This window comes from Puma concolor, chromosome A1, assembly GCF_028749965.1.
Source record: "Puma concolor isolate L17-30 chromosome A1, mPumCon1.1.hap2, whole genome shotgun sequence".
NCBI classification, from domain to species: Eukaryota; Metazoa; Chordata; class Mammalia; order Carnivora; family Felidae; genus Puma; species Puma concolor.
The window spans coordinates 52,197,915-52,268,731 of record NC_141667.1 but is presented as its reverse complement, the minus strand read 5'-3'; the positions used below and the strand labels follow the sequence as shown (position 1 = coordinate 52,268,731).

The window sequence follows — 70,817 nt, the reverse complement described above, 5'->3', positions numbered from 1 at the left end:
TACACTCCATTTCTCTGTCCTAAAACCCAGCTCAGAGGGGCGCCTGGGTGGCGCAGTCGGTTAAGCGTCCGACTTCAGCCAGGTCACGATCTTGCCGTCCGCGAGTTCAAGCCCCGCGTCAGGCTCTGGGCTGATGGCTCAGAGCCTGGAGCCTGTTTCCGATTCTGTGTCTCCCTCTCCCTCTCTCTCTGCCCCTCCCCCGTTCGTGCTCTGTCTCTCTCTGTCGCAAAAATAAATAAACATTGAAAAAAAAAATTTTTTTTAAATAAATAAATAAAAAATAAAACCCAGCTCGGAATCTCACATCCAGACTACATAATCCATTTGTCTGTCTTGTTGCAAAGACTGGGGTCACTTCCTTCCACTCTTGGAGATTTTGGCTCCCAGCTCAGTGCCATTCTAATACCACTCTGTTTATTCCTTCCAGGACCCTGCTCTCAAAATTACTGGACCATTCTCCCATGAGCTTGTCCCCCATCTGCCTGTTACTCATTCCTGTGGTCATCTGTTAAGACATTATCACTACCAGTAACTTCAAATTCTCCGTAACGTGACCTGCAAGCACCCCAGTCTCCATCTCCCCAGCTCAATGCTACGCTATTCTCAACAACCTTTTGGTCCCCCAGGGATCTGCACTTAAAATCCAAACTCATTTTTATGGCCTGTAATGTCCTACGTGATTTGGTGCCTGCCTACCTCTCTGGCATTGTCTCCTAACCCTCTCTCTACTACTCACCATGCTCCAGCCCCACTGACCATTCATTCTGGAGTTCCTCAAACATGCCAAATCCATTCCTACCTCAGGGCCTTTGCACTAACTCTCTCCTCCACCTGGAGAGTCCTAGCCCTGGATGTTCTTTGCCCTCCTTTCTCACCTCCTTCAAATCTTTTTCAAAAGTAACTTCTCATTGAGGACCTCCATAACCTATTTAAAACTTCAGCCCATCCATCCATCCACTCACCCACAGGACATTCCTTCTTCCCTACTTTATCTTTTCCATGGCACCTATCACTATCCAGCATATGGTATAGCTTACTATTATTTTGCAGATAGTTGGTTTCTTCCAGCTAGGATGAGGGCAGAGATTTTTATCTGTTTCATTCAGTGCTATATCCTTGGTACCTAGAACATGCCTGGCACATAGTGACCGCTCAATATTTTCTGCACAAATGAAGGGAATTGGGCTGTGCAGATTTGAAACAACAAAAATAAGAGCTTATTAAGTCATCTTATACACAAAATTTTAAACAAAGTACCCACTCTCCCTCTTTACCCAACTGTCCCCTTCAGCATCTCTCCACGCCATTTTCAGCCCTCTGCCTCCACCTACAATGCCGGACTGAAGGACGATTTGTTTTACTAGTTACATGCCCTGTTTTCAACCTAGGAATGCGAAACACTGTGCTCAACTAGCTTTTGATCTTTCTAGGAAGATGAAGCTGCCTCTTAAGCACATCTCTGCTGGATACCTCCAGGTTGGTCTCCCATAGAGCCTCCGACAGGCTGTCCCTTCCAGTGTCAGTGCAAGTGGGCAGGAAACCAAAGGCCAGCTGTGGCCTGTGCTCTGAACTGCATACTAATGGCAGGAAGCTCCCACCTCCGCAGTGGCCCTGCAAGATGGAGGGGAGGGATGACACGTGCCATCACCATGGAAACCCCTCCCACTCCAGGCACCAGAGGAAGGCTGGGCCTGCAGTCTGTTCCACTGTGTGCTCAGAGAAGCGGCTCGTCAATCTGGCCTCTTCTTACAGGAAAAGAGGCCTCTTCATAAGGAGTGTAGTCACAGATCCTCCTGGGAGCCTGCGCATACAGGGAAACAAGCAGCCACTTTGCTGCCATACTTCCTGTTGTAATTCAATCCCATGAACTGTCTGTCCCAGGCAAGGCTGTGGACTTGAAGACTGCGAAGATAAACATCCCCTTGGCCAACGCTTATTCTGTCTGGAGCAGGGGAATGGAAGATCTGTTGCTTGAGCACTTGTGGCTAAGGTCTCCAAAAGTCACCAGACACAGCATGTCCTAAAGGTAGTTCTGTGCTTGCTGAGAGATGCAGAACCAGCCATCAGGAGACAAATGAGGCCTAAGAGAGGAGGTGGTCAGCTTTGTGTGTGCAGGGAAAAGCCATGTCCACCATGGGAGAGAGGGGTTCCTCCCCCTCCTACAGCCAAGAGTAGCTCCAAATGAACCACACCTGAGGACTGGGACCTCCAAGACAGGGAGAATGGCATTTTGTCCCCCAGATGTGTGCCTATTGTAGGCCAACCCGGTGCCATCCACAGAGCCAAGCAGGGCTCTTAGGGGAGCATTCTGGGAGCCTGAGAATCTGGTTCCTTTTCAGCGCTCTTACCAAAAAAAAAAAAAAAAAAAAAAAATGGAAAGGGGGGATCACTGGCATGTGGGGACTTGATCTTAAACACTGTTGCCTGCTCCTGGTACAGAGATTTCTCACCTGCTAGAATAGCCCAGGACTGTAGGGCCTGAAGATCCTCAGTTGTAGTATGTCCAGGAAACCACCCCATCCTGTCCTCTGTGGCCCTCAAAGGGTATGGAAAGAACTCTGGTGGTTATTAAGGGAGGGAGCCCTGGACAAAGCAATAGGAGGCCCCACCCAGGAAAGCCATGGAAGAGGCAGGGCTGCCAATCTTCTCAGAGGGCCGGAAGCTCCCCCGCCATATGGAAACATGTGGTCACACACACCTGTACACAGAGTGGATGCCACCAACATTGCACAGAGCTCCACGCCTAGACCGAAGCCAGGACACTGACCATAACCAACATGCAACCTGTCGCATGAACAGAATCTCTTCTCCCCCCAGATGGCCTCCCCGGCACTGGGCTGCAGGAGGCCCACATGTGCCCAACATGTGCAGGGAAGAGGGGAGGAGTGTTCACCACCCATGTTTCAGTCCCAGCTCTAGCCTGTGCAGGAGGAGAAAAGAGCCTGCAGTGAGTTTGAGACTGAAGTTTTATTTTGTTTTGTTTTAATGTTTATTTATTTTTTGAGAGAGAGATAGTGAGCGGGGCTGGAGCAGAGAGAAGGGGGTACAGAGAATCCCTAGCAGGCGCCGTGCAGTCAGCGCACAGCCCAATGCGGGGCTCAAACTCACATACCGTGAGATCACAACCTGGGCTGAAATCAAGAGTTGGACACTTAACTGACTAAGCCAATCAGACGCCCCGAGACTGAAGTTTTAAAATGATCAGGACTGAGGCTAACATTCAAAGTCAAAAATTAATTTTAACAAGAAGTAACCTAATTTTAACAAGAAGTAACCTTCTAACAAGAAGAAAGCTATCGAATCCAGTAAGATGCTGTTAAGCATCACCCACCACCCAGCAGGGAGGAGAAACCAACAAAATACGGTCAGTAGCAGTAAAAAAGGAAAACCAGTTCTCGAGCCCACCCTGTCTACACAGACCTTCAAAAGAACACAAATAGGACTGGAGCTGCCTATCAGGTCAGGGGGCAGGAAGCTGGTCCCCTGGGCTTGTGCTCTACTCCCACCCCCCACCCCACCCCCCCCCGGGGAAACCTGGAATAAAGGCAAACTCCCTGGCCCTGACTCTGCAAGATGCTAACAGTGGGCGTAGTGTCATCATTGGGCTTCTAGAACCTGGGTCTCCAGATACGGATGACATATTCATTAATTTCAGCAAATACCTGAGCACCCAGCATACGCCAGGCACAAGAATGTAAGAGCAAACAGGGCAGACCCGAGCCAGCTCCCAGTGTAGAAGGCAAGCCAGACAAATGGACAGACACAGCCTAGCATGTGAAGTATGAGGAGCAGTTTATGTGTCTGCAGCTTAACTGAGCAAACAAGAGGGAACCTAGCCTAATCTGGGGGTGTCAGGAAAGGCTTCCCGTCAGAAAAGTAGCTCAGTAGCGAGCAAAAAGATGGGTAAGTGTGAGCCAGCACATCAGAAGAAGACTCATACTTGTCTCCCTCAGAACCACCATGCAGCCTTGGGAGTCATGCGGGCTTTATCTGGAGGGCAGTTGGGCATCATTTAAGAATGCAATGAGGAATGACTGCTTAATGGGTACAGGCTTCTTTTTTTTTTTTTTTTTTTAAAGTTTATTTATTTTTGAGAGAGAGAGAGACAGAGCATGAGTGGGGGCGGGGGCAGAGAGAGGGAGACACAGAATCTGAAGCAGGGTCCAAGCTCTGAGCTGTCAGCACAGAGCCCAATGCGGGGCTTGAACTCATGGACCGCGAGATCGTGACCTGAGCCAAAGTCGGACGCTTAACCGACTGAGCCACCCAGGCGCCCCATTGAGTACAGGCTTCTTTTGGGGAAGGATGGAAATGTTCTGAAAATAGGTAGTGGCCATGGTTGTATAACACTGTGAATGTATTAGAAGCCACTGAATTGTACACTTCAAAATGGTTGAAATTTTTAAATGGTGAATTGTGTCATATGAATTTTACCTCAACTAAAAACAAAATGTAAATGATGCCTGCAGGGAATTTTCAATTCCAACCAAAATGGAGTAACAAGAACCAATTTACCTTCCTGCCAGCCACTGAAAACAATACATGGGAGATGGTTTCCAAGAGAATACATATCAGGCAACAAAGGACAGCAGTCCCTGAGGAATGGGAAATAAATGAAGTGAGCCCCACCCCCGATTGCCCAGGTCACTGGTTTGAGAGTTTCTAGGCCAGAGTGGGGAAGAAAAAGAGCCAAGCCAACCCCTTGAGCTGGAGACACAGCAAGTGAGGGAAGACCACGGCAGCTAGTCAGCGGGCCAGAGCACTAGAGAGGAGAGCACTGCTCAGAGAGAACCCTGGAACTGAGTTCCCTCTAGGACTTCTGTGCTTGTTCGTGAGAAAACCTCCCAAGGGTTAGAGGGAAAAGCACCAGAGCTCACACAGAGCTGGGAAGCATGTCCGTTCCCAACAGCCAGGCTGGAAAATCTCACAATCCAGGAACTGTGGACAGAGTTTTAAGAGTCTTACCTCATTCCTCAAAACATTTAAAATAGAACTACCATATGATCTAGCAATCCCACTTTTGAGTATATAACACCCAAGGAACATGAACACAGCATCTGGAAGAGATACCTGCACTCCTGTGTTTATTGCAACACTATTCACAACAGCCAAGATGTGGAAACAATTTAGGTGCTCATCTACAGACAAATGGACAAAGAAAATATGGTACAGTATGTGTGTGTGTGTGCATATATATATGCACACACACACACATATATATGCATATATGTATACATATACCTATACACACACACACACACACACACACACACAATGTAACACTATGAAGGCATGAGAAAGAAGGAAATCCTACCATGTGCATCAACACAGACAAAGCTTGAGGGCATTAGGCTAAGTGAAACAAATCAGACAGAGAAAAACAAATATAATCTCCATTACATATGGAATCTAAAAAAAGCCGAATTCATAGAAACAGAGAATAGAGTGGTGGTTGTGAGGGACTGTGGGATGAAGGAAACAGGGAACTGCTGGTCAAAGGGGACAAATTTCCAATTAGAAGATGAATAAGTTCTGGGGATCTAATGTATAGCATGGTGATTATGGTTAATAATATTGTATTATATAATTGTAAGTTGCTTGGATCTTACCACAAAAAATGGTAATCATATGATATAATGAAAGTGTTAGCTACATATATACATGTATCAAATCAGCACCTTATACAAGGGTGTATGTCAATTGTATCTCAAAGCTGGGGGGGAGGAAAAAGCATGGATATTGGGACTAGACAGACATGAGTTTGATTCCAGACTCCAACAACCTATCAGCTGTGTCACTTAAATTTTGAGAGCCTCAGTTTCCTCGTCTCTAAGATAGGGATTCATTTGGTGCGCCTGGATGGCTCAGTCAGTTAAGCATCTGACTTTGGCTCAGGTCATGATCTCATGATTCGTGGGTTTGAGCCCTGCATCAAGCTCTATGCTGACAGCACAGAGCCTGGAGCCTGCTTCGGATTCTATATCTCCTCCTCTCTCTACCTCTCCCCAGCTTGTGCTCTGTCTCTGTCTCTCTCGAAAATAAACACTTAAAAAAAAAGAAAAAAAGATAGGGATTCATTTAACAGTTGTAAAGATAAATGGAAGAATATATGTTTGTTTGCTTTTTAAAAAAAAAAAAGTATTATCTCAGTAGTGGGGGGAAATTAGCCCTAGTGTTGCCTAACAAACTTAAAAGCAAGTTAAGCCTGCTTAAGACTCTCTCTCTCTCTCCCTCTGCTCCTCTCCACCATTCGCACATGTTCTCTAAAATAAAAAAAATTAAAAAAAAATTTAAATAGTAAACAAACTTTTTTTGTTTGTTTGTTTTAAATTTTTTTTCCAACGTTTTTTATTTATTTTTGGGACAGGGAGAGACAGAGCATGAACGGGGGAGGGGCAGAGAGAGAGGGAGACACAGAATCAGAAACAGGCTCCAGGCTCCGAGCCATCAGCCCAGAGCCTGACGCGGGGCTCGAACTCACGGACCTCGAGATCGTGACCTGGCTGAAGTCGGACGCTTAACCGACTGCGCCACCCAGGCGCCCCACAAACTTTTTTTTTTTTAATTTTTTGATGTTTATTTCTTTTTTTTTTTTTCAACGTTTATTTATTTTTGGGACAGAGAGAGACAGAGCATGAATGGGGGAGGGACAGAGAGAGAGGGAGACACAGAATCAGAAACAGGCTCCAGGCTCTGAGCCATCAGCCCAGAGCCTGACACGGGGCTCGAACTCACGGACCTCGAGATCATGACCTGGCTGAAGTTGGACGCTTAACCGACTGCGCCACCCAGGCGCCCCAATAGTAAACAAACTGTTTTAAAAAAAAAAAAAGAAGAGGGGTGCCTGGGTGGGTCAGTTGGTTGAGCGTCTGACTTTGGCTCAGGTCATGATCTCACTGTCTCTGAGTTCGAGCCCCACGTCGGGCTCTGTGCCGACAGCTCAGAGCCTGGAGCCTGCTTCCGATTCGTGTCTCCCTCTCTCTCTGCCCCTCCCCTGTTCACACTCTGTCTCTCAATAATAAATAAATGTTAAAAACATTTTTAAAAATAAAATAAATAAAATAAAATAAAATAAAATAAAATAAAATAAAATAAAATAAAATAAAATAAAATAAAATAGTTTACACAAAAATAAAAATACCCAGCGCGCGCACACACACACACAAAGGTAAAATTCATATCTGGCATCCAAGAAAAATTTCCAAGCATAGGGGTGCCTGGGAGGCTCAAGTCAGTGAAACGTTGGACTTCAGCTCAGGTCATGATCTCATGGTTCATGAGTCTGAGCCCCACATCAAGTTGTCTGCTGTCAGTGCAGAGCCTGCTTTGGATCCTCTGTCTCCCTCTCTGCCCCTCCCCTGCTTGCTTGCACACATGTGCTCTCTCTCAAAAATAAACATTTAAAAAATAAACAAAAATTAAATTTAAAAAACCCATTCATGGGGCGCCTGGGTGGCTCAGTCGGTTAAGCGTCTGAGATCAGGTCATGATCTCACGGTTCATGAGTTCAAGCCCCACGTCGGGCTCTGTGCTGACAGCTCAGAGCCTGGAGCCTGCTTCAGATTCTGTGTCTCCCTCTCTCTCTGCCCCTCCCCTGCTCACGGTCTGTCTCTGTCTCTCAATCATAAATAAACGTGAAAAAAAATTTTTTATAACAAATAATTAAAAACCGATTCATAGTAGCAACTAAAAATATTTTTCAAAAATTGCCAGGCATAGTAAGCCATAGGAAAACACAACCTGTAATGGGGTGGGGGTGCAGGGCAGGGACCAAAATAACTGAAACTGAAACTGACCCAAACTGACACAGATGTGAGAATGAGCAGACAAGGACATTAAAACAGAGATAACTGTATTCCATATGTCCAACAAGTTAGGCAGAAACATGGAAGATTTAAAACACACACACACACACACACAAAATCAAGCTTCTAGAGTTGAAAACTACATCTGAAATTAAAAGGAAACGATACCATCACATTTGCTGAATGGGAAAACTCACCCTGGCTACTGCCTGGAGAATGGCTTTGGGGAAATCATATTAAAATGGGTATAAAAAGCTGTTAGAACATCCCAGGGGAGAAACGGTGGCCTGAAAAGGAAGAACACCAGCATTGGAAAGACCTGAGCCTTTCTGGAATATTTAGGCCGTGGAAGTGGCAGGACTGGGTGACTGCTCAGGTGATCAGTTGGGGTGAGGAAGTCAGGAGGACCATGGGACACAGCAAGCAGTTCCTCAACTCCAGAGCACCAACTGTGCCTCAGGTGGGATCAGCAATGGGCAGAGCAGATGCAATTCAGGAGGCAACAAGGATTCATGCTACCTGCAGGGGCCATGCCAGGGGCAGGAATGGTTCCTGAAGAGCTGAAGGGCAGGGGAGGGAGCCTGAACAGGGAACAAGCACCGGGAGGGGCCCAGATCATGCAAAGCCTCACAGGCCAAGGAGGTAAGTTCACATGTCCCCCAACGTACAGTGAGAACCTACTAAAAGGCTTTAAGTGAGGGACGATTATAGTTGCATTTAAAACATCACTCTGGCAATGGTGGAGAACAGGTAAGAAGGGGCGTGAGCAGAAGCAGAATGGCCAGTTAGAGGGCTGTGGTCATCACAAGAAATCATAGTTTGGGTTGATGGGGGGTGGGAGGGAAGGGAGGGTGGGTGATGGGTATTGAGGAGGGCACCTTTTGGGATGAGCACTGGGTGTTGTATGGAAACCAATTTGACAATAAATTTCATATATTGAAAGAAAAAAAGAAATCATAGTTTGCATTTAAGGGGTGGAAAGAATTGAACTAACTAGGAATATAAACTAGAAGCAGAAACCTCAGGCTGGCTGTGGGGATGGATGTGGGAAGAGAAGGAAGTAACAAAGACAGCTCCCGGGTTTGTAACAGGAGTAAACACGCCATTTACTGAGGTAGAGAAGGCCAGCAAGGGACAGATCGCAGAGGGAGAAAACTAGAGCTCCAGTTTAGACATATTAGATTTGAAATCTAGTAAGCAACTAGAGAGAGTTCAGGGGAGAGACCTGGGTTAGAGATACCAATGCAGCACAGAGGTGGGATTTCAAACCACGGGAATACAGATCATACAGAGTTTGTGAAGAAGAGAGGCCAAGACTGAGCCCTTAGGGTTGGACATTGAAGAAAGATGTGGCAACGAAGAAGGGTCTTTAGGTACAGAAGGAAGACTATAGAGTCTGGAGGCCCCACCAAAAAGCAAACACATGCGAGAAAAGGCGGGGGGAGATAACCAAAGAGGGGAGGTGACCCAGGGCAGATGTCAAGGGATGACAGGGCGAACACCTCTGTTGCAAGATGCAGGTGGCTTGTAAAACAAACGGCAGCAAGAAGACATTCCTGACCGTGGGCTCCCACATGCTCTACGAGGGGGGAGGTTAGGAACTTGAGAGACAGGGGTGGAAGCAGAAACAAATAAGTTTAAAGAGCAGAGCAGTAGGAATACAGCAGACTCACAAAGGAAGAACGGAGATTATGTAAACCTGCCAGGCAACGCTGCATGCCCAGGTCAACACACAAAGTTGGTTGATCCTGAACCCGTACAGATGCCCACTGACCCCACTGGGTCATTTTCCCCAGGAATGATCTTCAGCTCTCTAAAGGCTCCCATGCCAAAGCATCATATCCCACCCCAGCCTCCTTTCAGGCTGTTTCAAAATCAGCTCCACCAGCCCAACCCAAGTCGCAAACTGGGTGTTCAGGCTTCCCAGAACCTTAGGGGCTCTAGGTAAGGCTCAAACCTGATGCACCCAACCCCACAATGAAGCCTGTGGGGAAGAAGATAGGGATTCATTTGACCATTATAAAGACAAATGGAACAATAGATATTTTTCTTTAAAAAAAAAAAAAAAAAAGTATTACCTCTCCAGCCTCCAGAGAAAATAGCGTTTTCTTTTTTTCTTTTTTTTAAGTATTTACTTTTGAGAGCAAGAAACCGTGAGTCAATGAAGGGCAGAGAGTGGGGGACAAAGGACCCTAAGCAGGCTCTACACTGACAGCAGTGAGCCCAATGTGGGGCTCAAATGAACAGTGAGATCATGACCTGAGCCAGTCAGATGCCCAAGCAACTGAGCCACCCAGGCACCCCACATTTTCTCTTTAGGTGGTATAATCCTATTAATATGTAAATTTTTATAAGTTTAAACAATGCTAGTCTTCCATAGACACATGCAAGATTAACTCTGGTAAGGAATGAATGGATAGCTTTATGGATATTTTTACACTCACAAATAAACCTAACCAGAATAATAACTAAGAGGTCAAGCCCATTTTGAGTGTTCGTGCATTAGCTCATGTACTCCTAACAACCTTTCAAGATAAATTCTATCATGGGTCTCATGAATGAAGAAAAAACAGAAGTTCAGGGAGATTAAAGGACATGCTCAAGGTTGCAAACAAAGTTGCTGAGCCAGGATCTCACTTTTTACTCCTTATCACTATGCTTTTCTGTCTCAAACATATTTAAATAAAAGGGATCCCAGGCATCAGAGTAGCTCAGTCGGTCAGACATCCAGCTCTTGATTTCAGTCCAGGTCATGAACTCATGATTTGTGGGATCAAGCCCTGCATCAGGCTCTGTGCTGAAAGCACAGCTTGGGATTCTGTGTGTGTGTCTCTCTCTGCCCCTTCCCCACTATGCATAAGCACACTCTCTCTCTCTCAAAATAAACTAAAAGAAAAAAAAAAAAAAGTCATCCTAAATATAACCCACTTGGGATACTGAAAAAGTTCCATGGTTATCTCTCCACGTCCACATACATAGTTCCTTTTTAATGAATACATGTCATCCCAATGTACCATCTGTATCATATTTACCCATTATAAACTAAGCAGCAATAAACATCTTTGTGAACACATCTGAGCACCCACATGTGAGGGGTATCCCCATGCATTGTTGATGCTTTCCTGTGCCTTCTCTCCACCATTTGCCACCCTGTCAATGCCAATTCCTCTTGAAGCCTTACTGTTCTCTCCCATCACTTCTTCAAGGCCATTTCATCATCTATGGCAGACTCCAAAATTGGTCTCCCCGCCTCCAGAGTGAAGTTCTGAAACACAAAGCTGGCCCTGTCCCTTCCCTCTTTAAAACTTTTTCATGGCACCCAACACCCCTAGGACAGACGCTAAACCCCCTTCTATAGTTTACAAAGCCACGTGGCCCTAGCTTAACTCTCCAGACTCTTTTGTTACCAACTATGCTCCTTGCCCAAATCTCAAGTAGAAAAAGGGAAAAAAAAAAGGGGGGGGGGGGGGTTCATCTAATAGGCTGTGTTCTCTTGCCTCCTGGCACTTGCAAAAGCTGTTCCCTCAGCCCAGAACACTTCTCTTCCATCAAGTGTTCATCCATATGTTCCTCCTCAGGAAGCCTTCCCTGCCCTTCCCTAAACTGGACTGGCAAGCACTCACCAGCAACTGGTTCTTCCTGCCCCTACATTCATCTTCCTATATCATGATGGCATTTCATGCCATTCTCCCCCACTGGACAACAAGCCCCTGAGGGCAAGGGCAACGTGTTACTTAACCATCACAGTCTTGGTCCCTAGCACAAAAGGGCCTGAGTAAATGATTGGTTAAAGTAATGGCAAGAACAAAGTCAACTGGGGAATTTCCATGGTTGTACCAACCCTTTTGTGACTTGATAATGTTGCTCAGAATTAGTATGATAGACAATATTAACATTAATATATTTAAAAAGCTTTGTGTTCCTATTGAAGGTTAATTGGAACTTGAAACCTGAAAAATGCCAGTAGAAGAGTATGCTAGGTATGGGTGAACCTTATGTAGATCAGAGCACCTTTAAGATCCAGTGTGGTCCAACTGTCCAACTTGACAATAATGAACTTTAATCTTAGAGCATCATCGGTTAGACAGACTGGAATTGCAAACAGGGCTTCTCATAAGCCTTTTTTTTTATTTTTTTAACATTTATTCATTTTTGAGAGACAGAGACAGAGCATGAGTGGGGGAGGGGCAGAGAGAGGGAGACACAGAATCCAAAGCAGGCTCCAGGCTCTGAGCTGTCAGCACCGAGCCCAACACAGGGCTCAAACCCACGAACAATGACATCGTGACCTGAGCAGAAGATGGACACTAAATGAACTGAGCCACCTAGGCACCCCAAGCCTTTTCAAGTAATAAAGCCAAACACCTTATATTTAGGAAACTGTATACAAAACAGCAACAATCCCCACAAAATAAAAATTATATTAACGAAGAAGCATCTGTTTAAAGTTCAAGTTTCAACCAACATTAAGTGCTTTGTATTCTGATGGACAGCAGATGAAGAGAGATTACTCCATGTTCAGTCTGACCAAGGACAGTTAACTAGCTGGTAAAGGACTGACTAGCTGGCACGCTCTGTCCTTTGCTCACTCCACCACAAGAGATCCTTTCCCAAAGTTTCTGAGTTTATTGTGGAGTATGAAAACCACTCAATCATGCTCTGCTTTTCACATGGCCCTGCTATATCTGAGGATGCTAGATCCAATACTCTTCCTTAAAGCCATGTGTCCTAGTAGCCCTATTTTATGTTCTTTTAAAAGTCTTTTTAGGAGCACCTGGGGGGCTCAGTTGGTTAAGTGTCCAACTTCGGCTCAGGTCAAGATCTCGCAGTTCATGGGTTTGAGCTAATCATCGGCCTCTGTGCTGACAGTTCACAGTATGGAGCCTGCTTCAGATTCTTTGTCTTCCTCTCTCTCTGCCCCTCCCCAACTTGTGCTTTCTCAAAAACAAACATTTTAAAAATTAAGAAAAAAAATTAAAAAATTAAATTAAAAAAATGTCTCTAATTCGAGTCAGATTTATTCAATTATATTTAAAAGATAAAAAAAAAATTAAACCTATGATTAAAACTTTTAATATTTGTTTATATTTGAGACAGACAGAGCTTGAGCAGGGGGAGGATCAGAGAGAGAGAAAGAGAGAAAAGCAGAATACAAAGCAGGCTCCAGGTTCTGAGCTGTCAGCACAGAGCCCAACACAGGGCTCAAACCCAAAGGCTGTGAGATCACAACCTGAGCCAAAGCCAGATGCTTAACTGACTGAGCCACCCAGGCGCCCCTAAAAGGTAAAAGTTTTAAATTCAGCATCAGTGTCTATATGTGTTCCTGGTATTTCAAGCCTATCTTGCCACTTCCTGGTTTGCTTCCTAATAATGAAGACAATAAAGTACATGCTGAGAGGTGTATGTTTCAGGGAAAAGTGGCAGCTTCTAAAATAAATTGTTAAAACAAACCGAAGGGTTTTAAGGTAACTTTTTCAATCAAATAAACTATTATCAGATTACAGACCTTTGTTAAACATTCCCACTAGTTTTCAGTTTCAAGCAAATTACGTAGGATACCAGCAATGATGGAAAAGAAAGGTTCAAATTTTAACTTGACTATGTATGTTACAGACCTCTCAGGAGAAAGACTTCCTATATAGGTTGGTATTAAGCAAGGATCAATTTAATTGCCTACATGGACCAAGCAAGTAAAGTGATCAGAGAAGAGACAGAAGCAACACTTGAGTTCTCCTTTCAGGCCATCTCGCAAAGGGTCTGTAGGACAGAAAGCCCACACTCCACCTGCAAGGTAGCCTACACTCCGCTGCCAGTCTCAGTATTGGAAACAAGGGCCAACTATCACCAAATCTGCTTTTCCAAGAGAAGCTCCAAAACCAGAAGGTATGTGAAATTTTGGAATTTTAAATGGGGGCAACATTTGTTTTTTTGGGGGGGAAGGGGGGATCATCCCTCTCATCCCCCCCAAAAAGAAAATCCATGAGCAACTGTTTGTAATCTAATATTTTGATTCCAATCACAGATTTGGAATCAAAGTAATAACTCTTCATGTCTCTAGCCTATCAATGAACTTCTGAGCTTCACTGTCCTCAACTGAAAAATAGGGTCATAAACACAATAATGCTTATTATAAACACTTCAACCAGGTCACAATATAGTGTGAACAACTAAACGGAGTTTCCTACAGGTGAAGAGTGGATATTACCATCCGTAAATTATCTGCTGCAATCTTTAAAGGACCTAATTGAAGATCTCAGAAGATTTAGAGCCTTTCAAATTCTGATTACTGAATACTGAGATTTAAAGTCATTAGAAACCAAACAGAACCAGCTATAAAGAATGCTTAGCAATAGATATTTAACGAGCTGGAAGTGGCTCTTCTAATTAAGAGATCTAATAACTGTCACTAGTTAATAGCCACAGAAAGGCAATAAAGTACACATTTAGGGATGTATGTTTCAGGGAAAACAGCTTCTGAAGGGAAGCAGCTGCTAAATTCACGATTAAAACAAACCAAAAGGTTTTAAGGTAAGCTTTTCAAGTCAGATACGCTTCCGTTGTCCGATGACAGACCCTTATCAAACACTTCCACTAATTTTCATACTGTTTTAAGTAAATTCCACAGAAAACCAACTACAATATTAGGAAGAGTCTATTAAAGAATTTCTTTATTAATACAAAACATACAAACTATTAAGTGCTAAGAAATTTAAATATCTAAGTCATAGCAAACAGGTGGCAATTCAACATCCAGGGTCGACAGAACGCTTGGAGACTGCAACAGATCTAGAAAACAGGAATTTCTTATTCAATATCTGCAAACCCTTAGGTCATCGTCCATCTCAACATAGACATTAGTTGTCAATTTTATCTTCTTATTTTCCCCTTTGCATATTGAATCCCTACCCCACCCCAGTTAGACATTGCACGCATGCATGCATACACATACACACTCACACCCACACACTGCTTTGAATGTGGCTAAGATCCCAGAATTAATCTTCATTAGGAAATGAATCTTAGACATGCCTGAAACTAATATTTTTAAGGACCCACACAAGAGCCAACAATATCACTAACTTATAAAATAGAATACACTATCCCATCAGAACAAATAGAAAACACACTGATGGTTTTTGATCACTAGTTTGAACCAAGGCCTCAAACCTTGGCCGTAAGGTTTTGTCATTCTATGCTACTGTGCTCAGGGGTCTTGGTTCTAGATTAGCTTTAGATATAACTTGGAACTCTCATTCCAAGCAAGTTTGTTATACTTCAAGTTATAACCTAAGAAGCCATAGGCTAAACTTAATCTTGTTTTCTGTATCTAAGACTGTCTACATTCCAGAATGACTTAATTTTGGCTGGGCATTTGAGACTGCAAACAGTACCAATTGAGAGTTTTCATTACTCTGAAACCCTATCCCTGAAGTTTGAAAGACAGAAATTACCTGTAGGCTAACCTTCCATACAACTCTGCCCCCCACGATAATGAAAGTATTATGACACAAGTAATTTGCAGCTCTTCTAGAAGGACTCTTGTTCACTTACTAGACTCCCATGGTTGAGAGGGCATCTTCAGAGGTGAAGGGGGGCCCAGGTGTAACAGCTTTTCAAGTTCCCTCTCCTCATCAAGGATCATGAGAGGCACTCCATTCAAGGGGAGGTGTGCAATCTGGTGCTCTTCAGGCAGGTCAAAACTCTCAAAATCTGCCACAAAGACAAAGCACTTTATCAGAGCAGTGGTTCTCAGGGTGGTCAGTGGACCCCTGGGGATCTGAGACCCTTTCAGTGGGTGCATGAGGTCAAAATATGTTGTTAACAACATAAACACATTCTTCCACTGTGCTGACATTTGCAATGATGGTACAAAAGCAGTAATGGATGGAATTGCTTGCTGTGCCTTAGCACAAATCAAGGCAGCAACAATAAACTGTATTTTGTACTCCTTATATTCCTCAATACCACTGGCTTGCAGTAAAAAATGCCAGCTTCACATATCACTTTACCACATGCAGTAAAAAGTATTAATTTTGTCAGCTCTCGACCCTTAAGAACATGTCTTTTTAGTATTCTGTATGATGAAATGAGAAGTACTCCATAAAGCACTTCTGCTGCATACTCAAGTACCATGGTGAGCTCAAAGAAAAAAGATTTGTGCCATTATTTGGTTTTCAAGCTAAACTAGAGGACTTTATCCTGAAACACTGTTTAGTTGAAATAACAATGGAAAGACAAACTGTAGTTGCTTAGACTTGGGTATTTGTAGCACATTTCCTTGGAGGAATAAAGAAGTCCATCACCTCAAGGAAAACAGTATCTGTTGCCAACGACAAAATACACAATTTCAAGGAAAAAAAAAAAAACACTAGAATTTTGAAAAACTTATCTGTAATCATTAGCTTGACAACTTCCTAATATTACACTTTTCCAATGAGATCAGTGGTGACATTAATGAGTGCATATTTGACATTGCATAATGAAACACTTCAACATTTGGATGATCTACATTTCCCCGTGAATCATCACTTCTACATGATCAATGCGTGATTAAATGCATCTTTTATTTTTGCATTTAAATGCAGAACAGCCCAATGGATTTTATTTTCAGAGTACAAAATGTTCACTGACAGGATTTCAGATTACACATTTCAACCATACATTCAGAAATTGCCACTTGTTAGGTGTTAGTGTTATAGGAAAGAACTCTCCACACTTATCTAAAAAGACTATTAAAATGCTCCTCCCTGTCCTAACTACATATCTTCAGGAAGCCAAATTTTTTTCCATGTACTTCAACCAAAACAAGAGATGCAATGGATTGAATGCAGACTTACAATACAGGTGTTTTATGTTAAGCTAAATTAACCAAGTTTTCAAAAATATAAAACCAAAAAAAAAAAAACCAAAAAAAAATATATGTATACACACACACACACATATACATATATATATAAAACCATGTCTAGATGTCTTAGAAATGTTTAAAAAAAGTTACATAATGGGGTTTTTTTTTTTTTTTGAGGGTTTGGTTTTTTTTTTTTAATCAGTGTTAATTCCCAATACAGGATATTTAAACTACACACAAAAGGTCTTTGGGGTCTTCACTAACTTTTAAGAGTGGTCACAGACGTTAAAAAAAAAAAAAAAAAAAAAATCGAGAACCATTGTGTTAAGTAACACTCTTTATAATCCAAGTGTCTTACTTCTTAGAATTATTTCAAAAAGATTTTTCTTAGGGCACCTGGCTGGCTCAGTTGGTAGAGCATGCAATTCTTGATCTCAGGGTCATGAGTACGACCTCTACGTTGGGCATGGAGATCAAAAAAATTAAAAATTTTAAAGTAATTTTGAAAGGGGAGAGAGAGAAAGCACACACGAGTGAGGGAGGGCCAGAGGGAGAAGGAGGGACAGAATCCCAAGCCAATTCCATGCTGGACTGACCATGGAGGCTCAATCCCAGGACAGACCATGAGATCATAACCCAAGGCAAAAATCAAGACTCAGATGCTTAACCAACTGAGTCACCCAGGTGCCCTTAAAAAATTTTAATTAAAAAAATACAATAGATTTTTCTTGACAGTAACTAAACTAGAATTTAAATATTGAGTCTTTCCTTTTTTCAAGGGGGTTAGCATTTCCTCAAAAGAACAAAGATGGGGGAGAACCATTATTTTCTCTAGTCTGAAACTTCTCTAAAGCCTAAATACTAGGAATTACCCTACTCTTTCCAAGACTGCTAAAACCCAGAATTTAAAAAGGAACTGCGGGATGGTGACTACTTAATCTGAAACCAATGAATTATAAAGGAAACCATAAACAGACAAAAGACTCCAGAAGAAAAAGTCTGCAACCTAATAAAGCTAATCTCCTTTATCCACAAAGGCTGCTGAAAAAGTCATTATCAAAGGAAAACAAAGATACAAACAGGAAGTTAAAAAAAAACTATAGAAGGCCAATGATCAAATATGCTCACTACATGGACATGCACCCCAATTTAAAACCATGAGATACCCACTGCCTTTTTTAATTTTTCTTTTTCAACGTTTATTTATTTTTGGGACAGAGAGAGACAGAGCATGAACGGGGGAGGGGCAGAGAGAGAGGGAGACACAGAATCAGAAACAGGCTCCAGGCTCTGAGCCATCAGCCCAGAGCCTGACGCGGGGCTCGAACTCACGGACCGCGAGATCGTGACCTGGCTGAAGTTGGACGCTTAACCGACTGCGCCACCCAGGCGCCCCACCCACTGCCTTTTTGATAAGGTTAAGAGTTTTTAAACATTTGCCGTTAGACACTGTAGGGGAAGCAGGCATCCTCATCCACTGCAGGTGGGTTCAGTAATTTATGCTATTTTGGGGGGCAACTTAGTAGCTCTTTCCTCAAACACAGCATATTGTAGTCATCCTTCTTGATCAATATGCATAAATCTACCTCACCATTTTCCTTAATGGCTGAATTGTAATCATTAGCATGGAAGCACTACATTGTATCAAAACTTAATCACCTCCCCTTTGAGATGACTCAGCAATCCTTCAAGTCCACTTTCCAGCTATCCTCACAAACTCACAGTACAATTTCGAGGACACTAACTGCAGAATTGTATTATATAAAAGCCAGGGACAAGCTGGATGTGTACAGGATGACTAAATACCTTTGGATGAAAGGCCGAAAGTTCCAGTTCAGAAATGCAGAAGGCTCTGTGTGACCTTCCCGAGTTTCATCCATATTGTCCTTCTCTCTGCCTTCATTTCCCAGAACCCCTCCAGTCCTCGGCTCTACCTCAGGATCTCTGCACACACTTCTGTGCTGTGTTCTTGCCCTGCCCCTCCCCTTCTTCACCTGGCTATCCCCAGATAGCCTTTAAAACTCAACTTCTGTCACTTCCTAAAAGAAACCTTCCCCACTCTTCCAGGTGAGGTTCAGTTCCCCCTAAGGGACCAGTTTTTCTCCTTGCTCACTTACAGTGAGAGGATTCGTTTGGGGTTTCCCTCCCAATCATGGGCTCCCTCAGGGTGGGACCTGTCTTTGTTAACCACTGTACCCAAAGCCTGGATACAGTAGCCTCTCCTCAAATGGGAAAAGCTTGAAAAGGTGGTTCTGTAACAGAAAATATTTGATTCACATAGCAGGTTGAAGGAGTAGAAACACGTTTTCACAGACTATGTGGATTTTTTCAGACATTGTTCAACTCAACATAAAACCCACTTTCAAAAACCCTTGCCAGGAATAATGTCCACTTTACACTTGTTCACTATTAGTGAATACATCTTATCTCCCTTATGTGGGAAGTTTTTGAGGCCGGGAACAATGTTCTCCACACCTTCGCACCAATTCCCCTTCAGACCTCAGAGGTTCCTTACAAAGAAATCCACCACCAAATACATTTGTGCAAAGACCAGATTCAGAGAGTCTTATTACAATTTGGGGTCAGAGGTCTATTCATATCAAATTAGAGCTGAACAGGATTCTAAGAGAAACTCAAGACTAAAGCATTTTTGTAATACAAAAAAAAAAAAAATATTACCTAAAGGATTGAAGGGAATGAATTTTTCTATTTCAGGATAGGTGTCATCCGAGGCTGGAACAGTGCTTTTTGCTTTGACAGTCTTCTCAGTTACCTAAAACCACCCAAGAAAATATGAATGAGAGTGAAAACCTTGTCAATAGATTAGTACAAGAGATCATAAGTCTTCCAGACATGTGACTGCTTCACCACTTTCACACGGACTTCTAAGCAACTGTAATCCTTAGTTCTCATTAATTACATACAAATACAATTCAGCAAGCAATTCTAGTAGCACGGCTAAAGAGTTTAGTCTGTTAAGTATCAGCAACTCTCAGCCTAAGTTACCAAGAATACAGAGTTAATTCAGAGCTAATCAACTCAATCACTCAACCTGACACAGAAAATGGGCAGGAGTCACCCAAATAGAGACTAATCCTAGAAGCCATTTTTGGCTTTTGGAAGTGTGCTTTCCATTTGTGTTTCCATCAGTGTCACCTGATTTATTTGCTTAGTTAATATTAAGTTGAAATACACACTGAGTAAGAGCCAACAAAAGACAGTCAAGGACTTTGGTAGCCTGGATAATTCTCTAGCCTAAATTGGGCAGGTAGGCAGTCTACAATAGGCCAAAGCAGAAACCTACATATTATTGATTTAATCTTACATCATATGTGTATACTAAATATTTTCTTTAATTTATTTAGAGAGAGACGGGGGTTAGGAGGGGTAGAGAGAACCACACTGCCAGTGTAGAGCCCAATGAGGGGCTTGAACCCAAGAAGCCCCAAGATCCTGACTGGAGCCAAAACCAAGAGTCAGATGCTTAACCGACTGAGCCACCCAGGCACCCCTAGAGGAAATCTCTAAATTAGGGTTTCCCACACTTCAGTGCTACGTCACATTCTCATTATTTTTGTCATAGCCTTGCAATACTTGAATTTAACATTTCTTACTCAACTTAGTTTTTAAAAAAGACATCTTGGTGGCGCCTGGGTGGCTCAGTCGGTTAAGCATCATCTGACTCTTGATTTCGGCTCAGGTCATGATCTCATGGTTCGTGGGTGCAAGCCCCACATCAGGCTGTCTTGGCAGCACAGAGCCTGCTTGGGATTCTCTGTTTCCCTCTCACTATGTGCCGCTCCCCTTCTCTCTCTCTCAAAAATAAACATTTAAAAAAAAATAAAAATAAAAAACATATCTTGTCCTAAACCACATTACAAGTTTTATTTTGATCTAAATTATTAGTGTTCCTCCTAATATACATTAAGACAATTATTCAAATAAAGTGTTAATCTACATGCTGAAGTCATCTTTCACAGCAAAGTCTTCTTAGTCTGGGATGCACTGACCTGCTACTCATGCACACACACAAAGGTCAACATGTTTGCAAAGTAGAGTACCTGGCGCTCACTCTAAGAGACTGGGAGGACGGTGGCAGCACATGAGCTATTATATTAGCTATGTGACCTCTTGCAAAGTACCCTCCCTCTCAGTACTTTCTGTATCTGTAAGTAGATACCACCAACCAATCTGCTTCAACGCTAGTTAAGAGCAGGTGAGGCAACAACATTCACCAGCTGCTTGTGAGACTTCTAATCTTGAGGCACAGAGGAAGTCCACAAAGAGAACAGGATTCCCTCCTGCTAATCGGTGTTTGGTAGCCTATATTTCCTTCTACTCACAAGAAAGGTAGGGTGCCTATAGTCATTTTAAGAGTCAAAAGTGCTAAAGTGTTTAGACAACCAGTTTGCAGCCAACACTTACCTTTTTGGCAGAGAAGTTTGGCTGCTTCTGTTTGAGAGGTCCATTGTTCTTTACTGAATTTTCGGTGGCTCTGTTGACAGTTCCCAAAGCCTTTCTGGTAACTTTAGGCAAGGTTGCTTGAGCATCAAACGTTTTGCCTACACGTGGTGTTGAAACCTGAGATCTCCCATCTAAAGTTTTGACTGCTGAAGAAAAAGTCTTACCATAAGATTATTCAGGCAGTAAAACCTACCCAAGTTGAAGACTGATTGTGTGTATAAACTTGGCCTAATTCTCATCCCCAGACTCAATCCCAATTTTTGACAGTGGCTTGGCCATATGCCTAACAGTACTTCAGTTTTGTACGCTCTTAACTAATCGCTTAAGATACTCTTTCATGTAAAGAGTTAAAAATAAATAAATAAAAGAAACCCAACATAAGCAAATCGCAATAGGAGCATTCCCCAATACTTGATGCCTCCCCTCTGCTCCCGACTCCAAGCCACGCCCACAATTGATTCCGGTGACTCCGGACTCAACGGTGACTGACTGCAGCCCGTTTACTTACGAGGCTTAGACCGCAGCTTCTGCCCGTCCTTGGGAGCCACACGGGTGCCCGGTTCTCCATTTTCCTTATCAACAAAGATCAGGGTAGCCATTATGGATCAGCTGCGGGTGCGAAATACATATTAGACCCTGGGGGTTAGGAAGATGAGAGAAGCGATGATGTAGGTAGCAAAAACCAAACTTTCTACCCTGGGCACGCCACTCAAAAACTAGAACTAAGGAGACAGCGAAGCCCGTTCTTCAGGCAACAGGCATTTAATCCAGCTCTTAACTCCTGAAGCCTGGGTCAGAGGCTCTAAGTTCCAGAAGAGTCGGCGGTTTAGGGCTGGCACAGGTCCTAGTACTCATCAGAATCGAACTGCCGAGGGCTGCGTCCGCGGTCCCAGTCCGCGGCTCAACCTAGCTCGGCGCTAGTGAAGATCCCGGGAAGCCCCAGGTCCTCCCAACCTCCAGCTCCCAGCCCACCTCCTTCCTCGCGGGCCCCGCGCGCCCAACACTCACGACCACTCGGTTCGCCCACGTAAGAGCCAACAGCCAAACTCTTCCAAGACAGCCTGCCGCGGTCGCTCCAGACCCGGCGTTTAAACCACAACTCACGCCCCTATTGGTTCATCCGCCCAGGAGGCGGAACCGTGGGTGGGGCTCCAGGAAGAACCAATGGGAGGAATCTAAGCTCCTAGCTCACCGCCTGGAAAGCTTTTTCCGGGAAGTTAGTAGCTTGCTTCCTGGGAAGAAAAAAAATCAAACCTTCTGACACCTTTACTTGTAGGTGTTTTTAACATGCTCCTCACAGAGATAGAAAGGGAGTGAATATGGTCTTCTATTCCAATAAGTAAATGATTATCATGATATCAAGATACAGAGATTTGGGGTTTTTTTCCTGAGACTCTAGGACAGCCAGGAAGTTCTTAAGTGATTGTGAGGTTCAAAAAGTCAAGGCAAAGTGGCAACAGAAGTATTTTCCTAAAGTCTTCAATTAACTATTTGTCCAAAGAGTAAATTGACCAGATCAAATAAAAAAGAAGAGGCAGTACTGGAGGAAAGGCATTGCAGTCCTTAGAAAAATAACTGAGGAACTATGGATACATACAGTTGTATTTCAACAGATGTATGAAAAAAGAAAAAAAACAAACATATAGTCGAGTGGGAAAACAACTTATTCCCTCTAAGGAACACCAGAAGAGCAGAATTAAAAATTAAGAAGCAGCGTAAATACAGATAAATCAAACAGCAATGTTTGTGTCATTCCTTTAGGTTTGTGATTAAGAATAGACTGATTATTCCCTAATTGCAGAATAACCCTTAACATTTCAGGCTAGGATGCCGCGTCAGGAATCTGGCTCATGAACAAAATGATGATCCTCATGAATACATAATTCAGGTTTCCTTTCAAATTCTATTTTTAATAGGATTATTTTAAACTTCTGACATCTCAACAATACAGTCATCAAAGCTGCCTAGAAGGGCCTGGTGGGAGAGGGCAGAAAGATGAGAAAAAGATCTGGGGAATAATAAAAATACAGAAAAGGAATTCTAATTTCCAAGTTAAGGAGAGAAATTATGCTTGGAAAAATTAATGACCTTTTCCTATTTCTATAGTAAATGGAAACAGATTGAACAAATACAAGGTAAAGGAATTAATTCAAAAGACCAAAGTTGACCAGTGTCATCCAATCCCTACTCCCCACAGGTCACCAGATACATTCTAACTTGGAGGTAAGTTGGGAGAGAGCAGTTGAGCCTACATTATTTCACAAAAGGTTTCACACTACACCTGGCATAGATGCAGTTCTCAATATATGTCAGTTCATTGGCCCTTTTTCCCTAGCATTTCAGGACCAGAATTGAAGGATTAATTCGTTCAATAAATATTTATTGAATGTTAACTAAATGCTAGACACTGAGCTAGGCATCAAGGAAAAAAGATCCTAACTCAAGAAGGTAAAGAGGACAAAAAACATTTATACCTTTATTGCCCCTTCCCTGTCCTTTTTCTTTGATTCCTACTCCTCCCCTTATTTTCACCCTGCATCTCCTCCTAAATGTTTCAGCTCCATATTACATCATCAGCACACAAAAGTGTTCATTTCGAAACCAATCTGTACAGTACTAAAGCTTCAAAGTGGAGATTCTCTATCTCCTTAGGTCTTTGGGTGCAAGATATTTATCTCCCCAGGGTCAGTCTTCCCCTACAACAGGAAGCATGGTCTCCAAAGGTCATGCAGTAAATGTAAAATGCTATAAACCACTCTCTGTGTGATCACTGCTTTCTCACCAGTGATGCCCCAGACTCCCTACTATTATTGGAATTACCCAATTAGTAAATCACCCTCACCTTATAACAGCACCTAGATCCTAATCAATCCCAGTTAATTCTAATTGAGATTTACAAACAGCAACCCATCTAGTACTGACCCTTGCTTCCCTACAACCCTCCTCAAAATCCTCCAGGAGGAACCCAAACCTTACAAAATACTCTTCCTTCTTGTCCAGCATATTTTATGATTCCTCTAGGAGATATGCTTCCTGGATTGTGCCTGTTTGGTTTTTTTTTGTTTTTGTTTTTTGGGTTTTTTTTTTAAGATTTCATTTTTAAGTAACCTCTACACCCAACATGGGGCTCAAAATCACAACCCCAAGATCAAGAGTTGCATGCTCCACCTACTGAGCCAGCCTCATGCCTTGTGCCTGGTGGTTTTAAACAGGCCTCAAACCTTCCGAGCAAATTGCAATAATTGTTTTAAAAGATAAAAATAAAACATAGGTGATTCAGAGACTACTCGCTTTCAGGCCATTCTCTGATCTTTTCTATCCCTTCACCAACTGCCCTGTGGAATCAAAATTAGTGTTTACGTTCTTCAACTCTAGGCACTGCAAAGTTTTAATAAGAAAAAAATAGATTACGATTGGCTCCTATTGAGGCAAGGATGTTAACTATTTTCACTTTTACTGTTAAAAGCAATACATGTTGAGGCGCCTGGGTGGCTCAGTGGGTTATGCTTCCCACTGCAGCTCAGGTCACGATCTCAGATCATGATCTCCCTGTTGATGGGTTCCAGCCCCGATGGAGCTCTGTACTGACAGCTCAGAGCCTGGAGCCTCTTTTAGATTCTCTCATTCTGTCTCTCTCTCTCTCTCTCTCTCTCTCTCTCTCTGCCCCTCCTGTACTGGTGCTCTCTCTCAAAAATAAATAGGCATTTAAAAAAATTAAAAAAATTAAAGCAATACATGTTACTTTGAGGAAGAAAAGATAACAGCACAAAGAAAACCCAAGAAATTCTACTACCAAAATGCTTATATTCCAGTATTTTATCTTACTTCATATGTGCACTTTAAAAGGAGGGTTGGGATATCAGATACTATTGGTTTCCTGAAATAGAAATTGTTTTATAGTATTTTTTTCTAATGGTAAAACACAAGATCACTTGGGTGCAGAAAGTCACAATTACCTATTATTAGTCCCTTATGTTCTCATAGCACCTGGTATTCCTTTCACAGAGACTTTTTACAACTGTAAATTATATGAAATTATTTTAAGTGTCTTTTTCACTCTGCATGACTAAATTCGAGGACATAAAGTCACTTTTTCTTCACCACGTCCCCAACTTGTTACACAATACGCGGCTACTAATACTAATTGTAACTGCCTTTTTTTCCCCCGTAATACGTCACGAACTTCCCCATTCATTTTACAGTTCTGTAGAAAAACTTAAGCTGTTGCCTTTCCTACGGACTTTTTTTTTAACATCCTAAGATTCTGCGATTCTAAAAGAAACAATAATTCAAAAGCAGGCAACAGGAAAACAACTGCTGAAACTAACTCCCTTCACAGTCCTGGGGCGCGGGGGGGGGGGGGGGGGGGCGGGGAACCTCGAGCTCTCGCGATTTCAACGTCGCGTGGGAGCCTGAGTTCCCTCCCCTCCACAAGATGTTAATGCGCATGTTGCCGCTCGTCCGGAAACTACCGAAGTGGCTGCCGGGAGAGGGCGGGACAACAGGAAGTAAACATTGACGGACTGATCTCGTCTCTGTCGGAAGCCTCTTTGGGGTCGGCTGTGGCCGGACTGGGTGAGGAAATGTGGGAATTTGGGGATCGAGAAGAAGTGAAGCTAGAAAACTCTGGAAAATAGGCTGAAGGCTCCTAATTCTTAGATATATCCTTACGGAAGTGATGAACGCCAGGTCGAGGGGGAAACGGGGATTGGGGACCGAGAAAGAAGCCGCCGTCCTAGGCCTCAGACACTTCACTTGTGCCCAGCCAGACCAGGAGTGCGTCTTCAGTGGTTTTTAGAGTATGAATTATCAGATGTTGGAGGTGCACTGTCCAGCTATGTTAGGGGGACAGTGTTGTTGGGGATTAGTCTGAATACCTATAAAATCTGTCAGATTTTATTTTTTTTTAATGTTTATTTATTTTTGAGACAGAGACAGAGCATGAATGGGGGAGGGGAGGGGCAGAGAGAGAGAGAGGGAGACACAGAATCGGAAGCAGGCTCCAGGCTCTGAGCCATCAGCCCAGAGCCCGACGCGGGGCTCAAACTCACAAACCGTGAGATCGTGACCTGAGCTGAAGTCCGACGCTCAACCGACTGAGCCACCCAGGCGCCCCAAAAAAATCTGTCAGATTTTAAAGACTTACCGTAGTTTCTCTTATATTAAGAGAAACTGCTTTTTTTTTTTTTTTTTTTTTTTTTTTTTTTTTTTTTTACTATCTTAATATGACTACTGGAATGCTTAAAATGATGTATGAGGCTGGCATTATATTTCTCTTGGACAGTGCCACATTGAAGGATTTTAAGCTTGTGCAGTAGTAGGACATGGTATGATTAAATACGTGTTTTGAAAAAATAACACTGCAGTGTGGAGAACTGATTGGAGAGACTGACAGAAGACCCATAAGAAAGGAAAGTAATAACTTACACTGAAATGGTAGCATTGAGAATAGAGAGAAGTAGATAAATTTGAGTGGTATTCAGAAGGTGAAAATAACAATACTTAGTGATGAAATAGATGTGGAGATTAGCTGGGACACATATGTAAAGGAATGAATGGTATTTTTCATTAAGAGAGGAAACAGGGGCGCCTGGGTGGCTCAGTTGGTTAAGCGTCCGACCTCAGCTCCGGTCACGATCTCGCGGTCCGTGAGTTCGAGCCCCGCGTCGGGCTCTGGGCTGATGGCTCAGAGCCTGGAGCCTGCTTCCGGTTCTATGTCTCCTTCTCTGTCTGTCCCTCCCCCGTTCATGCTCTGTCTCAAAAATAAATAAACGTTAAAAAAAAAATTAAAAAGAGAGGAAACAGTGAATGGAGATGAGATTTCATGGAGGAGATCATGAGTTTCAATTAAGATTTGTTGAGTTTAGGTATCACTAAGACCTCTAAGTGAAGATGCTATGAAGTAAGCAATTGGAATATATGTATATGAAACTCAGATAAAAGATCTGGAGAGGAGATGTAAGTTGGAGAGCCAACAGTGATATATTGTGGCTATGAAGCCTTAGAAATAGATGACCTAGTCTACTGATGGAGTCCTGAGTAATGAAAGAGACTCTAGCACTGAGCCCTGTAGAATGCAAAATCAAACAACTAGGCAGACCCAGATGAACCTGCAAAGGAGACAGGAGCAGCAAGAGCGAGTCAAGAAAAAACAGGAGAGTATAGTGTTACTTACGCCAAGGGGTAAGAATATTTCAAGAGGGAAGGAACAGAACTGAAAAATGTATAGTGGATTTAGTACATTGATCATTGATAACTTAGTGGTAATTCTTTAGAGAGGTAGGGAATGGAAGCTAAATTAGAGTGATTGAGGAGAGAAGTAGAAGATGAGGAAATAGAGTCAGTGGATATAGATAATTCTTAAGGCATTTCGTCTTTAAGGAAAACAGGACATTGTTTACTCATGTAAGGTAATGTGTTGGTAAAGTCTGAGACACACATAGAGAAATTCAGGAACGTTAATGAAAGAGTCTTATGAAATTTTGAGTACATGTCTATATATTTCTCTGCATTTATAAATTAGAGTTGAGGGAGGAACTACAGATGGTAAATAGAGACCTTGTGGAGGGGAACGAGACCCTTCCCTTACAGATACTATAAGAACTTATGAAATATATAAGCCAGACTGTAGTATATGTTATTCGGATGTACTTTTAATAGTTTTACTGATGAATTCATGAAGGCCTACTTTATACTAATATGTATTTCATTCTTTTCATAGAGGGGTCCAGATAACCATGTCAGCTGCAGCTGTAGATGCAGTTAATGCGGCCCCCCTGTCGGGGTCCAAAGAAATGAGTCTGGAGGAACCAAAGAAGATGACCAGAGAGGACTGGAGAAAGAAGAAGGAGTTAGAAGAGCAGCGGAAACTGGGTAATGCTCCTGCAGAAGTTGATGAAGAAGGAAAGTAAGTTATTTCATTATTTGCATGATCTGTTCATTCAGAATTCAGATTTATGGGGCTCCTGGGTGACTCAGTCAGTTAAGCGTCTAACTCCTGGTTTCCATTCAGGTTACGGTCTCAAGGTTTGTGAGATCGAGCCCCATGTCTGGCTCTGCGCTGACCCCACGTAGAGCCTGCTTGGGATTCTCTCTCTCCCTTTCTGTTTCTGCCTTTCCCTCATGCACATGTGCACGTGCTCTCTCTCTCTCTCCCTCTCTCTCAAAGTAAATAAATAAACATTTTTTAAAAATTCAAATTTATGTCCACGTAGTTGAGTAGTTTTTCATCCTTTGCTTTGACAGGAAGCTATCTTTACCATTTATCTTCTTTTTGTTTTTATTATTTTATCAAATTCATATATGTAAGGTTTAATAAAAAAATATTGAAGGACTTACAATGAACAGCAGTCATCCCTTTCAACCCCTCCCACTCCTTGTTCCAGCTCTGCAAATCTTCTAAATCTTTCTGTTTTGAGTTTTTCTGGTTGATACTTCCACATCTCTAAATAATGTACCTACATCATTGTTTTAATCAACTCTAGACATTATTAACTAGCTTCTTACTCTTTTATAAGACATTATTTACTAACATACATCCGTGTCTTCCATATCTAGCTCCTCACTTCAGTTCTATCACTATTCTTAGTTTCTATATTGGAATTTTTTTCAATCTAAAATAAAGTATAAATTACTTTGCTTATTTTTCTTTTTTTTTTCTATATTATAGAGATACCTAGCATATTCTCTTCCCTCTCCCTCCCACTGCATTATCTCTGGCCTTAGAGTTTATAAAGGCTACCTTTGTAATTGTAATATCAACTATTTTCAAACTTTTTTTCTTTTTTACATGTTTATTTTTGAGAGAGAGAGGGAGACAGCATGAGTAAGCACAAGTGGGAAGAGGCGGAGAGAGAAGGAGAGAATCCCAAGCAAGCTCCACATTGTCAGCACAGAGCCCTATGCAAAGCTCGATCTCATGAACCGTGAGATCATGACCTGAGCCAAAATCAAGAGTCAGACGCTTAATCAACTGAGCCACCCAACCACCCCTCAAACTTTATTCTTTTTTTTTTTTCTTTTTAACATTTATTTATTTTTGAGACAGATAGAGACAGAGCATGAGCAGGGGAGGGTCAGAGAGAGAGGGAGACACAGAATCCGAAACAGGCTCCAGGCTCTGAGCTGTCAGCCCAGACCCCAATGTGGGGCTCGAACTCACGGACCGCGAGATCATGACCTGAGCCGAAGTTGGACGCCCAACCGACTGAGCCACCCAGGCACCCCCAAACTTTATTCTTTAAAAACATATATATTTTTTTTTAATTACAGAGACATCAACCCTCATATACCTCAGTATATTTCTTCAGTGCCATGGTATATTGATCCATCAAAAAGACCTACTTTAAAGCACCAGAGACCACAACCAGAGAAACAGAAGCAATACAGCTCATCTGGAGAATGGTACAAGAGGGGTGTAAAAGAGGTATGTGGGCAACTTTTGTATATATCCTTTTGGAAATGGAGATTTTATTTTAAGAACTTAATATAAGAACCTTGGATACTATGTTAAATTGAAACAGATTATATAATCTTTTACCTGAGATTAAAATTCACAATACATACTATTTTAGTCTGTGTTTTCTTTTATAAATTTTATGTTGCTAAAGTACTTAATTTTCTCATTTGTAAAGTATGGAGACTCAAACTCGTTTTTCTCTTAATGAGTCAGTCACTTCATGAGATAATATAGTAGTGAGAGCCAAAATTATTTATAATTTATTCAGATAATTAGAATATTTTGTTTTTCTTTATATCCATTTATAGAATTCCATAACTACTAAGTACCGCAAGGGAGCATGTGAAAATTGTGGGGCCATGACACACAAAAAGAAAGACTGCTTTGAGGTAAGCTCACCTTTGAGAATTTTAGAAACTTGTCAGAGTCTCTTTTATTCTTCCTCGTCAGATTAATTCTATTTTTCTAAAATTACCTAAATTTTGGTACAAGTTAAAAAAAAAATTAATTTGAGTGAAATTAGATTAGCACCATCAGAATTTACTGCTGGGAGAGTAACTGATAACTGAACAGACCATAAACTCCCATGGTGTGTTTATGTTTGCTTTGTAAAGGTCATCTGAAATTTTCCTCTGGGCTACAGGAACTTAGGGAAAGACTTTATTTTATTTTATTTTATTTTATTTCCCAGAGACCTAGGCGAGTTGGAGCAAAATTTACAGGTACTAATATAGCTCCAGATGAGCATGTCCAGCCCCAGCTGATGTTTGACTATGATGGGAAGAGGGACCGGTGGAATGGCTACAATCCAGAGGAACACATGAAAATTGTAGAAGAATATGCCAAAGTTGATCTGGTAAGCAAAGTTCCCTGCTTTCCCACACTCCTTAAAGAATGTACATTTTGCTGTATCACTGGTTTAGCAACTCTATTTTTTGTCTTCAAGCAATATAAAAATGGTAGCATTTTTATAATAGTAGTAGTAGGCCTAATGGAATAGTGAAGATGAAATGGGCTAGCCCTATTGGCAGCAGTGTCTTATTTGATTCTTATATTGTTTTTTGATTCCTGAGGTTGCAGAAGATATTGGAAGCATGAGAACAGATTAGTATCTAAAGCTTTTGGCTTTTTAAGGTTATAAACTCTTGCCCCCCCGTATACACACACACTGCATCTTGCCCATAGACCTATTTTTACCGTTGTCTCGCATAGCATTTGAGAGAGGTGAGAGGGGAATAGGATAACTCATTTCAGAAAATTGAATTTTATTTTAATTCAATTTCAGTTTTTTTCTGTTAGGATTTTACCTACTCATCCCCATTCCTTAAAATCCATAGTCACACTGCCTTTTTCTTTTTTTTAAGTAGAGTTTACATTTAAAAATCATGGGATTTCGTATAATGTAAGTTTCATCTCTTCTTGAACAATGATATGGTAATCCTGGGTCTGCCTGGCAAGAGCCAGTCATCTGGAGTCAGGTGACAGCTGCTCCTTCTGAACTTAGCTTGTTCTCTGCAGTTTAATCACTGCTGCTGTTTGGCTCAGTTTATATTAATGCTTGGTTCAAACAGGAGTTTGTAACTCCTGTTTAGAAACCATAGATCTGGAGCTACAAGAAATCCCAAAGAGACGACCTTGTTTAGTGAACTTTCTGAACGCAATAAATTTGTTGATTTTAAATATAAAAAAACTAAATGTTCATTTGAATGTTGTAAAGTTAATTTCAAATGTTTCCTTTTTTATTAGGCAAAACGAACACTGAAAGCCCAGAAACTCCAAGAAGAATTAGCCTCAGGGAAATTAGTGGAACAAGCTGTAAGTAATAAAAATGATCAATAAAAAAATTCAAACTCTTAGCAAACAAAAATGAAAATTGAAACAAGAACTCATTTTATCTCTCCAGTTAGAAAAGATTTTAGCAGGGGTGCCAGAGTGGCTCAGTCAGTTAAGCATCCAACTTCAGCTCAGGTCATGATCTCTCACGGTTCATGATTTCGAGCCCCACATTCAACTATCTGCTGTCAGCACAAAGCCCGCTTCAGATACTCTGGCTCCCTCTCCCCTGTGTGCACATGCGCGTGCTCTCTCTCTCTCTCTCTCTCTCTCTCTCTCTCTCTCTCTCTCTCTTCTCTCCTCTCTCTTCTCTCTTCTCTCTCTGTCTCTCGCAAAAACAAAATAAACATTAAAAAAAAAACACAAGATTTTAGGGATAGAGAAGTGCTATTGAGAGGAAAGAGTAAAACTGGCACTCATACCATTCATGAGAATATACCTTGACACAACCATTTTGTAAAGAATGTTGCCATAAAATATTTGTATACGTTTTCTGGAATTAAATTAGTAGATCTTTCAATCCTAAAGAATTTTCTAGTAATCAGGAGAAAGTCATATATGCAAAGATGTTCACTGTAGCACTTTTTAAGATAGCAAGAAATTGAAATAGCTTAAATAGGAATGGGGAATTGGTGAAGTAAATTGTCCTGCATCTGCATGATAGAATGGGGCATGGCTCTTTTTTTAAAATTTTTTTTAATGTTTATTTTTGAGAGAGACAAAGCGTGAGCAGGCAAGGGGCAGAGAGAGAGAGAGAGAGACACAGAATCTGAAACAGGCTCCAGGCTCTGAGCTGTCGGCACAGAGCCCGACATGAGGCTTGAACTCATGAACCACGGGATCATGACCTGAGTCGAAGTCAGATGCTCAACCGACTGAGCCACCCAGGCGCCCCTGGGGCATAGCTCTTAAAATCTTTATAACAACAGTGGGTAACACTTACATTTAAATAACACATGAAAAAATATTGTAATATCACATAGGAAAAAAGATTAGAATACTAATTCTCATCCAGTGTAGAATTAGTAAATTTTTCTTTGTATTTTTACTATTGCTTCCTACATTTTCCATAATGACTATAATAATTTTATAGGTGAATAAAACAAAATTTTTGACTAAAAAAATTTTATAGTAAAAAGATGTATTGCAGCCAATTTTTTATTCATGACAACTTAATAGTTAATGTATATTATGCTTATTAAAAGTTTTTTTTTAACAAATTTATGGCACACATAAAAAACATTTGGAGTTTAAATTTCTAAAAGGAATTCTTGCCAAGTATGGATTAGAAACAGACCTAAGTAAGCACCAAGCGAACAGTCCCTGAGGCCACTTAGCGAACAGTCCCTGAGGCTCACAGCACAGGTTAACAGATAGATGCTAAAATCCAGCTCTGTCCTTGGCTAGCTAGGTGATCGTAGAAAAATTAATTTGCTTCTCTGAGCCTCAGTTTGTCATCTCTCAAACAGAGATAACATGTACCTTTCAGGAGGTTTAGCATTCATATCACATAGTAAGTAAACATTTGGTAATTCATAACTGTTGTTACCACCAATTCTGGAAAAAGGAAAATGGCCTGTTTCTTTTGTTCTAATATATTCTCTGTTGTTTATCGTAAACAGTATAATTTAGTTGCCCAGTAAGCATACTTAAATGTATACAGGGGACTGATGATTTTTGACCACTTCAGTACTTGGATATTAACTACATACATAGGAGAAAAGTCTACTGTAGAGATTGAACTTTCTATACAGCATCATAAATTTTTTTGTTGTTGAACTCGCAACTTGTGGGAACTCCAAAAAACAATTTTTTTTTTAAAAAACAGGTGCCTGGATGTCTTAGTTGGTTAAGCATCCAACTCTTGACTTTGGCTCAGGTCATGATCTCACAGATCATGAGATCAAGTCCTGTGTCAGGCTCTGTGCTAATAACACAGAGCCTACTTGGTATTCTTTCTTTCTCTCTCTCTCTCTCTCTCTCTCTCTCTCTGCCCCATCCCTGCTCACGTACACTCTCTTCTCTCTCTCTCTCTCTCTCAAAATAAATAAATAAACTTAAAAAATAAAAGAAAAAACGGGTACCTAGGCAGCTCAGTTGGTTAAGTGTCTGACTCTTAATTTCAGCTGAGGTCATAATCCCAGGGTCGTGGGATCGAGCCCGACACCAGGCTCCACACTCCACACTGAGTGTAGAGTCTGCTTAAGATTCTCTCTGTCTCTCTGCCCCTCTCCTCCTCTCTTACTCTCTAAACCAAAAATAAAAATAACTGAAGAACATTTAAAAGAACACATAATTCTGGGAGGCCTGGCTGCCTCAGTCAGTAAGGCTTGTGACTCTTTATCTCAGGCTTGTGAGTTCGAACCCCATGTTGGGTGTAGAAATTACTTAAAAAATGAAATCTTTATTTAAAAAAATGATTCTGAAAGTAACACATATGCAGTGAAAGAAATTTTAGAAAAATTATAAGGAAGAAAGTATCTCCTATTTTAACTATTAACATTTTGAGGTAGGCCTTTCTAGGTCCCACTCCACTTACCCCCATATATCTATATATGTGTGTAATGATAATCCAACTTGTTTTTTATGTGGATTTCATCTTTGCATACTTAATTATCACCTCTTTCAGTTAAACGATAGAGGCAATGAGATCATGTTTTCTGTGTAATTAAATAAATATAGACCTATTTATTTTTATATAAATTCACATGGTATTATATAAAACTCAGAGTAATTTAAGAAGATATGCAGTAAAAAGTCTCCCATCCTTGCCTCCATTCATCCTATCTCAAAACCTCACCACCCCCCCATAATCTGTTTTTCTTGTGGATACTTTCAGAGTTTCTTACATAAATACAAACAAAAACAAATATATAATGTTATTCCCATCTCTTTCTCCCTTTTTAACAGCAAAAAAATAACAGCAAAAAAGAAAGGCGGTAGCAAATTATATGTTTTTTTCCTGCAGATTGAATAGAATCACTTTCACGTTTTTTTGGGGGAGGGGGGAGAGTTCAAGCATGAGCAGGGGAAGGGCAGAGGAAAAAAGAGAGAGAGAATCCTAAGCAGGCTCCATGCCCAGTGTGGAGCCAGGAATGGGCTCATCTCATGACCGTGAGATTTTGACCTCAGCTGAAACCAAGAGTTGGACACCTAACTGACTGAGTCACCCAGGTGCCCCAGATAGAATCACCTTAATGGATGTTCAGTGTTCATCAAGTATAGTAATGTATATAACCAATTATCTATTATTAAGTTGATTTTTTTTCCCAAATTTTTCATACTATATACGACACTATAAATCACATTCTTGTACATATCTCTTTATATAATTGATGTATTATTCCCTTAGAGTAAATTCCTTAATGTGTAGTTGTTGACACAGTGAGTATTTTATTTAATATTTTGGTGTCATATCACTTAGATACCATTCAGGAGAGCTGCTCAAATTTATGCTCTCACCAATATATTGTATATGTATCTATATCTATCATTCTATTTATATAGGGAGAATGGATAGATAGATCGATAGATAGATAGATAGATAGATAGATAGATAGATTGATTCACACACACATATTTTCATATTCCCCCACTATACTATAAGGTACTCTTTTTAACCTTTGAAGGTTTTTAAAGGGACATGATAAAATACTGATTACTTTGGTATAGGCATTTTGTAGAATTAGAGAAAATCCTGACCAGTTGCTAATGAAGAAAGAGTATCTTTGTGCCAAGGATCTCACCCTTCTTAAATTACAGTATGGTGTCATCTGAGTAGATTCCTTCATTGCCTAAATTTTACATAAGCTGTTCTGGTTCTAAAGATACTTATTACATGATCCTGTAACATTTTCTTTTTGGACTTGATAGAAAACTAGTAAGGTTTAGCAAAAATGGTGTCTAAAGGTTAACATATAAGAAATGAATATATATTGATTACATTGGTCATCTTGATGTTCCTCCTACCCTTGTGTGATTATAATCCTATATCATTGAAAATTCTCTAGAAATTTACTGGCTTTGTAGACAGTCTGATAAAATTATTCATAAGTACATACTTGTATTCAGAACTTATGTGTTCATTACAATGAGAAATAGGAGGATTTGTTCAGTTAGATTTAAGTTATATTATTTTACCTAAGTATTTAACATGTGAATCAATAAGGGCTTCTGGGTGGCTCAGTCGGTTAAGCATCCAACTTCAGCTCAGGTCATGATCTCACATTTCATGAGTGTGAGCCCTGCATCAGGCTCTGTGCTGACAGCTTGGAGCCTGGAGCCTGCTTTGGATTCTCTGTCTCCCTCTCTGCCCCTCCCCTGCTTGTGCTTGCTCTAACTCTCTCTCTCTGAAAATTAAACATTAAAAAAATGATAATAAAAAAATAAAGTGTGAATCAGTAGATTCAGTGGAATAAAATAACAAATTCTTTTTCTTCTTGCATAATGCAGAATTCTCCAAAACACCAGTGGGGAGAAGAGGAACCAAATTCTCAAACGGTAATAAATATTTGCCTTGTCTGGCAAATTTTTCAATTTCTGATGGCTAATGGCTAATAACAATAACTAATAATAATAGCTTTAAGGAATATAACTGAATAAGTGTTGGATTAAAGGAAAGTAAGAACTAGATGCTGCTCTTTTTTTCTTATAATTTGGTTTTCCCTCTTTCCACTTCCTTCAGGAAAAAGATCATAACAGTGAAGATGAGGATGAAGATAAATACGCAGATGACATTGACATGCCTGGACAGAACTTTGACTCTAAGAGGCGAATTACTGTCCGGAATCTCAGGATTCGAGAAGATATTGCAAAAGTAAGCCTTGCCAACTTAACATACACACTCAAAAAATATTTGTCTTCCCACCCCAAATTTTGTCTACTCATCTGGTATCTGGATAGTATATAGGTAATATAGTCATTCCAAGATTAGGTATCATTCTGTATTTTATCTTCTGTACCCGGAAATGTATACACACAATTGATCGTGATTGACTCATCTGCCTAGTGTGCTGAAATCTTTTTTGACAGAAGTAAACATTAATGCAGTCTTAAACCATTTTCCCTTCTAGTATTTGCGGAATTTAGATCCAAATTCTGCTTACTATGATCCCAAAACTAGAGCGATGAGAGAGAATCCCTATGCCAATGCAGGAAAGAATCCAGATGAGTAAGTATCAAGTTAAATGTATAGATTTTGGGGCGCCTGGGTGGCTCAGTCAGTTAAGCATCCAACTTTAGCTCAGGTCATGACCTCACGGTCTGTGGGTTTGAGCCTGGCATCAGGCTCTGTGCTGACAGCTCAGCTCAGAGCCTGGAGTCTGCTTCATATTCTGTGTCTCCCTCTCTCTGTTCCTCCCATGCTTGCACTCTCTCTCTGTCTCTCTCTCTCTCTCTCTCTCTCAAAAATAAATAAACATTAAAAAAATAGAGAGATTTCAAGGTAGGGCGGGGGTGGAGGGAGAGTTTTTAATCATAAAACTGAATCTGAGTTAAAATAAACATCATCTATGGTTGGGTCAGAAAAGAATGAACTTTCCTTAAAGCAATTTCTGAAACAACTTGTTTTTTAAATTTGCATTTACAGAGTGAGCTATGCAGGGGATAACTTCGTTAGATACACAGGAGATACCATTTCAATGGCTCAGACACAGTGTAAGTGTTGGCTCTAAGTCAAGGTATTTTTATAAGCTCAAAAGAAATTTGGGGGCATTTTTAAAAGTTTGTTATTAACAAGCATGCAATAAACGTAGCTGACAAGTCATTAAAATGTCTTTGATTTTTGTAGTGTTTGCTTGGGAAGCCTATGACAAGGGATCTGAAGTGCATCTGCAGGCCGATCCTACAAAACTAGAGCTGTTGTACAAGTCCTTCAAAGTCAAAAAAGAAGACTTCAAGGAACAGCAGAAAGAAAGCATCCTGGAAAAGGTAATTTTGACCAAAATGCTTAAAAAAAGAATGTTCGTTAAAGAGAAATGACTAGTTAATGATCATTCAGTTTACATTTGGAATACAATGCACATAAAGTCCCTTTTAGTTTGTTAGGAACAGTCCTACCCTCACATTGACTTGAAATCAAGTGTATACATTATCAGTTTAGCTGTATCAGGAAGCTTTGGGGGGAAAACAACAACAACAACAAAAACATAGCAGTTTAAAAGAAACATTGATTATTTCTGAGGATTTTGTATGTCAGCTGGGTCTCCTGGTCTGGGCCTGCCCATCTGAAGCTGGATGATCTAGAATGGCCTCATTCTGGTCTCTAGCAGTTAGCAGGCTGATTGTCCTAAGAGACCTCATCTGGAACAGCTCATGTCTGCCCAGGGTGGGCTCTCCTCCTTTGGTAGGCTAGTCCAGCCTCATATGGCATTCTTGGGGTACCAGAGACTAGCAACAAAAATATGCCCCACTGCACAAGTGCTTTCCAGGCCTTTGCTTGCATCACATTTGCCCAGTTTCCCACAGGCCTGAACAAGTAACATGGCCAGGCCCAGATTCAAAGATGGAGAAACAGACTGTCTGTCTCTTGAGGGGAAGAGTAGCAAAGTCATGTGGCAAATGGGCACGCATACAAGGTTAAGAGGAATTGATGGCCATTTGGTAATTTGCCATGCTCAACACATAGATAACAACTGAGACATCTTTTATTTGCCTATAAAAATCATGTGGCTTTTTCTTTTTCACCGTACTTTGTATAACAGAGCCCATAAAAAATATTGCTTTCATGTTTCTGATTAGAAACAAACTGATCAATAGAGATTTGAATGAAAACCTTTGCTGTAAAATGTATTTAATAATATTCAATGTTCTTTTAGTATGGTGGCCAAGAACATTTGGATGCCCCTCCAGCTGAATTGCTTTTAGCTCAGACTGAAGACTATGTGGAGTACTCAAGACATGGGACAGTCATCAAAGGACAGGAGAGGGCTGTCGCCTGCTCTAAGTATGAGGAGGATGTGAAGATCCACAATCACACAGTATGTGTTAAACTAGAACCATCTGGTGTCCTTGTTAGCATTTTTCTCTGAGTTATATTTTCTTTTTACAGCTTCATAGCGAATCATTGTTGGGCTTGTTTTCCTTTTTTTTTTTTTTTTTTACATTTTAATTTTATTTTATGAAATTTTTCTAAAAATACAAAAACTTTAGAATACTATTATGTTCACCCACATACCCACCGCCTAGATTCAGAAATATTTTGCATGTTGCCATATATGTTCTGTCTGGACAGAGGGAGGGGTATATGCATGCTGGTATATACATATACCCACATATATATTTTGTATCTTTTTTTTTTTACTAAAATACTTGAAAATTACAGATATTATGATATTTCACTGATAGACACTATATCATGTATTTCCTAAAATTAAGGATATTCCCCTACATTATCACACTTTAGAAAATTATCATGGACTCCTTAATATCCTCTAATCTGTAATTCTTAATCACATTACCAAAATATACACAAAAATGCCTTTAAATAGGTGGTTTGTTTTTGCTTTTGTTTTTGTTTTGAGTCAGAATCCAATCAAAGTTTATTCTGGTTGTTATGTCTCTTTTTCTCTATCTCCCTCTATCGAAACTCCCCTTTTTCAGGACAGTGACTCCTAAACAGATCAGGACAGTTATTTTGTAAACTCACATTCTATTTTGACTGGTTCAATTACTTGTATGATATCATACGAGTTATTCCTCTATCCTCTGTATTTCCTATAAACAAATTCAGATCTAAAGACTTGACTAAAGTTAAATATTTTAACAAGAACATAAGTGATACAGTGTAATTCATACTGCATCACATTATAAAACACGTGTACCCAAACTATAATTGTCTAAGTTGGATCAAAAACAGAACTACCTATAGGAGCCAGGCTGCTAAATCATATGAGTGAAGTGACTCAGGCAAATTATACAAACTAGAGAACACAAACCCTGTCTGAAAGGGGCATCCACTGGTCAGCAACAGCCAGTCCTTGCCAAGTAGGAATGTGGGCCCAGAATTTCCCAGTCCTTCTTAATTTTTAAAGAGAAGTCAGATATCCTAATTTTTTTTTAAAGTTTTAGGAATAAAATGTAAGACCATTATAATTTAATGCCTGCTTGTCACACTTGAGAGCAGGCCACCTTGTCCCTATTAGCTAGCCCTGGAATCCCCATAAGTTTCCTCCCAAGTTAACCTTTTAAAGGACTGTATTATTTTATGCTCATATCAACAGTGTATGAGAGTCCCTAGTTTCAGGTTCCTTTTTAAGTAACAACTCTCTCTCTGCAGCATATCTGGGGATCTTACTGGAAAGATGGCCGATGGGGATACAAATGCTGTCACTCCTTTTTCAAGTATTCCTATTGCACGGGAGAAGCTGGGAAGGAGATTGCTGTAAGTAATTGTGCTCTAGTTCTTGCAAGTGTAAAACAACAAAAGTTCTTAAGTCAGAATCTGTATGAAACATACTTCTCATGTTTCAAATTTTAACTTTTTCTTCAATGATCGGTAACTATGATTACTCAAGTCAAATGACTATATTTTCCCACAGAATTCAGAGGAATGTATTATAAATGATATAACTGGAGAAGAATCTGTAAAAAAACCTCAAACGCTCATGGAGGTAAGTCTATAATCATTTGTCCTGAATTTTTTTTTAATGTTTATTTATTTTTGAGAGAATGTGCGCATGCATGGGGAGAGGGAGAGGGAGAGAGGGGAACAGAGGATCCGAAACAGGCTTTGTGCTATCAGCAGAGATCCCAATTCAGGGCTCAAACTCACGAACCTTGAGATCATGATCTGAGCTGAAGTCAGACACTTAACTGACTGAGCCACCCAGCACCCCATGTGTCCAAAAATTTTAAGTGCTGGAGGGCAGACTTCAAAATTTGCACCAGAACTTTGTTTTTGCATTAATAACCCTATATTTCAATCCTCCCTATCAGATGCATCAGGAAAAACTAAAAGAAGATAAAAAGAAGAAAAAGAAGAAGAAGAAGAAGCATCGAAAGAGCAGTTCAGATAGTGATGATGAAGAAAAGAAACATGAAAAATTGAAAAAGGTACTTTATGAAGTCAGAGCAATGACAGTATTCTTTATTTGTATGGACCTTAATAAATTATCTAGTCCTGTCTCCAAGCTCATTTTAAAAATCCCAAGTCTGGGTGATTTGCTCAGGTCACCTTGTATCAGGCCTAGAATGCAAATGGAGATTTTTTTGTCTTAGTATTGCCTGCTTCTCAGAATGTTTGATAAAAATCACTAATGTACAGAAGAAATGTTCTTTGTAAAGCTGTTCTTTAAGAGTTATTGACATATGTCCAGAAAGAATTGCCTTCTAGCTCTAAAATTTGTGTCAGCAAGTCCTTGGGAAAAGTCAGAGTTGTAGTTTCCACCAGAAGTATCAGTTTTGGACTTATGTTAGTAAAGTGAATCTCATTGAATCTTTGTTATTAAGTAAAAATTTTTTAACGTTGAAAATGTGGTAGACTATTTCCTGCTGTATGAAAATATTGTATCAGCCGAACAGTGATTCGTTGTAGCTTGAAGGTAGTCTGGCTGACTCTCAAGCTCTTTCAGATAATCTAGGTTTTTCATATAGCAGTTTACATTCAGTGGGGTCTTTTGGTACTCTGCTACTATTGGTGGTACTCATGTTTTTTCTTTCACTGTAGGCCCTGAATGCAGAGGAAGCCCGCCTTCTTCACGTCAAGGAGATTATGCAGATTGATGAGAGGAAGCGGCCTTACAATAGCATATATGAAACTCGGGAACCCACTGAAGAGGAAATGGAGGCCTATAGAATGAAACGTCAGAGGCCGGATGACCCCATGGCCTCCTTCCTTGGACAGTAGTAGCTAGTTATAGACAGTCACCCAAGATAGACACATAGATACATTCTTTTCAGCTTCTTGCTGATAATTGTAGGTGGAAAACCCCTTGACTACTCTTTTTGCTGCCTGACTTTAATAAAGCTTCCAGAAGTCCTTTTGAAATTCATTTCTTTGTACACCGAAGAAATAAGAAAAACAAAGAGCAATTCATTAAGTGTATGTTAAGATTTTTTTTCCAATTTTATATTAGGTGATGTGGAAAGAGGCCTTGGCTCTTTACCTAGCAAGAATGTCTTCTACTCAACATTACTAAGGCTTAAACTGTATCTCCACAATTCATATGGCCCTTTATCTAGTTAACATGCATTTTGAAGGCAGATTAGTTACTCTTTCTCAAAATCAGGGTTTCATTTTTTCAAATTATTAGTAACTATGATTATAGTTATTTGAGAATCCTTTGTTTTTGCCTTCTAAGGTTTCCCTGGTCTGAAACTAAAAAAATTATTCTATCTTGGGTTTTGGGTTACTGAAAGGAAACCTGTAGAACATATGAGTAACTTTATCTCCCATGTCAATCTGTATAGTAATAATTCTGTTTTCTACTTGGTTATAAAATTTTTATTTTTAAAATATTTCCTTGTACCTTACATCCAGAATAACAGAAAAATAATATTTTGTCATCTTTGAGCCAGTGTTGTGATGGTCTTTTATCATTCTGGACTTGAGCCTTTAAACACAGAAATCCTTTCCTCTATCATAGAAAATACAGTTTGTGATACTATTTGTTGCTTTAATTGTGATTGCCTTTATGTAAAAATAATGAATATTAAATTTTAAAAGATTGTAGAATATCCATTATACCTAATATCTATAGTAAGCAGGTGTCTGTAAAATTTGCAAAAAGCAAAACCTGAAGTTGAAAGTTTCTTCAAAGAATTAGAAGGATAGCTTGTAGGGCTATTAATAACTGAGACCGCCATGATCCTCAGGCCTCTTCTAAGACCATCATGAAAATAATACTGACAGAGTGGGCTCAATGAAAACAGCCTGTTTCAAACCCCTGATAGAAGTACATTGGCTTTTTAACAGCTCACCAAAACTGATTAGGATACAGCTTTAAGTTACCATCTCAGAAATAGTAACAATCGAATTGTCAAGTACTATGAATATAGTGTGTAGATTCAGACTACTGTGCAATTAAAAAAGCAATGCAAATGGAGGTAATTCTTAACCTATTTCAAGAAAGTCAATGACGTGTTCATATTCCTACCTTACCATGGGGTGGCTCCATAAAGTGACAATGTCTATTTTGTATTTTATTTATCTTTTGGTAATAAAGATACATAATTAGAAAACTGAGTGGTTTGTAGCATTATTTCAAATATTTAACAGAAAAGCAGTTTATGGGACTGTCAGGGGGCTTAGCTTCTTTAATTTTGAGTTAATTTTTTTTTCAACGTTTATTTATTTTTGGGATGGAGAGAGACAGAGCATGAACGGGGGAGGGGCAGAGAGAGAGGGAGACACAGAATCGGAAACAGGCTCCAGGCTCTGAGCCATCAGTCCAGAGCCTGACGCGGGGCTCGAACTCACGGACCGCGAGATCGTGACCTGGCTGAAGTCGGACGCTTAACCGACTGCGCCACCCAGGCGCCCCATAGCTTCTTTAATTTTGAATTAAAAAATTTCAGGATCTTTTTAAGTCAAAAAATGTGTCACCTGACTTTTCTGGGTCTCTGTTCCCTCTTCCATGAAACCTAATCTACTGATTTTAGGAAGAATTCTATAATATCTGAACTCACGTCTTATTTCTTCATTTTGGAAAAAAGATAACACCTGGAACATGATTCATTATGTGAACTTTGATTTTATTTCCCTAATAGCTGCCTGTTGAGTGTTGGAACTATGTACTGTAATTTTTGTATATTATCTCTGCAAAAGAACTTCATGGACAAATGGATAATCTATTTTATAATAAGCACAAGGGCTTAATTAGTCCAGGTAGCTTGCTCAGGTCCTGATAAGTAAAAGTGTTAGGGCCAGGACATAAAGCCAAGTATCTATTGACTCTAAAGCCTACTCCTTTCTCTAGTACTTAAAGCCCTGCTTTCTGGACCAGAAAGACTGGTCTTTTGCAATTTCTTCTGTTGACAGAAACCTCAAGCAGGCTTCAGTCTACCAGGTTCACCCTGAACACCTGAAAATGATGCATCTATCTCACATTCTCTGATACTATCCCTTTCCCCAGTCTTAATGGGATGCTTCTAACAAGACTGACTATAGAAAGATTATTAAATTGTTCTTTAAGTTTGTCACAATTCTGGAAGGAAATATCCCCCAAATAGGAAGGAGGTCTTTCTGCAGTTTTCTAGTTTCTACTTTGGAATTTTTCCTCTAAAAATCTAATATGGGTTCATAACTTTAATATCATGTTAAAACGAATTTTAAATAAAATTGAAGATCTTTTCTCCAAATTGAATTTTTCTGAGGAAATTCATCCACATGCTCTAAATTACGGGAAGGGGTGACCTTCATGGGCAAACAAGACGCAAGCTCTAGAAGTTCATCTCCACTGTGAGTATCTTAATGGAATTTACAGCCTCGCATTTGTCCGAATGTTTAACATGGGGTACAAGGAGTTTCCTTCCCTTTCCCCCTTGCTCACACATAGAAAATGCTAATTTATTGAATGTTACAATCCAAACCCAAAGCTTGACGCACACAAAATCTTATTTTAATGCTCTGAAGAACTATGTGGACTTTACCATACTTTCCATTCCTTAGATTCTACATTCATCCTCTCTGGCAGACACAAAAAATCCCACCAGCACCCCCCCCGCCCCCCGCCCCCCCCCCCCCCGTACACAATTTAAAAAAAAAGAGAGAGGGCCACGCGCATGCTCCCTACTCAGGTCAGCCGAGCCCTCCGCCGGTGGCTCAACGCGCCTGCGTGCAGAGAGACACCTCGCTCTGTCTGCAGGCGGGAACCCACAAGGAGAACCCGGATGGAACCCTGGCGCGGCAGGGGTGGAGGTCGCTGCGGACGCTTCTGTCTCATCGCGCCTCGTAGCTTCCTGGTCGGGGACCGGACCAGAGGAGTCGCCGCCCTGCCCGGTTCCGGCGCCCACAGGCTGGATCCCAGCCCTAGCGGAGAGCGACCTGGAGCCGGAGACGGGCGCCTAAAAGAAGCCCGAGCATCCCTTGGGCCTGCGCCCAGGCTCGGAGACGGGCGGGTGGAGACCGAGCGGAGTCTTCTTTTCTCGCCGCCGGCGTCCGTAGCTCGCCCGGGCCGCTTCCCAAGCGCGCCGTCCTTAATAATGCACCAACAGGTCCTACCAGTTACGAGCTGCGTGTGCTTTACATGCACGCTTAATCATTAAAGCTCCCAACAACCCTGTAAGGTAGGTACTATTGTCATCCCCACTTGAGGAATCGAGGCTTGGAAGGGACCCAGCCTCCAGGTGACAAAGCCAGGATCCTAGGCTTTTGCCTCTGGAGCGTGTTTGCTCAGCTACTATATTTCCGCCCCCTTTCTCCGGGCTGTTGCCTTTAACTGCAAAGTGTACTGATGAATCCCGTCCCCCGGACACCCCCACCTCCCTTGGACTGGCATGGGCGATGGCTAGAGAGAAGTTGAGTCACGTTTGGTTTGGAGTTACAGGTTTACTGTTGCACTTGGGTTGTTGTCACTGCTGAAATATATATTTTAGCATTTCCCAAAGATTTCTGTTATATGAATGTTCACTTTTAACTGTTGTGATACCTTTTCATATATACCCTTGTGCCTGATGAACTTGCAAAAACATTTTTGTTATATCACATCTTTCACTCAGCATCTTGAGATAACTCCCAAACTCTCAAAAGAATCATTCTAAAAACGAAGTATGTCTATTTGAATAAGATAATGCTCTTTTTGTTTACTGTTATGGAAAATTCCCCACATAACATAAAAATAGAATAGTGTAGTGATACGAACCCATCATTCAACTCCAACAGTTACCAACTCAAGGCCAATTTTATGCCTTCTGTCTCCACCCCACTCTGTGTGTGTGTGTGTGTGTGTGTGTGTGTGTGTGTGTGCGCGCGCGCGCGCGCGCGCGCGCGCGCTGAAGTAGGGTATTTCAAAGGAGATCCCAGATGTCTTTTCATTTGTAAACCAGTAAGTCTGTATCTCCAATAAATGAGGTGTTTTTTTTTTTTTCACACAAGCATACCATTATCACATCTATTTAAATGAACAATAATTTCTTACCATGATGATGCCTTTTTAACGTTTACATATTTTAGGATATTGTGATTACTAAATACCACAGAGGAGCAAATGAAAATTGTGAGGTTCTAAAATGCAAGAAAGCCTCTTGAGCGGTAAATTAATCTTTAAGGATCTTGAAAATTCCTGCTACCCATTCTCCCTTTTTGAGGGGGATAGGAGGCATGCTGCAAATGAATTTCTCTAAAAATTCTTTTGTTCAAAACAGGTACATTGTCAGTCAAAACATACTTGGTAGCATAGTCAGGGTGGATTGGAATAGACCCTTAACTGGTCCTGTAATAATTTCTAATGAGACTGAAGCAAAGCTTTTCCATTCACTTCCTCTGTTCCCCAAAACACACATAGCAAATATACATAAGAGAATATAGAAAGATAAGCATTTTTATGCTGGTGTCATAATTTTATTATCAATTAGGAGAGTTTCTAAACAGAGTTGTCCCTCTAGTCTTCATCACTTGACAAAAGAAAGCTTAAGGTCAACCTTTAAACTTCAAATCGTCTGTATTGAGTGGCAGACATCTTCTGATTTTTAATTGACTCAACAGACAGCTATATGGCATGTCAACTTATTAGTTTACATAGAAGTACATTTTAAAGCTAGTTAATTGTGGCACAGCCACTAGAAAGTGTTTTAAGTTAATACTCTTGGCTTACTTATTGTGAGGTTTTTTTATGGCCAAAATGGGCATTTGGATTTAAATGTGTCCCTGTTAAGTTATTGCAGCGACATTCTGTAGTGTAGGACTTTGGACACTTAGAGGGTCACTTGTTTATCTGGGAGATAAAACTATTTTCTTTTTTATATATTTATTTTATTACTTTATTGATAGAACCCACAAGTGGGGGCAGAGGGAGAGGGGGAGAGAGAGAGAGAGAGAGAGAGAGAGAGAGAGAGAGAGAGAGAATCCTAAGCAGGCTCCATGCTCAGTTCAGAGTCCAATGCAGGGCTTGATTGCACACCCCTAGGATCATGACCTGAGCTGAAATCAAGAGTTGGATGCTCAACCCACTGAGCCACCCACATGTCCCAGAACTATTTTTCTAAGGTATATTTGAGCCTATCTGTGGATTATACCTTTGCTCATTGCTAAGGAGGGAGAAAAAGAGAAAAGGCCTGGCTTTCTTTCTTTTTAGGTCCTTTGACTTTCTTAGGAGGCTGTCATCAACTCAGAAACTTAAATGCCTATTAAAGCATTTAGACTTTACGTAGCAACCTAGAATATCTGCAAGGTAGGGGTTGGCCCAAAGGATATGTCTTTATTCCTCTAAATATGACTATTTACTATGATATGTATTCGCATCACCAGGACAAGATTTACAGTCTTTTCTTTTTTAAGTAATCTTTATGGCCAACATGGGGCTCAAACTCACAACCCTGAGATCAAGAATCACATACTGTACCAACTGAGCCAGCCAGGTGCCCCAAGATTTAGAGTCTTTTGTCCTTCTGAAGAAGCTGATTTATTAGTTCTAAGATATGCAGGGAGATACATAATTTCAAAGGAGTTCCCAGTGATTATGATGAGTATCTCTTATTAAAGATTACTGTTCTAGGGGCGCCTGGGTGGCTCAGTCGGTTAAGCGTCCGACTTCAGCTCAGGTCACGATCTCGCGGTCCGCGAGTTCGAGCCCCGCGTTGGGCTCTGGGCTGATGGCTCAGAGCCTGGAGCCTGCTTCTGATTCTGTGCCTCCCTCTCTCTCTGCCCCTCCCCCGTTCATGCTCTGTCTCTCTCTGTCTCAAAAATAAATAAGCGTTAAAAAAAAATGTTAAAGATTACTGTTCTAGTTACTATTTGTAAAATTATCTAAAATGTTTATGTAGAATACAGATTTTGGGCCCCTACTGTAGAGCTAGGAAATCAGAATCTCTGGGGGTGGGGCCACGAATTTGAATGTTAACAAAAAACTTTGCTGATTCCTCCATTTACTAAGGAGGAACCACTACTTTCTGGTTCTTGTCCTCAGATTGAAACAAATCTTAATCTTGGGAATACTGCTTATTTTCATTCCATTGTTTCAGCTTCTTTCTTGACTGCTTTTACTGATGGGTAGTTCTATGAAAAAGCATCATGAAATTCCTATTGTAAAAAGGGTGTCCTTCTATGAGACATTTTTCTGAAGTCTCAGTAACAAGAATAGTTGTGTTTCTCTTGAGCAACTTGTTTTCCTTTTGTGCATGGACAATATGAATCATGGACTGGTAGTGTGTTACACTTTGGAAGCAAGGAAGCTCTGAGCCAAATCTGTGTCAAAGGCTGCTTAATCAGACCCATTTGAAATTCTCTGCTTAAGTTGGAGTCAAAGCCACTCAAACATCAAATAGTTTTACAGACTTGTCTAATCCTTAACTACGAAAAAGAACTAGTCACTGTGTCAAAATATGCCCTTACAGCGCTTAGTGAATGATTCCCTTCTCTATATCCTTATTCATAACTGCTGGTGTCGTATGTCCTTGGTGTAGAATGAAAGGAGGGGGTGGTAGTGAAATGCCATTTCATGGAATACAAAATGTAGCAACTTTGTTTGGAACATACATCATTGAGAACAAATTAAGCCATAACTGCAGTTCACCAATAGAGGATTTAGGAGTATTGACAAATTACGTGAGTCCACATCTCCCATACGTAGCTTGCTGGCAAGTCATTTATTCCAGGGTATTAGCTGTGAGTTGATAGATTTAAGTTGGACTGCCATGCTGTCATGGTTCACTTTGAATGGACATGTTATAGGATATTTCTTGACATTGTACACATGACAGGATGGCATGTGATGTGGCTTTGTTTTAATTCAGTTAGCCACTGATTTTTAATGTGTGGGTTATATTTTACTCCCAAAGCAAAATTCTGCAGCATCTCTGGAATACTACCTGAGAATTTTGGGGTGCCATGTCGAAGAAGCGAAAATGGGATGATGACTATGTTCGTTACTGGTTCACCTGTACAACGGAGGTTGATGGAACTCAACGCCCACAATGTGTATTGTGTAACTCGATATTTTCAAATGCTGACCTCAGACCATCGAAATTGTCTGACCATTTTAACAGACAGCATGGTGGTGTAGGTGGGCATGATCTCAATAGCCTGAAGCATATGCCAGCACCATCGGATCAGAGAGAAACCTTGAAAGCATTTGGAGTTGCGTCTCATGAGGATGCCTTATTACAAGCATCATATCAGTTTGCGTATTTATGTGCCAAGGAGAAGAATCCTCATACAATAGCTGAAAAATTAGTGAAACCATGTGCATTGGAAATAGCACAAATAGTTTTGGGACCAGATGCACAAAAGAAGCTTCAGCAGGTACCTTTATCAGACGATGTGATCCATTCTAGAATTGATGAAATGAGCCAGGATATCTTACAGCAAGTTCTAGAAGACATCAAAGCCAGTCCTCTCAAAGTGGGTGTTCAACTTGCTGAGACAACTGACATGGATGACTGCAGTCAGCTAATGGCGTTTGTACGATACATAAAAGAAAGAGAGATCGTAGAAGAATTTCTCTTCTGTGAACCATTGCAGTTAACAATGAAAGGAAAAGATGCGTTCAATCTCTTCAGAGACTTCTTTTTGAAGCATAAGATAGCACTTGATGTATGCGGCTCTGTTTGTACTGATGGTGCCTCTTCTATGCTAGGAGAAAATTCAGAATTTGTTGCTTGTGTGAAAAAAGAGGTACCTCATATCATGATCACACATTGCTTGTTGAATCCCCATGAACTTGTCACAAAGACCTTGCCTACAAAACTGAGAGATGCTCTGTTTACTGTGGTGAGGGTAATAAATTTCATCAAAGGACGAGCTCCAAATCATCGCCTCTTTCAGGCTTTTTTTGAAGAAATTGGAATAGAGTATAGTGTCCTCCTTTTCCATACTGAAATGAGGTGGCTTTCCCGAGGTCAAATACTTACTCATATTTTTGAAATGTATGAAGAAATAAATCAGTTCCTTCACCACCAAAGTAGTAATTTAGTTGATGGCTTTGAAAATAAAGAGTTTAAAGTTCACTTAGCATACCTTGCAGATTTATTCAAACACCTAAATGAACTTAGTGCATCTATGCAAAGGACTGGGATGAACACAGTATCAGCTAGAGAAAAGTTATCTGCTTTTGTTAGGAAGTTTCCATTTTGGCTAAAGCGAATTGAGAAAAGAAATTTTACCAACTTTCCTTTTCTTGAAGAAATAATTGTTTCAGATAATGAAGCAGCCAGCATTGGAGCAGAAATAACCCTGCATCTGCAACAGTTGAACAGCTTCTTCCATGGATATTTTTCTGTTGGAGATCTTGATGAGGCAAGTAAATGGATACTGGATCCATTTCTTTTTAATCTTGATTTTGTTGATGATGGTTATCTGATGAAAAATGATCTTGCTGAATTACGAGCTAGTGGCCAAATCCTCATGGAATTTGAGACCATGAAGCTTGAGGATTTCTGGTGTGCTCAATTCACAGTGTTTCCAAGCCTGGCAAAGACAGCTCTACAAATCCTTGTACCATTTGCAACCACATACCTTTGTGAGTTGGGATTTTCATCACTTTTACATTTTAAAACAAAGTCCAGAAGCTGCTTTAATATGAATGATGACATCCGTGTGGCTATTTCAAAAAAAGTTCCTCGTTTCTCAGACATCATTGAACAAAAGCTACAGCTACAACAGAAGTCACTATAAGATGATACATTTTTTAATGTATAATTTTTAATATATTCTTAATTTCATTGTAAAATTAAACTGCAATGCTGATTCTTTTCTATTTATGGTATACCAAATCCCATGGAAAAGTTCGGCTTGTTTAACTTTTCACTTTCACGTGAGGCATGTGAAACTGTTCTGAGAATAAAAACACAAGCAGCAGTAAAGACTAAGTACCACCACCTAGTTGATACATAGAATTCTTCTAATTCTAAGTGTGTGTTTAACCTGATGATGTGATACATAAAGACTCACAAGCACTAGACTATCCAGCTAAATGGTACACTAGGCTAGGAATGGAGCCAGAGAAAAGAGAAGATTTCCCAGAACATGCCTCTTCATCTTAAGAGTAAAAGTTGAAGGACCAAATGACAGACTGAGGCCTTGCATCTCTGTGAGTGTTGTTATGGGGAGGTTAATGGGATCAGAAGAGGATTATGAAATGTTATAGTGGGAGAACGGATGATTCTAGTTTACATAAGATTTACTTTTAAATGTCTTCTTTGGAGTTAGTCTTACAATGTCCATTCCTCTAACTCCCGTGCTCTAAATATCATGACATTAATAAATATCCTAATATCCTATTAGTCACTCTTTGTCTTCTTTTAAATTGTATCAGGACCCCAAGTCATTGAGGCTGTTAAAAAGAAGATACCAGAGCCTCACCCTAGAGATTCTGATTTAGCAGGCCTGGGATAAGCTCAGGGCCTTCATTCTTAACCAGCTTTCTAGATGGTTCTGATGGATTCTTTGGACCTCTGGCCTCATCTTATTTTTCCTTTACCCCAGTTTTCTCACTTATTTTACATCTCATGCTATGTGTATTGTTCTAACATAGTTCAAAACTTCTGAATAGACCAGAATATAAATAATAAATAAATTGGCATGAAATCACTGTAGTAATTCAGGGCCATCAACAAAATCCCTATGGGAATTTAAGTTAATACACTTCTGGATAATAATTTGGTAAAATATGCTTTTTAATTTTAATAAACTTACATTTTTATTTCAAAACTTTATTATCTTATCAAAGTAGCATGCTAAAAAATGGGTCTTATAATGAAAAGCCACAGTTCCTTGCCTGCCCAATTACTGTAACCGTCTCTGCTTTAATTTTTTGTGGTTCCACCCTTCTGTGTTAGTAACGTGTTTATAACAAACACATATGCCAGTTTTGTGTTTTGTTTTGTTTTGTTTTTTATTAAGTAAACTCTAACATGAGGCTCAAACTCACAACGCCGAGACCAAGAGTTGTGTGCTCCACTAACTGAGCCAGCCAGGTGCCCCAACATATGCCAGTTTTGATTTATCAGCTTTAACTTTTTTAAGTTTATTTATTTTGAGAGAGAGAGAGAGAGCACAAATGGAGAGGGGCAGAGAGAGAGGAAGAGAGAGAATCCCAAGCGGGCTCTGTGCTCAGGGATCCATCTCACAAACCCTGAGATCATGACCTGAGCCCAAATCAAGAGTCAGACATTTAACCAACTGAGCCATACAGGCGCCCCAATTTATCAGCTCCTCTAGATAATAGGTAATTATTGAATTTATAAAATGTTCATCTCTCCTATTCCCAATGTTTTATTATTGTAGTATTAATTTTAGTTCCCTTCTTGATTATTCATTGCCCTTTGGGGATTTTTTTCCCTCTGGGAATTTACCTCCTAGAAAGAATTGGGGATATTCGCAAAGTTTTATTTATAAGGCAGGTAGTTACAACATTTTTGTAATAGTGAAAAATAGGGAGAAAAGGTCCTGAAGGGGAATGGAATCTGACTTAGGTGCCACCTTCAAATTGAAGTTTGTATTTTTTACACAAAACTCGACTTCATCGCTATCCATCAAAATACTTTTATCAATAAACATACATATATGCTTTTCATCTAAAAACGTAGTTGCATAATATCAATCCTATTTTTTTTTCTAATATAATCTAACATCAAGAGCAGTGGGAAGAATTTCCAAAGCTAATATTGGAATAAATCTGGAAGAGAATGTATAAAGTTTCATACGTATGTGTATCTAAGGATAGGAAGGAAGAAGGATGGAAGCAAGTGCATGTAATGAAGCGTGGAAACTAGCAATACAAAAAAGCAGGACTAGAACACAAAGCCAGAAGCAAGTGACCTTTGGTGGCCAGTATTTCATTAAGTCCACTAGAATTCTGTCTTCAACTAAATTCATTAATTTCTGTTCTGAAACAAAAACCCAAAGGATTTTTTTTTAAGTTTATTTATCTATTTTGAGAGAGAGAAGAGTGAGCGGTACAGAGAGAATTTCAAGCAGGCTCTGCACCATTAGCTCACAGCCCGATGCAGGACTCAAAACCATGAACCGCGAGATCGTGAGCTGCACCAAAATCAAGAGTTGGACACTTAACTGACTGAACCACCCACGTGCTCCAACTAAAAGGATATTTTAAAGGGAATAGCAGAGCTTTTAATTAATTTTTGAATTCAACAGTTTTATTTCCTCCTGATCAAATTAAAGAAACTAGTGTCTGCTAAATGGAGAAGAAACTTGGATTTTTTTTTAATTAAAAAAAATCTCCCACAATGATACATGTGTTGGCACTTATAAGTCATGTGTTGGTTTCTTTTTCTCCCAAGAAAGAGATAATTTTATTTTTACTATACAATTAAAGTCATTGGAAAATTGCAAAAGGAATCAGGATGAAGACGTAGTCTTTGTGACCAGCAGATGTCACTCTCTGTACATTATGGGTTGAGAGTAAATGTAACTGCATCATAGATTTTGCCAAATATCTGATCTTAAACATCTCTAGAAAAAGGATTAGTAGCTCAAATTAAAAATGTCCCCCTGTGCCTCTCCTGGCTCAAAATTGGCAGACAGAACAATGGTGGGGCATTGAGAAACTGGTAGGAAAAAGAACATATAAATGGCTTTTTCTCTAAAACTGACTTGAGCATATGAATCTTTTGACATCTTAGCTACTCTTCTAAGCCATCAAAAGCTACCTGAAGTGGGTGGATAGGTCAGCACGTACTCCTTTGCTATTCCATGACAGTTAATAAGGCTAACAGAAGTACCAAAGGCAAAGCCATACCCAGATAATGTGTCCTTTCCAGTGAGAGTAAATTGCTGTCACTTCCATGATAGAAGAGATCTAATGTAATACACCTGCCACTAAGTGCCCATATCAGGGCTCATTGTTGGTCTCTGGTCTCTACTGTTGGCAGGTCAGGCACTCAGTAGGTCAGTCTTGGTGAGGGGACGTCCATGTTGCTGATCCTGTGTATAAGCCAACAACCTTGCCAACATGGCCACTCTTGTACTTGGGCCCATTGAGCTGTCATTAGGATGACTGGAAAAAGAGGCTAATAGATACATCTTGTCCTAATTATTGAGAGCCTCCTCTGTCTTTATGTAGGTTCAGCTAGGCCATTGAGAAGCCCTCAAGCCAAGGTCAGCTGTCATAAGAGACCCATATATACTTTAGTATTCCTGCTACTCTCAGTCATTTGCTGGAAGCAGCCCAGGGAAGTGTGAACCAGCCCAGGTGTGGTGATGAATTTCAGAGTACAACAGCTGGGGCTCATGGTTAATTATGTCCCCCTGTAGTTGTGTGTCTAGAAAGTACATTCTTATGGATGTACAGTGTCCTTTGGTGAACATTCACTGGAGCACAATAATCTTCAATTCTCTGCTTATTCTAAGAGGTCCATCCATATACTTCAACCCCAGATCTTGTCACTTGTCTTATAAATCTGTTCTTTCCAAGTCCTGAACAGTCATCAAACCCTTAGTAACTGCCCTGGGATACTAGAGTTTAGATCATACTTATGGACAGTGCTCGGTTCAGAAATAGTAGACAACCAATTGTACTGCTCAGAATTCTCCTTAGGGTATTTCAGAAACGTACTCGATTGAGGTGGTAATGCACCAGCCTATTGGGCAAAAATAAACTATAAACCAGACCTAAAATTCTTGTTAGTCAGCTGATCATAAGTAACTGGTCATGTAGCCAAAGTTAAAGACTGAGGAAAAGGAAACCTTGTAACAGGAGTAAGTGTCCAAGGAGTTGACCCTTGCTTTGTGCACTTGCTTGTGCTTTCTAGACCTGCTTGATCTCTCTGCCTTGTATGCCATTTCTCCTTGATGATTGATGGCTTCTGTGCACAGTCCAGTTAATGGCTTGCTGGATCACACAGCTCCCATGGAGCTGGTTCTCAAAAGGGAAATCAGCTATCTTCAAAAGAGGGTGTGGATTTGCTCCCAAACCCTAGAGGTATATGCTTTGATTCTCCTGTTGGCATTTGCCCCAGGCTCCACACAGAATCCTGATTTGCCGCATTATGTGTCGTTGGATCTGCTGATCTTAAGTTTCAAGTGACAAGAGTAGCTAACACTACCACATGGATTTTCTACAGAGCCTTTTCCAATCCACCCAAAACGGTCAGTGTTACGGTAAATGGGTCAGAGTGATACACTCAAATATGGTATATATTGCCTATAAAAGCCAAAAGGCCCACCAAGCATCATGCCTCTGTTGCAGTGGTAGGTGATAGAGGATACAGCCACTTGGGTTTCAGCTCGAAAGATCTATTGCAACATGCTCCAGACCATTAGCACATCAGAAACTTCACCAAGCCACATGAGTCCCTGGATTTTTACGGGGTTTACCTCTCACTCTCCAACCTCACATGCATTTTACTAAGGCATCTCAAGTACTGTTTACTACCTTCGTGTCAGATCCAGTCTGCATTTCATCAGTGAAGTGGACCACTGTGATATACTGAAATGTCAGGATGACCCCAGTCTCTGCAGATTATATTGTAACAGACAGTAGGTTAAGGTAGCCCTAAGGGAAGACGGTAGAGGTGGTCTCTTGGTTCTGCAAGGTAAAAACAAGCTGCTTCTGGTCATCATTGCAAATTGATATGGGGGGGGGGGGGGCATTTGCCAGATCACTAATGGTATATGAAGGGCCATAAGGGTTATGTTGATTTTCTCTCATAAAGATAGCACACCTGAAACAGCAGCTGTAATTGGAGTCCTCACCTGTTTAAGTTTACAGTAATCCATAGTAAGTCTCAGATCCATCAACCTTTGGCACAGGACAAACAGATGAATTTAAGTGGAGACATGATAGATACCAAGCCTGTGGTGCATGAATCTCTTCAATTTCCTATAAGGATGTGCTGTTGCTTTTGGCTTGCTGCCTTGGTGAGGAGAGGACTTTCTAGGGTCTTCTACTGGACCGTTTTTACAACAATAACCCTCAGTACATGGATCAGAGAGGAAATTTGGGGATTCTGCCAGTTATGATGTATGTGTAATTAACATGTTCAAGAACTGGAGATACAACCACTGGGTTCACAGACCTACTAGGCTTTCTTTAATTTTAAGTTGGGCCAATATTCCATTCATTACCTGACCACCATTAGCCCCCATGTTGGCTGGTGGACCATCGTAGTGTTTTGAGGTCCCAGAAATTAGTGCCATTTCAGGACTAGTGCTTATTAATCCCCAACAGATCTGAGGATTTTTTTTTTTTTTTTTTTTTTTTTTTTTTTGCTGTATACAGTCACCCCATTCAAGACTGCAACTCTCTGAGGAGGTATTGAAAGAAGGTTTATAGTATCTATTGTGGCAGTTTTGAGTTCTTAAGAGAACTCAGCATGTCCTTCAGTCAAGGGGCTCTGGGTCTGACAGCTGGTTTATGTCTGCAAGCTGGAGAAGAGGCTATGACTCTCTGTCTAGTGACTTTAGTCAGACTTCTGAGCACCAGACCTAAAGTTTTTCCTATTGTATGAATCAAGTAATATTTAGTAGACTTCCCATCTATTTCATTCCTAGGTCCCTATACCAACTACCTACTGCATTAGAGTTCTCCAGAGAAACAGAAAGAATAGGATGTGTGTATATATACATGGGAAGAGATTTATTATAAAAAACTGACTCACATAATTATAGAAGCTGGCAAGTCCAAAATTGGCAGGGTGGGCTAATAGGCCAGATAGGCAGGAAAGGGATCCAGTCTGAAGACAGTCTGCTAGAGATTGCATTCTTGATTGGGAAACTTGGTCTTTTTATTCTATTCAGGACTTCAACTAATTGGGTGAGGCACACTCATCTTTTGGAGGGCAATCTGCTTTACTCCAAGTCCACCAATTTAAATGTTAATCTCATCCAAATATACCGTTGCAGACACACCCAGAATAACATTTGCTCAGCCAAACTGACACATAAAAGTAACCATCAACAGCTACTATCAATGATCCCTGGTGGTCAAAACATTCTGAGGGCTGTTTTGTCCCTGCTGTGTATTATGTTAAGTGCATCCGCCTTGTTTCTAGCAACTGAACACTGCCATTTGGCCTCTGCTACTCTACATCCCTTCAAACCCAATGAAATTAATGAACAGCATTGAATCAATGACAGCATCTTCTACCATTATACCCACTAACAGAGAACAACCACCACAGAGATTTTCAAGAATATGGATGATCTCTTTAATGTATTGCTCAATACCTTAATGAAGGAGTGTCCGCTGGGTCCTCTTCAACCATACCGTAGGGGGCAGTAGTGGGTGAGGGAATTTGAAGGTCACACACAGTGTATTTACCCCAACATTTCTCTCTCCCTAAATCTTTTAATTTCTTTCTCTACATTATGCCAAGGAAGTTCTGGGATTTGAAACTCCTGATATTCAGGTCACTGTTGAGTCCAAATAAGCAAATTCTTAGTACAAGTTACCACATTAGAGAACCCCTGATAAGTACACCCATATCAGTCATTTGGCTGTTATATTCTGCTTTTTTGGGTCTAATGCTCTCCATTCCACACATATTCACTGGGTTTCTGCCTATATAAGTTAGAAAAATCTTGCCGTTATCTTGGATGATAAAATCTTTCCTTCAGGATCAGACTCTGAACTTGTTTCCTTGTAATACGCAGGATCTGACTCTAGTTATAGGCCTAGTGGCAACAAGGAGCAGTGGCATAGATCTTGAAGAGCAAAAGCGACTCCTTGAAAAGCACCTGCCTCAGGTGAGGTTGTTACACAGACTTTAAGCAAAGGAAGCCTAATCTCAGACACGGAATGTGAAGACAAGGAAGGTTCAGAGTGACTTAGGGGTTAAGATTTTCAACTTCCTCTAAGCCTGTGCAGATGTCCTCATCCCAAGTCATGGAATCAGACACTGTCCCAATTCTCATCCAAGCTTTCAGTGGAAGACATAGACTGTGAATTCAATTTACATTTAAATTCTGCAACCCTCACAAATATTGTGTCTGAGTTTGCAGCTACAAAAGATTTGAGGTACTTCTAGGGCTGCCATGGACTCTCCCTAACCAGGACTTGAGCTGAGACTTTGAAGACCCGAGTATGTCGTTTTCTTTGTGTAAGCACTCCTGCATTCTTAGAAGAAAGCATCCCACCCCACAGAGCTCGAAGTCCTCATTATTCCCAGCAGCCACTTGATCTCCCAAGGCACCTGCTTCAGGAAGTTGTTCGTCACAATAATCTGCAGCCAATAATTTGATTAATCAGTACCGCTCTGTGCCATGGGTTACCAGCATCCCATTGCCATGACAAGAAGCTCAATATCACATTCAAGTCTAAAGACGTATCCAAACAACTGCAAAAATTGCATCTTTGGGCATCTGTTTCCTGAGAATTCTGGTACCAATTTCTGTATCAGTCAGGAGACACAAACTCTACTGATTACTCTCACAGAGAGAATTTAATATAAAGAATTGTTACCCAGGTATTAGAAAACTGGAAAAGCAAAAGTAATACTGTAGTAAAAACATAGAAAGCAGTTACCAACCTGACGGCCGGAAGAAAGAAGAGCTTGGGATTAATAAAATTTGGTAGCTTGGATAAAGGGTCCCATGGAGCTGGGACAGGAAAGGCATCTGCAGGCTGTTACCAGTATGTCTGAAGAAGCATAATGAGGCTGGTTCTGAAATTGTGAGGAAAAATGTAAACTTGAACCAGCTGCTCCCATAGGAAATAATTCTGTCATTGCCAGAGTGAGGAACTGTTGTTTGGGTGACACTGACTGTAACAGGAAGCAAAAGAGAAAAGAGCAAGATCCTTGCCACTCCTCTAGAGTTCCAGTCTCCCTCTAGTGCCTCCTGTTGGCAGACAACAGAAGGCCAGCTGGCAAAGAAGAAACCATTTGTGGAGTCCCAGCCTGGGCATCATAGAGCAGCAGCATTTGAAGCTAAGAAACTATAGCTTAATAGCTGTGTGTGTGTGTGTGTGTGTGTGTGTGTGTGTGTGTGTGTGTCATACTTCAGCATGCATCTCTGGACGATAACTCCCTAATACTAATACTCAGGTCATATTCAAAGTTCCTCCAATTGCCCCCCAAATATCTTTTTAATTTTTTGAAACACAGTTTAGTTTTTTTAATGACATTAACGTTTCAAAGAATGTTCCATTCTCTGAATTGTTTTCTCTTATATCGTTTAACCAGTTCCTCTGTTCTCTATTTTCTGCTAATCAGAATTTAGCTATGAAGGCTAGATTATATTCAAGTTAAAATCCTTAATGCATCATATAATGTCAGACTGTTATATCCTTGGTAATATTGAATTTCCTTACATGTTAACAGAGCATTCCCCAAATGTCTCCATTTCTTAAGAATGTGTTTTATTTCTAATACAGAATACAGGCATGTGGGAAATGGAAAAAGCACAGTGAAGGCCGTGCCCCCTACCTCATTTCTCAGCCCCACATATCCTCTCCAGAGGCAGCTGCTGTTACCAGACTATCTTTAAAGAGATAGTTACACATAAACTGTGTGTGTGTGTGTGTGTGTGTGTGTGTGTGTGTGTGAGAGAGAGAGAGAGAGAGAGAGAGAGAGAGAGAGAGAGGGAGGGAGAGAAGCTTTATTCTTCATAAGCAATAGCACACATAAGGATTTTTTATTTTATTAAAAATTTATTATTTTTTATTTTTATTAAGTGAATAAGACATGTAGAGAGCTAAGTGTCTTCTGAGTGTTATTTCAAAGCAATCTGTAGAAGTCTTTTGAAATACAAGATTTAGAGAAATTAGTCTCCTTTCACTGCACAATAGCAGATAGATTAAAAAAGAACTTCCTATCCACTAGCTAAATCTCACCTATGCAGTTAAATTATGCCTTGTTTCCTCAGTCTGGGAGTTCTGTTTTTCTTTCCATTATTTCTCATAATCCCCCCTCAAATTATGCAGGCAAAACGTGGCAAGGCCTTGGTTTCTTTACTCATTCCCATGATGCTCTCTCTCAGAGCTTGATTCTGCAAATCCTCAGACTTTCCTAGCTGGGCATGTCCCTGAAATCAAATGTCTGTTCATTTCTGGTCCCCACACTGACTTGAAAAACGTCATCAAGAGCTTTTTGCATTAGACTCCAAAATGTCTCTCCAACTGAAGTCCCTCGAGTTACATCTGGAAAGTGGTTGGATCTTTTCTGGGTCATTTCCTGTTGAACATAAGTGATATCTATTTTGGTCTGACTTCATTTGTGCTGGGACTTTTGCAGGCCCGGGGCTTTAACTCTCCTGAAACCTTAGGCCAAAGGAGCCTCTCTGAATTCTCTGGTTTTTTTCCTTCCTGCAAAGACTGATTGAAGTCTTCCTGCGAAGATTTTGTGGAAGCCCTTGTCCCGCTGACTGTGGCCCCAGTAGAAGAACTTAGGGCTGGACAAGGGCTGCGCTCTCATCGCACCTCTGGCCCCTGCTCACTGTGTAACCTTGAGAAGATGGGCTGCTTCTGTGCCTCCATTCCTTCAGCTGTATGATGGGAGAAATACTAGTCCCAAACTTGGAAGAATAGAACAGAATACTCTGTGAAATGTTTTTTATTAACAGAAATTATATAATTGTGGGGGGGGGGTCACTATTATTAACTCTCTCAACTCTCTGACACATCCCCAGATCCAACTCATCTATCAGAGCAAAGGAAGAATTTCCAAGAACTGCAACACAGTATATTCTGTATTTTTTTTCTTAATTTTATTGAGGGGAAGGGTATACAATAAATACTAGATTCCCATGGTTTAAAAGTCAAATTATTCCCAGGCGCCTGGGTGGCTCAGTTGGTTAAGCGTCCGACTTTGGCTCAGGTCATGATCTCATGGTTCATGGGTTTGAGCCCCACATTGGGCTCTGTGCTGAGAGCTCAGAGCCTGGAGCCTGCTTTGTATTCTGTGTCTCCCTCTCTCTCTGCCTCTCCCTTGCTCACACTCTGTCTCTCTCTCAAAAATAAATAAACATTAAAAAAAATTTTTTTAAGTCAAATTATTCGAGGAGTGCCTGGGTGGCTCATTCGGTTAAGTGTCCAACTCTTGGTTTCAGCTCAGGTCATGATCTCACGGTTCATGAGTTTGAGCCCTGCATCTGGCTCCACGCTGACAGTGCAGAATCTGCTTGGGACTCTCTCTCCCTCTCTCTCTGCCCCTCCCCCACTCTCTCTCTCTCCCCAAATAAATAAATAAACTTTGGGGGAAAAAAAAGATTGGGACCCACCTTACATTTATTAAAAAAAAAAAAAAAAAGCCAAATTTTCCCATACTGTGAAAAATAACTCTTCCTCTTAACAGTGTTTTCCAGTTCCCCTCCCCAAAGACAACTTCTTGGGTCACAATGTTTTGTCTATCTTTCTTGAGACAGATTATGCTTATACATCCTTGTGTGTTTGTGTGCATTTTCCTCACCTTTTTTTCTTTTAACTTGGATGATAGCAAACTATACACACTGTTCTGCTCCTTGTTTTTCCCCCTAAACAACGTAGCTTCCAGATAATTCCATAGTAGTACATAGAACTCTGCCTCTAGGTACGTATGCATAATGATTAATTATTTAATTAGCTTATTTAATTAGTTCCTTATGGCTAGCCATTTAGATTATTTAAGTCTTTTATTAGTTCAAACACAGTTGCAATGAATAACTTCATGCACACTTCCAGGATGAGTTGTGGAAATAAAACAGCTGTGCCAAAAATAAACTGTATTTTCAATTTTTACAGATCTACAAACTTTCCTTGCAGTTCAGCTATCATCTTGTCTGATTCTAAGTGACATAGTACCCAGGGCAGCCAACACTCACTCCAACGTCACGATCTTTCTGTGGAATGGCAGCAAGTTCTCTCTTTCAGCAGCTGTCTCCCCAGTGCTGCCACATTAGCAAGACCCCATCTGGAATTATCGCATCCTGGAGAACTCCACAGCCCCAAAGCCCCTTGCTGAAAGTAAACATTGACAATCTGGGTCTTGGCCATTAGCTATTTGGAATGATTCATTAATCATTTTTAACCCTCTTTTGTACCAAAATTGGAGAAAGGAAAGGGTGGAAGAAAAGGCAAAAAGAAAGGCCAGGAATGCCTACATTTTAATCATGGATGGAAGTCAAAAGATTGTGGACTTTCTTTGTCTTGATTCCACAACTCATTACCACAAGTCACTGAAGGACTCTGCCCTCTTTGTCTGCATGAAGACATGAAATGAAATGAAAACCAAAGACCAAATTATTCCTCAGGACCTTCCCTCCTTTGAAGATTCAGATGCAGTGTATCTCAGGGGCACTTGTTCTCCCAAGTTCGCCATATTGAAAAGGCAAGAGATTTCATAAATCTGTTGAGAAGACATTTAGACAGTGGTGTGCTGGTAATCAGGCTGCAGGCTGGGTTGAAGGAAGAGAGTCTTGATTTCTAGCCTTTGCTGATTTCTGTCTTGTAATTATTCCCATTATGACAATTACAAACTTAAGATATGTCACTTAACTCAGAATTGGAAAGGGAAGCACAGAATTGGCTGCTGTCTCCAGCTAACCACGAGTTAGGAATTCAAAGAAAGCATTTTCTTCAGACTGTTCTGTGTTGAGAGGCCCTTCATGAAAGAGAAGAGATTTGGGGATGCCTGGGTGGCTCAGTTGGTTGGGCATCCAACTTCGGCTCAGGTCATGATCTTGGGGTTTGTGAGTTTGAGCCCCGTGTTGGGCTCTGTGCTGACAGCTCAGACGCTGGAGCCTGCTTCAGATTCTGTGTCTCCCTCTCTCTCTGCACCTCCCCCACTTGTGTTCTGTCTCTCTCAAAAATAACATTTAAAAAAAATTAAGAAAGAGAAGAGATTTGAAGTAGGCACTGAAGGATAGTGCTGTAGGAGTCTTCCCATGGTAAGTGACAGGAACAATTCACACCAGCTTAAGGAAAGAGAATGTGAGAATGTGAATGTTGTAGCACAATATCTGCACAAAGGTTTTCAATAATGTAGTCAGAGCACTCCTCCCATCTTTCAGTTCTTACATCTGCTTCTATTTGTATATTGATGTCATTGACTCCTCCTTCAAGCAGGCTCCCTCCAAATGGCAGAAAAAATGGCTAGTGCAGCCCAGGGCTGTATCCTTACAATTAACAATTAAAAAGAAAAGCAGTATTCCTTTATAGAAATCACATGGAAAGACTGATTATCTCTGCTTGAGTCTCATGCCCACCATTTGGACTTTTAACTGGGCACAAAAGGAAGGGGTACCTGGTCCACATGCCCCTGCCCCTGCAGCTAGAGGGCAGGGAGAGTACTAAGATGGACCACTTTTTCTCTACTGCCCAATACACATGAGAATCACCCAAATAGAATTCCCCAATGGACAGAGGAATAATGGGCAGGTAAAAGCCATGAATCTCTAGTAGACATATGGGTAAGGTTGTGGAGAGGCAGAAGAGGGGTGCTAGTTAGAGGGATTGCATAAATGGAGGTACAGACACATAAAACTTGAAGGAGTAGTTGGGAGTCTGCAAAAAGATGACTCTGACCAAAGCAGAGCTACCCATAGGGCAGTAGTTCTCAATGGAGGGCGATTTTACCCACCTTGGGATATTTGGCAATGTCTGGAGATATTTTTGGCTGTCACAACTGGAGGTGGAAGGATTGCTGCTATCATCTGTAGAGTAGAAGACAAAGATCCTGCTAAACATCCTACAATGCACAGGATAGCCCCCCCCCCAGTGAAGACTTACTGAGCCTCAGATGTAAGTAGTGCAGAGATTGAGAGATCCTGACACAGGAAAAATAGAAGTGTCTAGGAAGATGTCAAACCACAGAGGCTTCCAGTTAGTGAGGCTACAGAAAGGCTGACGGGTTGAGGATTTATCCTATGACCATTGCACAGGGAAGTATTATAAAGGTGTTGGGAACAGCTAGTGTAGCTGTTACATACAGGTCCTTCTGCCCTGTGACTCTCTCACTCCTCCTTTGCCACCTTTGCATGGCTGGCTCGTTTTCATCCTTCATAACTCAGCTTAGATGTCACCTATTCATGAGATCTTCCCAGACCCCCCAGTGAAGTAAATTCTCTCATGGGACTCTACACCACTGTTTTCTCCCATGGTTCATGGTTCCCTCTTCTTTTCCTTCATAACTCTTTTTTTTAATGTTTATTTATTTATTTTGAGAGGAGAGAAAAAGTGGAGGAGGGGCAGAGAGAGAAGGGGGAGAGGGGGCACTCATGTGCCTTCTCTGACACTCTCAGCACCTGTGGTTCACAGCATGACGTATCAGGGCTCTTGTGAAGGCACACAACTGTAGCTATTTTAAGAAAACACACATTAATAAAGAGAATCAAGTAAATTCAGAATCCTTGCAGAGCAAGTTCTGGCCTGGTGCTCCGAGAATGATTCCCAGAACACTACACAGTACTGACCACCCAAGGAAGCTACTATTCCTACCACAATCTGGAAGCTGGCATTCAGGGAGTCGCCGGCCCAGTCTCTAGCTACAGGAATACACAGTTTGGGGTGTAATCTGGGACCAGGAGTTACTGCCCACACTCCAGGGCCATAATACATATGCTAGCTCACCACTAGCACAATGGATCCCTCTCAGACTGATGCCTCCTTTCCCCCAGACTCAATTGTTTTCTTAACTCAATTTTGAATTCAGGTTTACACAAGTGCACAGGACTGGCTAAACATAAATTACAATGGGAACCCCAGCAGTAGAAACATTGGGAAGTGAGTTTTTAGCTTTCCAGCCTCTGTAGTATAGGAAGACACACCAAGAAAGGTTTGGACAGATGTGGAACAAGCCAATCTCCCACCCCTGGCACATGGCTGCCCCTGCTGGTTTGTAAGCACTCTATGGCCATAAATGTCACAATGTCACTCATCTTCTCAATATGCTGAGCATGTTCTCCAAACATGAATAGTGTTACAGAATGAATTGAACTGAACCAAACAAACAGGAAAATCCTCATTTTGTACACTGTATGTTTCCTTCAGCGCTTGTTGCATTATGCCTCTTAGACCAATTTGTGTTGATTCATTTTCCCTATAGACCAGAAGTTCACTTCTTTGTCCCCACACTCATAATAGGTAACAAATGTTTGCCGACTGAATTAAAGGCAGAAACAGGCTAGAGGAGGAAGTTCTGAGCGCCATTTCAGCTTCAGGCAGCTCCTGCAGCTCCTGGAACAACCATTTCATGAACTTTTTGGATTTCCTGCCACATGAAGTCATCACCACTAGGCTCCTAGGTTTCAGGTCTCCTCCATAAGTTGGAAGAACATCCGCTCCCATTCGCTCAGCCAGGAAACATCCATTAAGTGCTTCCCTGGTACTGAGTGTGGCACCACTGCCTCTTCCTGTGCTTCTCTCTAACCATTTCCTCACCAACAAGAGCATGTCAGGAATTTCAACCTCTGTGGCAGTGGAGCCCCATGGGTAACACATGGAGATTCCTACTCTACCCTAGAGTCTTTTAGGTTGAGAATGGCATCCATGCATCATTCAAAGGAGGGTTTCCTTACCTTTTCTGATTCCTGAAATATGTAGAAACAAACCAAGGTGCCCAGAGGGAGTGGTGGACAGAGGTCCCCTTTCCAGCCATCTATGAATCAACACACTAAACCCTATTTCATAGGTCATCTTTCCTTTGTTTAGACCTCATACTTCCCCTACTCCCAGACAAGTCTCAGTTCTCCCTCAGGGCTCAACCCAGGCCTTCCTCTGAACACCCAGGTTTATATTCAGTGTTTTCCTTCTCTGTAACACTCATTTCACTTGTAGCCACTTGTGTCACCCCTACTAGACTCTAAGCTCCATGAGGACAGGCACCAAACCTATTTGGCTTATCTCCACATCTCCAGCACCTAACTCATAACACATAACCGATATTATCAACTGTTTGTTGAATGAATATCTGTTGAGCCCACTAACTTTCATCCTCAGACAATATTTATGTAATGTTAGTAATAATTCTCTACATAGTTCAGTGGCTTATCAAACACCTGTATGGGTGAGTGTCCCAACTTTGGGGGGAAAGAGAATATAATAATATAATCATTACTCTCTACTTTTCAGAAAATAAAACACCATCCATCAAGTACTGACTTGACTTAGGTGGTGGAATCCGCAGAGGTCAAATGCATACCTGCATTAAAATTCTGAATGTGGTTCATGTATCATCTGCTAACCAGATGCTCTGACAGCTGAGTGAAATAGTGGTAGCTTGTAGAAAAGAACAGTGGAAAGAACAGGAAAAAGTTAAAGCCAGACCTCTATGATTTTTCTTTCCTCCGGTATCTGCTTGCAACCTAAACAGATCACTCTGTCTATTCTGAGACACTCAGCAATTTGACTCCAGGCCAGAGAGTTTGTGGAGCCAGTGAGCCTTTGCTTCTAAGAGGAGGGAGATGAGGGCTGGAACACAGGGGCACTATTATGTACATGCACACTCACATCTGGACAAATCTACACCAAGGCATGTGTACATATACAAAGTGAGCCACTGCACAAACAGGTGCCACACAGAAAATCATGCACATACACACTGATATGTGGTTGTGCACACTCATACACACATTTAAACATGTACCCAACACACAGATATCCAGCCACTGATGTGTACATCCAGCAAATGAAGTACACTTCAGTTATACACGGAGCTGCAATCTTGGACATGTGCTTATAAACGCACATACAGGAGCCTTGATGCACGTTTGGACACATGCGCTTATGAATGCACACACATACAACTAAACATGCACACACGATTCATAATCACTCTCAACTCGGTACACTCTCCTCGGTACACCGAGGAATTTACGCTGCTATAAGCTGTCACGCCCACAAGCATCCTCTGATCCACAGCCAGATGAATGCTCACATGAAAGCAATACAGATGTCTCTTGAGACACAGGCACAAGCACCCACACCCTTGCAATCGCTTGAGTAGCAATCACTCTCGTGCATGTAAACCTTCAAATACACTGACAAGCTCTACACACAGACATGCATTGACACACTCAAGTTGTCACCAGCGCTGAAATTTTTTCCAAACCGATGCGGCTGCCAGAAGGAGAGCTCCGAGCTGCGGGCTGGCCCACGTGACCGGGAACCAAACGCTCCCGCCCATGACGGGATGGGAAAAGTATGCCTGGGGCGGGCGCTGGCCGAGCTGCTGCGGCAGGAGGCGGGGACGCGGAGCAGCGCCGATAGCTTCGTGGCTCCGGAAGCCCCTGGACGTGGCGGAGACTGCTAGGGTGAGTATCGGCGAGCTACCCGAGCTACCCGCGCCCCCACCTCCGACGCCCTCCCGCGGGGTCGGAAAGCGCTGGTGGGAGGGGAAGGATCCGGTGCTGGAGAGGGGACATGGGTGTGTCCGCGGCAGGGAGGTGGAGAGCTGCAAACGTCCCCTCTTTGCAGGCCGGGCAACCCCGGGATTCCCAGCTCCTGACCTCTGCTTTATGAATTATAACATGAATTAACATGTGCTGAGCGCTTACTGTATGCCAGGCTCTGTGCTCAATGGCTTACCTGTTGATAGTAATACCTCTACCATTGATTGAGCGCCTATTTTGTGCCAGGCTCTGCCAGCCCTCTGGTGTGCTGTTTCACTTCCATGACGACAGGTTATCCCCAGCTGCAAAAGAGGAACCAGGCTCAGGGACGTTAATGACTTACTCAAGACTGCACAGCTAGTAACTGGTGGTAAAGGGGATTGAACCCTGGTAAGTCTCAGTCCAATGCCCCAAGCTAACCATCATAGTTGTTATTTATGGAGTGCGTGATCTCATTTATATTAATTAAATATGTATGTAGATGGGCAAACTGAGTTCAAAAGGTACTAAATGGCAAGCTGAGGTTTGCACCCAATTTTTTACAACTCTCTTCACCCTCCCTCTTCCCCCAAACTACTTGTCTCCAAACCTTGTCTTACTGTGTTCTTATTTCTCCAACCCACTGACACGGTCCTGTTCCAGGACTGTATCTCTCAGCTGAAGGACTGCAATGGCCCCCAGTGGTCTCCCAGTCCGCTTCTCTCCCCCAGCACCACAAAGCCTTTGCACAATTTCAGCATCCTCTACTCTTTGGCCACAAGACTCTCCTACCTGAACCCTTCAAAATTTCCCCGTCTTAGACCCGCCATCTCCCAGAGACCTTGTTGATCCTACCCAGACCTGTCCCTACCCCCACCCAACCAGCAGCAATAGCAACAAATCCTGCATACGTCAGCCCATGGCTGATGCTCAGTTAGCATTGTTCAAAGTCTGTCCTCTCCTCTCCCCACCCCCTTCTGCCCCCTCCCCCGTCTGCACAGTTCTTTCCTGATTTACTCTTTTATCTGGTAATTGTATCCATTAAGTCCACTTCCAACTGCTAACTCCTCAGACCCCCCACACCTCTCAGAACATCACTACTACCCTTCATTCTGACGCATCAAGTGTGCCACTGAGTTTGCTTCTTCCCAAATGTCTGACTTCTCCCCATCTCCTAGCAGGGACACCAAACTTGCCTACCTTCTGATCCTTAAATGTTAGGGTTACATTTTGTTTTAAATGACATAAAACTAACAACGCTCATCACAATTCAGACAGTACAACAAAGGGGGGGGGGGTGTGAAAAGTAAAAGCCCACACACCTGCTCCTAATTCTGAGAGGTAACCTGTTTATCAAGAAGCTGTGTCCTTTCACAAATTCTGTGTGTGTGTGTGTCCCTTTTTTTTTTTTTTCTTTAGCTCAAGGAGAATCATCCTTTACAGTCCATGCTGCAACTTGCCTTTTTCACTTTGTGTATGTTGGCCGTCTTTCCATCTGCACGTCTGGACTTACTTTATTCTCATAAAGGCATCACAGTGTGTCATTGTACGAGTAAATTGAGGTCTCTTCCACAAGTCTGGGGTCATCTCTGAAGCTATTCTGCCTCCATCAAATAGTCAGCAGGTTCCCCCAGGAAGTGACTGCTTTCTCGGCAAATCCCTCTTCTTCCCTATCTTGCTCGTCCTCATCCGTTGATTGGACATAGGGGACTGAACCTTCCTTCCTACAGTACCAGGCTCTAGTGCTGTCTGCTCCCAAATGTTCAGCATAGGCTGATAGTCCATGTACACGCTCACGGCTTCCCTCACCCTTCCCCCCATCAGAGGCTTGCCAGCCGGGTTTGCCTCTGTGAGATGAACTCCTGCATAAAGCAGATTTCAGCTCAAATTCTATTCTAGGTTTACTTTTGAAAGGAATTCTATGCCAAGTCTTTTTACAAGGAAATAATCCTCCTTGGATTTGTGCATTGCTGTGAATGGCTTACCTCTATTAACACACACGTGCACGTGCGCACACACACACATACACACACATAGCTGCCCTGTTAGTTAAGGCTTTATGCTCATGGGTCCTGTGCCCAGCGCATGGTAGAGGGACATGAGCCCTGGTCCCTGAGTCATCAGGCTTGGGTCCCCTCCCAGCTTTAACTGGGAAAAAATGACTTCACTTTTCTGAGCCCTGTTTTCTCTTCTGCCAAGTGAGGATGATAGTATTAGCCTTACTGAAGTGTAAAGACAGTAAAAGGAAAAAAGGAACATCAAAGCTTTGAAATCAGAACACATAACATACATGGAGAACACCCTTTTCTTCTAGGCCACAGGTTGCCAGCTCAGATGCCAGCAGGGGCCGCGTGTGACACCGAAGTAAGCAGAATGCATGTCATTTGGGAGTGGCAAGGACTGTGGGCACAGAATGTAGGTCCTATGTAGTGGTCTGCTAGGGCGGCCATCACAATACCACAGACAGGTGACTTAACAGAAAGTTATTCTCAGAGTTCCAGAGGCTAGAAGTCCACGATCAAGGTGAGGGCCAGTCTGGTTCCTTCTGAGGCCTCTCCCCTTGACTCGCAGATGGCCACCTTCTCTCTGTCCCTCACATGGTCATACCTCTGTGTGCTGTGTCCTAATCTCCTTATAAGGATGCCAGTCATAGTGGATTAGGGCCCATCCGTAGGACTTTATTTTCCTTTACCTCTTTAAAGGCCCAATCCCCAAATATATAGCCCCATTCTGAGGTTCTGGGGGCTAGGACTTCAACATATGAATTTGGGGGAACACATTTCAGCCCGTAACACTTCATCTCAAAGGGCAGTCAATTGGTGCCCTGCCAAATGTTTTTCAAGGAAATAATCCAGATTCTCAAGAACACCTGGAAATCTTGATTTATTTTTTATTTTTTGCTTTCTCCAACAACCTTTCATTAACCTGTTTAAAAGTGCTGAAGCTCTTAGGTTTATGGTGATGGCTTTTTAAATATTTTTTTAATGTTTAATTATTTTTGAGAGAGACAGAGAGACAGAGAGAGAGAGAGAACAAGTGGGGGGGGGGGCAGAGAGAGAGGGGGACAGAAGATCCGAAGCAGGCTCCACGCTGACAGCACAGAGCCTGATGTGGGGCTCAAACTCATGAACTGTGAGATCTTGACCTGAGCCAATGTTGGGGAGGCTCAACCAACCAAGCCACCCCAGGTGCCCCAAGTTTATGGTGATGACTTTTGAACTTCCGTGAGCCCATTGAGCTTCCATTGAGCTCTTCTCCCAGTGCTTGAGAACCCTGTGCCTATCTACTTCCATCTCTTCTCTGGCCCCAGGGCTCTTCTCCCCTGGATTCCTTGGCTTCTCACCCTCCTCCTCTGGCAAAAAGTCGTCGGTGCTGTCCCCATGCTCAGTCCCTCCCAGGTCCTTTCTGGTGAACAACTCAGGCAGGTGCAGGTGTGTCATGCTGTCCTTGCTGTCGCTCACAGCTGCTCCGTGATCACTGGACATGGGTTCCCAGAAGGCTTCTCTCGGACGGGGTGGCTCGGAGCTATGCATCTGGTCTCTCTCCTTTTCCTTTTGTGCAAGAGGCAGGCAGACGGGCACACATTCCATGCGCTGCTCCTGGCACTCTTCGCACAGCTCTCTGGTACCTCTGGCACTGGGTAGGCCTGAACGGGTGCTCCAGGGACTTGTTGATGTGCTGCAGGGTGAGTTTGCAGAACAGCTGGGGTGGGTTCTTGGTGCTGGGCATGATATGCAGTTCGGGGGGGTGCAGGCCAGCTGCCCGTATTTCTTGCCACAGGTGTAGATCTGGTGCTCAGGCAGAAGGCAGGGCAGCTCGTGCCGGTGAGAGAGCATTCCCTTGCAGGCACCAGGCTCCAGCCAGACTCTGATGCCCTTGCCCAGAAATCTTGATTTTAAGATAAGACCTCCCACGGTTTACACTGACAACAATTTCAAATGAAAAACAAAACCAAAAAAGCATCAGTCAGTGGTTTACCTAAGGCCACCGATAAGCCTCGGGTCTAGATTATCATTCCCTCAGTGGCAGGGCCATCCTCCCTAGCTTTTTTATTTTTACTTTTTTAAGTTTTATGTA

The 70,817-nt window shown here is 41.4% G+C and overlaps 4 protein-coding genes and 1 pseudogene across 18 annotated transcripts in view; 3 read left to right on the top strand and 2 right to left on the bottom strand.

Annotated features, from left to right (window-relative positions):
• Positions 1-14,446: 14,446 nt before the first annotated feature.
• On the bottom strand, positions 14,447-22,225 carry PTTG1 (PTTG1 regulator of sister chromatid separation, securin). Of its 7 annotated transcripts, none has more exons than XM_025924265.2 (6): positions 22,126-22,225; positions 21,626-21,726; positions 21,079-21,263; positions 19,333-19,426; positions 15,357-15,515; positions 14,447-14,591 (listed from the first exon to the last, which is right to left on the bottom strand). In XM_025924265.2, the coding sequence occupies exons 2-6, from the start codon at positions 21,714-21,716 to the stop codon at positions 14,515-14,517; spliced, it is 606 nt and encodes a 201-aa protein (XP_025780050.1). In that variant the 5' UTR covers positions 21,717-21,726; positions 22,126-22,225; the 3' UTR covers positions 14,447-14,514. The 7 variants fall into 7 exon arrangements, with proteins under 7 accessions (XP_025780050.1, XP_086564500.1, XP_025780051.1 ...); XM_086708374.1 differs by having other exon boundaries at positions 21,079-21,260; XM_025924266.2 differs by having other exon boundaries at positions 21,079-21,260; positions 21,626-21,753; positions 22,126-22,207.
• Positions 22,226-25,580: 3,355 nt separating this feature from the next.
• SLU7 (spliceosome associated SLU7) lies at positions 25,581-42,590 on the top strand. 2 transcript variants are annotated; one of them, XM_086708041.1, is made up of 16 exons: positions 25,581-25,692; positions 27,839-28,024; positions 29,389-29,542; positions 29,884-29,964; positions 30,267-30,431; positions 31,322-31,390; positions 35,861-35,908; positions 36,093-36,224; positions 36,481-36,578; positions 36,996-37,063; positions 37,197-37,336; positions 38,224-38,385; positions 39,684-39,788; positions 39,946-40,017; positions 40,343-40,459; positions 41,073-42,590. In XM_086708041.1, exons 2-16 carry the CDS (start codon positions 27,855-27,857, stop codon positions 41,250-41,252), a joined length of 1,761 nt encoding a protein of 586 aa, XP_086564167.1. In that variant the 5' UTR covers positions 25,581-25,692; positions 27,839-27,854; the 3' UTR covers positions 41,253-42,590. The 2 variants fall into 2 exon arrangements, with proteins under 2 accessions (XP_086564167.1, XP_086564228.1); XM_086708102.1 differs by having other exon boundaries at positions 25,628-25,663; positions 27,813-28,024.
• Positions 42,591-44,181: 1,591 nt separating this feature from the next.
• On the top strand, positions 44,182-50,779 carry ZBED8 (zinc finger BED-type containing 8). The gene is made up of 2 exons (XM_025925028.2): positions 44,182-44,632; positions 48,341-50,779. Exon 2 carries the CDS (start codon positions 48,390-48,392, stop codon positions 50,172-50,174), a length of 1,785 nt encoding a protein of 594 aa, XP_025780813.1. The 5' UTR covers positions 44,182-44,632; positions 48,341-48,389; the 3' UTR covers positions 50,175-50,779.
• Positions 50,780-66,550: 15,771 nt separating this feature from the next.
• Positions 66,551-70,817, top strand: part of C1QTNF2 (C1q and TNF related 2) — a 21,317-nt gene continuing 17,050 nt past the window's right edge. For 3 of the 8 annotated variants that reach the window (XM_086707618.1, XM_086707438.1, XM_086707255.1), the window contains exons 1-2: positions 66,565-66,683; positions 67,008-67,151. Coding sequence is in view for 1 of the 8 variants with exons in the window: in XM_025924407.2 (XP_025780192.1) it covers positions 66,555-66,683 (129 nt within the window). In the remaining 7 variants the exon portion in view is untranslated. Of the gene's footprint in view, positions 66,684-67,007; positions 67,152-70,817 lie in introns of all 8 variants that reach the window. The other 5 variants (XM_086707667.1, XM_086707314.1, XM_025924407.2 and 2 more) reach the window with 4 other exon arrangements.
• Positions 69,606-70,648, bottom strand: LOC112861649 (surfeit locus protein 2 pseudogene; annotated as a pseudogene).

Excerpts from the sequence above, each read along its gene's own strand:
- PTTG1 (XM_025924265.2), bottom strand. The coding sequence starts at position 21,716 with ATGGCTACCCTGATCTTTGTTGATAAGGAAAATGGAGAACCGGGCACC. Across the intron at positions 21,264-21,625 it reads GAAGCTGCGGTCTAAGCCTC|CAGTCAAAACTTTAGATGGG; the intron begins GTAAGTAAACGG and ends CTTTTTCTTCAG. Across the intron at positions 15,516-19,332 it reads CATTCCCTTCAATCCTTTAG|ATTTTGAGAGTTTTGACCTG; the intron begins GTAATATTTTTT and ends TCTTTGTGGCAG.
- SLU7 (XM_086708041.1), top strand. The coding sequence starts at position 27,855 with ATGTCAGCTGCAGCTGTAGATGCAGTTAATGCGGCCCCCCTGTCGGGG. Across the intron at positions 37,337-38,223 it reads AAGAAAGCATCCTGGAAAAG|TATGGTGGCCAAGAACATTT; the intron begins GTAATTTTGACC and ends ATGTTCTTTTAG. Across the intron at positions 39,789-39,945 it reads AAGCTGGGAAGGAGATTGCT|AATTCAGAGGAATGTATTAT; the intron begins GTAAGTAATTGT and ends ATTTTCCCACAG.
- ZBED8 (XM_025925028.2), top strand. The coding sequence starts at position 48,390 with ATGTCGAAGAAGCGAAAATGGGATGATGACTATGTTCGTTACTGGTTC.